This window comes from Corapipo altera, unplaced genomic scaffold (assembly GCF_003945725.1).
Source record: "Corapipo altera isolate COAL_440 unplaced genomic scaffold, ASM394572v1 60354, whole genome shotgun sequence".
NCBI classification, from domain to species: domain Eukaryota; kingdom Metazoa; phylum Chordata; class Aves; order Passeriformes; family Pipridae; genus Corapipo; species Corapipo altera.
The window spans coordinates 71,381-143,469 of record NW_020885075.1 but is presented as its reverse complement, the minus strand read 5'-3'; the positions used below and the strand labels follow the sequence as shown (position 1 = coordinate 143,469).

Below are 72,089 nucleotides of genomic sequence, written 5' to 3'. Positions count from 1 at the left end.
TCCATAGTGTGCCAACAGTATTAGTAATATTAACAGTATTAAACAGCTTACATAAGGATGAGAAAAGACCATGGGAGACTTCATTATAAAACCATTCACATCAATCTTGGGCAGGGAGGGTGTATTCCATATATTCCTCCACCATCCCCAGAAGAGGCTCCCCCAGCATGACAAGGCCGTCAGCGTAAGGGCAAAGCATGGAGCCATTATGTATATTAGTATGTTCCCAAACTCAGCAAAATAAAGAGATAAGCAGTGCAACTGGCAAACTCTGTGTCCTGCACAGGAGTTTTGCTACTCGACAGCTACTATTACTACAGCATGCAATATATATATAACTGCCTTTGTCTCGCCCCATGTTTGGGTGCCAAAAAAAGACTGTAGGGGGTTAGCCTTGGCTGGATGCTAAGTACCCACCAAGCCACTCTATCACTCCCTTTCCCAGCTGGACAGGGGAGAGAGAATAAGATGGAAACCGACTAGTAGGTTGAGATAAGGCAGTTTACTAAAGCAAAAGCGAAAGCTTGTGCACGCACAAGTGAACTGGAAAATAACTCTACTTCCCATTAGCGAGCAATGTCCGGCCACATCCTGGGAAGCAGGGTTTTTAGCATGCGTGACAGTTTCTCAGCAGGCAACCATTGTAAACAACAAATGCCCACCCTTCATGGAATCATAGAATCATAGAATCAGACAGGTTGGAAAGGACCTCTGAGATCATCAAGTCCAACCCTTGATCCACTACCACCGTGGTTACTAGACCATGGCACTAAGTGCCACGTCCAGCCTCATCTTAAAAACCTCCAGGGATGGAGAATCCACCACTTCCCTGGGCAGCCCATTCCAATGCCTGATTACCCTCTCTGTAAAGAATTTCTTTCTAATATCTAACCTAAACCTCCCCTGGCGCAGTTTAAGGCCATGCCCTCTTGTCCTACTGCTGATTGCCTGGGAGAAGAGACCAACTCCCACCTGCCTACAACCTCCTCTCAGGTAGTTGTAGAGAGCGATGAGGTCTCCCCTGAGCCTTCTCTTCTCAAGGCTAAACAACTCCAGCTCCCTCAGCCTCTCCTCATAGGACTTGTGTTCAAGTCCCTTCACCATCCTCGTTGCCCTTCTCTGCACCTGCTCCAGCACCTCAACATCTTTCCTGAACTGAGGGGCCCAGAACTAGACACAGTACTCCAGGTGAGGCCTCACCAGCGCTAAGTACAGGGGAAGAATCACTTCCTTGGTCCTGCTGGCCACACTGTTCCTGATACAGGTCAGGATGCCATTGGTCTTCTTGGCCACCTGGGCACACTGCTGGCTCATGTTCAGCGTCCTGCCAATCAGCACTACCAGGTCCCTTTCTGCCTGGCTGCTCTCCAGCCACTCTGTGCCCAGCCTGTAGCTATGCAGTGGGTTGTTGTGGTCAAAGTGCAGGACCCGACACTTGGCCTTGTTGAACCTCATCCTGTTGGAACCAGCCCAACTCTCCAGCCTATCCAGGTCCCTCTGCAGAGCCCTCCTGCCTTCCAGCAGGTCGACACTCCCCCCCAACTTGGTGTCATCTGCGAATTTACTAATGATGGACTCAATCCCCTCATCTAAATCATCGATAAAGATATTAAACAGAACTGGGCCCAACACTGATCCCTGGGGGACACCACTGGTGACCGGTCGCCAGCTGGATGCAGCCCCGTTCACCACCACTCTCTGGGCCCAGCCCTCCAGCCAGTTCCTAACCCAGCACAGAGTGCCCCTGTCCAAGCCATGGGTTGCCAGTTTTTTCAGGAGTATATTATGGGAGACAGTGTCAAAGGTTTTGCTGAAGTCCAGATAGACTACATCCACAGCCTTCCCCTCATCCACCAGGCGGGTCACCTGATCGTAGAAGGAGATTAGATTGGTCAGACAGGACCTGCCCTTCCTAAACCCGTGCTGGCTGGGTCTGATCCCTTGTCCATCCTGTAGGTGCTGTGTGATTGCACCCAGGATGATCTGCTCTATAACCTTGCCAGGCACTGAGGTCAGACTGACAGGTCTGTAGTTTCCTGGGTCCTCCTTCTGGCCCTTGTTGTGGATTGGTGTGACATTTGCCAACTTCCAATCATCTGGGACCTCCCCAGTGAACCAGGACTGTTGGGAAATGATTGAGAGCGGCTTGGCGAGCTCTTCTGCCAGCTCCCTCATCACCCTTGGGTGGATCCCATCTGGTCCCATAGACTTGTGAGGATCCAAGTGGCTCAGCAGGTCGCTGATTGTTTCCTCCTTGATTACGGGGGGACTATTCTGCTTCATATTCCTATCTACATGCTCCAGAAGCCAGCTGTCCTCAGAGAGACCTGTCCTAACGTTGAAGACTGAGGTAAAGAAGGTGTTAAATACCTCAGCCTTTTCCTCATCTTTAATAACTATGTTCCCCCCCATGTCCACTAAAGAAAGGAGGTTTTCCTTGTCCCTCTTTTTGATACTGATGTATCTATAGAAAGACTTTTTATTTTCCTTAACAGAAGTGGCAAGATTGAGTTCAAATCTTGCCTTCATCTCTCTGATTTTCTTTCTACATGACCTAAGTTCCTGAACTCTTCCTGAGTAGTCAGTCCTTTTTTCCATAATCAGTAGGCTCTCTTTTTTATCCTAATTTCCCTCAAGATCTCCCTGTTCAGCTAGGCTGCTTGTCTTCCCTGCCGGCTTGCCTTTTGGTGGACTGGGACAGCCTGCTCTTGTGCATTTAAGACTTCCTTCTTGAAGTATGTCCATCCCTCCTGGACCCCTTTGTTTTCAAGGGCTCTTTCCATTCCTCGTCTTTTCCTTAGTTTTTATATCTGAGTTGATGGCATATGGTCTGGAATACCCCTTTGGTTAGTTTGGGTCAGCTGGCCTACTTGTGTCCCCTCCCAGGATCTTGCCCTCGATTGGGGAAGGAATGTTACAGTACTGATGCTGTGCTCAGCAGTAGCCAAAATACTGGTGTGTTCTCAACACCTTTCTAGCTACCAATGCAAAGCACAGCACCGTGAGGGCTACTATGGGGAAATGAACTCCATCTCAGCCAGACCCAGTACAATGCCTCATTACCTAAGGTTCTTAACATAGTCTTCAGCAGCCCGTTATACCTCTCAATCTTCCCAGAGGCTTGTGGGTGATAAGGGATGTGATATATCCACTCGACGCCATGTTTCTTTGCCCAAGAGTTGATGAGGTTATTTCGAAAGTTAGCCCCATTGTCTGATTCAATTCTCTCTGGGGTACCATGTTGCCACAGAATGTGCCTCTCAAGGCCTAAGATGGTGTTCCGAGCAGTGACCTGGTTTACAGGGTATGTTTCCAGCCAGCCAGTCATTGCCACCACCATGGTGAGTATGTAGCTCTTGCCTTGGTATGTTCGTGGCAGTGGTCCAATGTAGTCAATTTGCCAGGCCTCACCATATTGGAAACCCATCCATCGCCCTCTATTCCAGGGAGATTTTACTCGCATGGCTCGCTTAATTGCCACACATTCATGAATAATGTGTGTGATGGTCTCCATGGTCAGGTCCACCCCTCGATCACAAGTCCATCTGTATGTTGCATCTCCTCCTAGATGTCCTGATGTTTCATGGACCCATCAAGCTATAAATAGCTCACCCTTCTGCTCCCAGTCTAAGTCTACCGGAGCTATTCCAAGCTTGGTAGCCTTATCCACCTGCTCATTGTTCTGATGTTCTTCAGTGGCGCAACTTTTGGGCATATGAGCATCTACATGATGCACCTTCAGAGCCATGTTTTCTACCCATGCAGCGATGTCCTGCCACAATGCAGCAGCCCAGATGGGTTTACCCCTGAATTGCCAATTGGTTTTCTTCCATTGCTGGAGCCACCCCCATAGGGCGTTAGCTGCCATCCAGGAGTCAGTACAGAGATACAGTGCAGGTCACTTTTCTCATTTGGCAATCTTTAGGGCCACTTGGATGGCTTTCACTTCTGCAAATTGGCTTGACTCACCCTCTTCTTCAGCAGCCTCAACGACTTGTCATGTGGGACTCCACACAGCAGCATTCCACCTCCAGTGGTTTCCTACCACATGGAAGGATCCATCAGTAAATAGAGCATAGCCTCTTTCATTTTCTAGTAACTCATTATACAGTGGTGCTTCTTGGGCACAAGTCGTCTCAGGCAATGCTCCAAAATCTCTGCCTTCTGGCCAGTCCATAATCTCTTCCAGGATTCCTGGGTTTCCCCATTTGGGTTCATTGTGTAATCAATGCTACCCACTTACTCCATGTAGCACCAGTTGCGTGATGTGTTGAGGGAATGTTCCCTTTGAACATCCAATGCAGCACGGGCAATCACGGTGCCAAGAGGAGACATACTTCTGTCCCAACAACTTCTGAGGTGGCTCAAACCCTCTCATAGGTTGCTAATATGTCCTTTTCAATTGGAGTGTGATGGGCTTCTGATCCTCAATAACCCTGGCTCCAAAACCCTAAGTGTCGACCTCGGCTTTCTCCTGATGTTCTTTGCTACTCCCCAGCTGCAGTGTAGAGGATATTTTGCATGGTTGGTCCTGTCCAAACAGGTCCAAGAGCTACTGTATGAGCTATTTCCTGTTTGATCTGCTTAAAGGCCTGTTGTTGCTCAAGGTTCCACTCGCAATGGTTCTTCTTCTGGGTCAGTCGATAGAGGGGGCTCACAAGCTGACTATAACCTGGAATGTGCATCCTCCAGAACCCCACAAGGCCTAGGAAAGCTTGTGTTTCCTTCTTGCTAGCTGGTGGAGACAGTTGCTATTTTGTTAATCACATCTGAAGGCACATGACAGCATCCATCCTGCCATTTTACTCCCAAGAATTGGATCTCCCATGCAGGTCCCTTTACCTTACTTTGGTTTATGGCAAAAAAGATTTATTCTCTACTTCCCATCAGCAAGCGATGTCCAGTCACTTCCTGGGAAGCAGGGTTTCAGCACATGTAGTAGTTGCTCTGGAAGGCAAACGTTGCAAATAACAAATGCCCCCACCTTTGTCCTCTTTTCCTTAGCTTTTATATCTGAGCTGTCATCATATGGTCTGGAATATCCCTTTGGTTAGTTTGAGTCAGCTGGCACCTACTTGTGTCCCCTCCCAGGATCTTGCCCACCACCAGCCTAATGATGGGGGGAATGTTGAGATATGCTATCATTTCATGTTCGCTATGCCAAAGACAGTCTCCAACCATCACATCATCCACAAGTCCTTCTCTAATCGCAAATGACAGGTCCAGCAGGGCACTTTCCCTGGTTGACTCAGTCACCAGTTGTGTCAGGAAGTTCTCTTCCACACACTCCAGGAACCTCCTAGACTGTTTCCTCTCAACCATAGTGTATTTCCAGCAGACATCTGGCAAGTTGAAGTACCCCAGGAGAACAAGGGCTAGTGATGACTGATGATCGTGAGACTTCTCCCAGCTGCTTATAGAATATTTTGTCTGCCTCTTCATCCTGGTTGAGTGATCTATAACTGACTTTCACCAGGATATCTGCCTTGTTGGCCTTTCCCCCGGTTCTTATCTATAGACGTTTGACCCTTTTATCAGCATCGTCAAACTCTGGGCAGTCAAAACACTCCCTAACACTCCCTTCATTGATGACATCCCCCTGAGCCTTCTCTTCCCTAGGCTAAACAGTCCCCACTCTCTCAGCCTTTCCTCATAGCAGAGATGCTTCAGTCCTCTAATCATCTTAGTGACCCTGTTTTGCACTGGGAGGTTCTGGTCTGTCATGATTCCAGTAAGAAAGGCACTTAGACTCTGTAAGGTTTCATTTAAAATGTTATTTAATTAACTCTATAAGGAGAGAATAGCAACCCTTTAGATGCTGGGAACCCTGAGCAGTGTAGCATTGAACAGGACTCCAATCCACATGCGGCACGCCATGCAGACCCCATCCATAGTTGAGATTATCCCCTTTTGGTCTTTCAAGCCATTATAGGATTTTCTTATAAGGAAACAACTCTATAATTTCTACTGTCAAAGAGGAAGGATGTTCACGTAAGAACTTCTTGCTGTGCTTGTAGATAAAGGCAAAGCCACACAAGTGGCATAATCAGCAGTACCAACTGGGAGCTGCCTGCAGGATCCTCTGTTACAATGAGTTGGCTGAGTTTATCCTGCTATCCTGTGGCCAAGGGATTTGTGCAGCACAACACAGGCCTGAAGGCCACGCTGTATGTGCACCATAGTGCAGTATGGTACACAGCATAGCGCAGCTTAAGTATTCCTTGACCTGATCCTCTTCCACTAAGGGTAATTCTTCCTTGCTCCAGACTTTCCTTCTGATTTCTGGGACCTGGAATTCCTGAAGACTGGTCTTGCTTGTAAAGACTGAGGCAAAGAAGGCATTCAGTACCTCAGCCTTTTCCATGTCCTGTGTCACCAAGGCCCCTGTCCCATTCAGCAATGGGCCCACACTTTCCCTAGTCTTCCTTTTGTCACCTATGTATTTATAGAAGCCCTTGTTGTCCTCATCATCCCTTGCCAGATTCAATTCCAGGTAGGCTTTGGCTTTCCTCACTGTATCGCTGCATGCCTGGAAAACATCTCTGTATTACTCCCAGGTTTCCTGTCCCTGCTTCTACCCTCTGTATACTTAATTTTTTATGTGTGAGTTCTGCCAGGAGCTCCTTGTTCATCCATGCAGGCCTCCTGGCATTTTTCAAATATTGAATCATAGAATAGCCCAGGTTGGAAGCGACTTCAAACAATCATCTGGTCCAACAGATCATAGGAAAGGGAGCCTAGATGAAATTATTTAGTATCCTGTCCAATCACCCCATCATGCTGATTTCCCAGAAAGAATCTTTGGGGTTTTCTTTATCATAATGGTGCCTTGCAGGCACTTCCTTGCTTACATGTGACTGTTGGAGGTGGCCCTGTTTAAGCCCTAATTTCTTTATGTTGCATTCCCTTTCAGCCACATTACTCCAGGCATTTTGCTCCTTGGCCCTGTCTATCCCTTACAGGATAATCCCTTACAGGATAATCCCTTACAGGATTGCTGGTTACTCCCTCACCTGTCCTAGTTTATAGCTCTCCTTACCAGGTCAGCCATCCTACTGGAAAAGATATCTTTTCCCCACTTGGTGAAGTGGAACCCCTATCTCCCAAGCACACCTTCATCCTCAAACAGGGTCCCATGGTCATAAAAAACAAAAGCCTGTTGTTTACACAAGCTCCACAGCCAATTGTTGACATACTGTATCAGTGCCCTCCTCCTTACACCCTTTCCTCTCACCAACAGGATTGAGGAGAATACCACCTGGGACTCCATGTCCCTGGCTATCACTCTTAAAGCTCAATTGTCACTTTTGATACTCACCTGGTTGCCCGGTAGTCATTGGTGCCCACATGAAAGAAAAGCAGGGGATAATAGTCAGAGGATTGGACAAGCTCCAGCATTCTCTCCATGACATCCTAGATCCAGGCCCCCAACAAGCAAGAAACTTCTCTAGACAATAGGTCAGGTTGGCAGATCAGTGCCTCCGTCTCCTACAGCAGGGAGTCACTCATTATTATCACTCAGCACTTCTTGGTGGTCTTTCATGGTTAAGGGTCAGTTGGTCATGATATGAAACCAGTTCAAAAACAACAGCAATAGTAACAACAACAGCAAGAGCAATAACTTGCAAGGAAACTAGAAAAATAACAAAGAGAGGGAAAAATAACCCCAAGAAAGGCAAGTGATACAAACGAAAGCAATTGCTCACCACTGGCAGACCGATTCCCAGCCAGTCCCCGAGCAGCAGCCCCCCTGCCAACCTCTCCCCTAGTTTTATTGCTGAGCATGATGTCATATGGTCTGGAATATCCCTTTGGTCAGTTGAGGTCAGCTGTCCCAGCTGTGTCCCCTCCCAACTTCTTGTGCATCCCCAGCCTCCTTGCTGGTGGGACACTGTGAGAAGCAGAAAAGGTCTCGACCCTGTGTAAGCACTCCCTGTGTTATCAACACCGTTTTAGGCACAAATCCAAAGCATAGCCCCACACTAGCTACTATGAAGAAAATTAACTCTACCCCAGGTAAAACCTGCACAATTATTTATTTTAAATGAGCACAAAAATTTACTTTAAAACGTGATAAAAGGTATTGGAAATTATGAAATCCAGTAATGTAAAGTAAGACTTTTTAAAAATTTTATTCTCAAAAGAGACTTGCTGGCAGTTGAAATAATATGGTAATTTTACTTAGTTTAAGTTATTTTGGCACAAAAAGAGCTTCTGCAGTATGTAGTTGTGATATAAGAAAAAAACTGGGTGTATGAGCAAGAATTAATTGAATTCACATTACTGATTTTCACGTGAATAAGGATACTAAAAAAAAAAAAGAGTATGATGCTGCAATTTTAAAGTAACAGCCTTTGGATCCCAGTATTTGGGATAATTCACACTTTATTAGTATTTTTAAGGATGCCGAGATCAACAGAGGAACCATATAAAAGTGGAGGTCACTGTAACATAAAATATTAATTTAGAATATGTACTTGTATTGGGTCTGACTGGGATGGAATTAACTTTCCCCATAGCAGCCCTCACAGTGCTGTGCTTTGTATTTGTTGCTATACAGGTGTTGATAACACACCAATGTTTTGGTTACTGCTGAGCAGTGCTTCCACAGCATGGAGACTGTGTTTCCAGCTAGCACCATCACCCTCCCCCCAAAGGCCAGTAGGCTGGGGGTGGGCAAGAGGTTGGGAGGGGACATAACCAGAACAGCTGAACCAATCTGACCAAAGAGATATTCCATACCATATGACATCTGCTCAGCAACAAAAGCAAAGAGAAAGGAGGAGGGGAGGGAGGCATTCATTATTAAGGCGTTTGTCTTCTGGAGGAAGCATTACAGGTACTGAGGCCCTACTTTCCAGGAAGCGGTTGGACATTGCCTGCTGATGGGAAGTAGAGAATAAGTCATTCTCTCCACAACAACCTGGATCCAGGCCCTCAACAAGCAAGAAAATTCTCTAGACAATAGGTCAGGTCAGCAGATCAGTGCCTCTGTCTCCTGTAGCAGGGAGTTGTCCATTACTATCACTTACCACTTCCTCCTGGTGGTCTTGCATGGTTCAGGGTCCGTTGGTCCAGATGCTTTGCTTGAAAGCACATCCAACTCCTCCTCAGCTCTGAGGACAGTGAACCTATTTTGTAGTTGTAAGCCCTAAGGTGGAGCAGGAGTCTTCTACCAGAAGTCACCAACTTCCATTCTTTGCTTTTCTGTGAGGTTGGGCTGTGAAAGGGCTGTAAGGCATGTCTTGTGAGGAGCGGCTAAGGACACTGGGTTTGCCTAGTTTGGAGAGAAGGGGGATGAGGGGTGACTACAGCTTCCTGAGGAGAGCAAATGAAGAGGGAGTTGCTGATCTCTTCTCCCTGGTATCCAGTGACAGGATGCATGGGAATAGTTCAAAGCTGCATCAGGAGAGGTTTGGATTGACATTAGGAAACATTTCATTACTGAGAGGGTGGTCAAACACTGGAACAGGATTCTTAGAGAAGTTGCTGCCCCAAGTGATTAGATTCTGCCCCTGTGCTCATCTGGGCTTGTGGAGATGGGCCGGTTATGGAATGCTGACTCCTTTTATGGGCCTGAGAGTAGCCATGTCAGGGTATTATTCAGATCCCCCACCTGCCATTGTCTGTCTATGCTCGTTTGTGGGTGTGAAGATTAGAATTTTATTACATAACCTAACACACACTACTTGCCTGTTGTTAAATGTTGCTTTTTAAAAAAACATAAAACAGTAACGAGAGATACAGTGCTGAGCTGAGAGCATTCCATGTTTCGCATTAGACTGCAATATATAACAGTTATTTTATATGAACTTCATTTGAACCTTCATTAGAAGTATTTATATACTTTTCCCAAGGGTTTCTCATACAAATATCTTCAGGTACCTCAAAACCCAGATCAATTTAAAGTGCAACATCAAAGCAGACTTTCAGTGTTTGTTCCTCTTTTGTAGTAGAGAAACACCTGACAACTTCAGTTACTGAAAATACATTTCACTCTGCTTCTGGCAACTGATAAGGACTTTTCAGATATTATATGTAGATTAGTTTTCTTTCAACAATTATGCTATCATCTTGATATAGGACAGAGAAAATGCATTATAGACACTTGTCTGATATTTCTGTGCTTTGCACTTCAGGTAGTCATTCAATTAATTTTTCATTCCTTTAAAATGGATTATAAATTTCAGTCAGTTTATCTACTGAATTACGACCAGTTATTTTAAATTTAGATTATGTCTAATCTGGTCTCAGTCTACAAGAGGGAGAAATCCAGTCATTAGTTTTAGTAATTTCCCTGGATTAATTGCAAAAGAAACAAATGGAAGTCAAATAGAAAGTTACAGACTTTATGAATTAACATACTTAAGATTTCATTTGTACTAAGCATTATGACATTTTAAAGTTTACCTGATAGACTTTCTGATACCAAACACCATTTTGTAGAGGACAGATAGATAGGGGAAGGTAGAAGTAGAGGAGCGTACACTTGAGTTTTTACTCCTTGCTCTACATTTCAAAAACAATCCACCCAACTACTCTTATTACAACAGGTTCAAGCACAGTATAAGAAGAAAACAAGCAAATTGTTTTCTTTTCAAAAGTGTAAATATGCTTGAAAATCAGAGGAAATGGAGAAAAGCGAAGGGCGCATCCCTGTGCTTTGAAACCTTTGGTTTCCTTGTGACACTCAACTAATTCTGTTCACAAATCTTATGACAGTGCATTTCTAAGCATCCAAACTTCTAAAAAGGTCTGGTGTTTTGTTGAATTCAATAAGAGCTTGACATTTAAAATGCAACTTAAAATATCAATGTTACATTTCTGCTCAACAAATCTAGCACCAGTAGGGAGTCTGTCATGCACCTACAGGTAAAATTATTTCACAAGACTAGATCTTGTTAGAATACTCATATCTTCTTTTTTTTTTTGAAATGCAAAAGCATTTAAGAATCCTTTTAGAGTTGCACTGCATGTTATAATATTTGTAAGATCTCTCTAAACCTTTTCTACATCCTTCTACTTTCAGACTCAAAACATCATGTATGACATGATTTCTGACTTAAATGAAAGAAGTGAAGATTTTGAGAAGAGAATTGTTACTCTGGAGACTAAACTGGAAGCTTTAATTGGTAGCATTCAAGCTCTCCCTGGACTGATTAGCCAGACAATCAGTCAACAACAGAAGGATCTCCTTGAGACTCAAATACAAAATTATAAACATGTTGCCTACAGTGCTGAGCAATCATGGTCTTTGTCAAAAAGGAGGAGATCCTCCTCCACAGCACCACCAACTTCATCAGAGAGTAGCTAGAAGAGAATAAGTTAATCACTTTCTGCCATCATATGGTCAATATTTTAGCTTTTATTGTAAAGCCCTATGGTTCTAGTCAGTGTTATCTGGGTTCTGATGTCGGAATCCTGGAAACCTGGACACAATATTTAAGGTCAAAATGAGTGAAAACTGTTTTCCCCCCCTCCTCTCAGATGCACAGTGAATGCACTTATTATTGCTATATTAGATTGTTTCTCCTGTAATTTCACTAACTTTTTATTCATGCACTTCAAACAAACTTTATTCCTACAGTATGCAATAATAACAATATAAAGGGTAATTTCTGCACATATTTGTTTGCTTACTTGGACTTTAACAGTTAAAAAAAGCTCAAAATTAAAAGAATTAATTCTAAAACTTTAAGCAACAAAATTCAAGTCTAATTATCCTCTAAGTATGAAAACTCATTCTCTAAACTTTGCACTGGAGGGGGGAAAATAAAAATCAAAACAAAAATTTAAAAAATTAATGTTCATCTAAAAGTGTTCTTTGTATGTATAGTCATTTTAAAAGTCCACTGACAGCTTCAGTTTCTAAAGTGATTAATTAAAAATATAATTTACCCTAGAAATCAGAAAGACAGTAATGCAGAAAGTCAGAGCAGAATCATGGTAGGCAAGACAGAAGAGTTGTTCTCTCAATCATTCAAAATTCCAGAAATAATAATCTGAAATTCAGCACACACTTTAGGCCTATTTATTATGAAGGTTTTGACTTTTTGGTATAAAGTATATAACTGATGAACACAAGTAATCTGATGAACATAAGTTATATCCATAGGCATTGCTTGCTTATAAAAAGCTTGAGAGTTTCTCCAATACTTTTTTTTGTCCTTGGGAAAGATAATGACTTCATAGCTTTTTTCCCTCCTAGATGAGCAGCATGGCTGCATGCCTTGGGAGTGTTTTATTTATAGATGGTGATATTTTGTGACTGGAAATAATAAGCCCTATGCACATTATTTACAGTTCTGCTTTTGTTTCTGTGAAGTTCACCTCTTTTGAGTTACCAAAGGAAGAGATGGTTATAGCGGTACTGTTGTGCTAGTTCAGACCTCAGCTAGATGAGATTTGTGAAAGGTCATGAGGCCATCTCATTTGCACTATTGGCAGGATTAGATGTATTGATTAATAATATTGGGTTTTAATAGTTAAATATAAAAATTTTCTTCTTGAAGATTTTCATTTTTCCATTCTCCCATTTTTCATGTATAATTTCAAATATTTTTTCCTGTTACTGAATGTGAAATGCCCTTTCTGTATCTTAAATGCATTGCATTTTGTCATACCAGCACAAACTATCTCTTTTGCTTACAAAACCATAATCTTTTTTATATTTGTAAGTTGGGATTTTAAAAAAAATTTCCTCCTCTAGATTGTATAATTTTTTAAAGAACTGTAGTTCCATATTGAAAATTCTTGCCAATCTGTGACAATTAACTCTGAGTTAAGATCTAACTACAAGTACTGAGCTAGTTAATCCTGCTGTGAAAGAGCAACTGTCATCTTTCACCTCTCAGTTCTCTGTTACACAGTAACACAGTAATACGCAGTAGGACTCAGGAGTCTGAACATAATAAATTATTTCTATAGCTTTATGCAAGCAGGAGTGTTAGATATAATGGAATTATTCACAGCAACAGGATTTTATAATAGTCTGCCAAATTCTTTTGTATTCCTTTTAATTTTAAAGCAAACAACAAATGATGACGACATTGAATACTCTGGTTCAGTTTCTTAATTTACTTTAAATTTCACTAAAGATATTTTATCTTTATAATTCTGATAATTCTTTCCTTCTAATACCTGTTTTTGAAAAGTACTTCTACATGTGAATCCAGTCCAAGAAAAGATGGATATAAACTTATAGTGAGGAAAGCCCAAAGTACTATAGGTTTAATTTTCATACTCCTGATACAAAATTCCTTTCCATCTTTCCGTTTTGGAATCTTGCACCACAAAATCCTTTGCTGAATTTTTACATCCAAAACATAAGCTTCTTCACAGTGGTCAGTATATCATGTCACCAAAAGGAGAAAATAGTATTATGGCAGATCTCCAAAACCGCTTTTGTAACTGAATATAGACTTTTCTTTGAATGATTGTTTACAAATAATAAGGAATCTTTCACAAGAAACACATGGCATATTTACTGTACTACAAATTGAAAGGCTTCATGCATACTCCAATTTTGTCTCACTGCATTCCAGATACTGATTCCTTTTATCAGTTACTTTGGAGACTTGTTGCTAATTCCTGCAGTTTTAATGACTCTTAGCAAAGGTATCTTGCCTGTAAAGACTTAAACATATCACAAACAGACACATCCACCATGCTTAAACCTAAGTACATTAATTTAAATAGTATTTTAAAGCTATATTTAAGTCTTTGCAGGATCATAACAATACACTCACAGCATAATATGCTTGCAAAATGCTCTGCAGATTTTTATTCTGCAAATCACTATTTTAAGTCTGAAGATCTTCCCAGATATACCTGGGCAACTCAGCTCTTTTTTACCTCCCACAGCTCCATAAAGTTGGCAATGATGCAGGAGGAGCTTCATTATCTAAAAGGTAAATATCCAGCTTAGGAGCTCTGAACACCTTCTGGAATCCCATACATTTCCTCATGAGCTATTTAAATCTTTTGGCTATGTAGACTGGGTGCTCTGAATCACTGTCATCATTAGAGGTCTAAGATATGGGATAAGCATATTGTTTTATTGCAGTTCAGTTTTTAAGACTCTTTCCATGTTATATCATACATGGACATTCAAAGGGATGCATTAGATATTAAAAAAATATTTAAGCATAAAAGAACAAATGGTTTTAATATGAATGCCTAATATATAGAATAAAACCTATTACCCATATCAGTTTTACAAACACAAATTGCCTGCAAGCTCTTTTCCCCTCATTAAGTTGTGAAAAATTCTCAATAAGTTTTATCTTCACAAATAATATTTTCTAATTAGTAAGTTTGTCCTCTCCATTTATCAAAATTGTTGTTGTTCATAATGTTTTGGTTTGGTTTTTTTTAAGGGTAGAATAAAAAAAAAAAGCAAGAACTTCCTTTGGCCTTTCTACTCCACTCTTCTCAAAATAATTATTTGGCAGGTCAGTGTTGGGGGTGAAATCAATAGCCCAGCTCAAGTGCATCTACTCCAATGCAGCAGTCTGGGTAACAAATAGGAGGAGCTGGAAGCCATTGTGCAGCAGGAAAGCTATGATGCAGTTGCCATCACAGAAATGTGGTGGGATGACTTGCATGATTGGAGTGCTGCAATGGATGGTTATAAGCTCTTCAGAAGGGACAGGCAAGGAAGGAGAGGTGGTGGGGTGGTTCTGTACATTAGGCAGTGTTTTGACTGTATAGGGCTCAAGGATAGTGATGATAAGGTCAAATGCTTATGGGTAAGAATCGGTGGGAATGCCAACAAGGCAGATATCCTGGTGGGAGTCTGTTATAGACCACCCAACCAGGATGAAGAGGCAGATGAAATATTCTATAAGCATCTGGCTGACGTTTCACAATTGCCAGCCCTTGCTCTCATGAGGGACTTCAACTTGCCAGATGTCTGCTGGAAACTGAACACAGCAGAGAGGAGGCAGTCTAGGAGGTTCCTGGAGTGTGTGGAAGAGAACTTCCTGACACAGCTGGTAAGAGAGCCAACCAGAGGTGATGCCCCACTGGACCTACTGTTTATGAACAGAGAAGGGCTGGTGGGAGATGTAGTGTTCGCAGGCCATCTTGGGCACAGTGACCATGAAATAATAGAGTTTTCGATTCTCAGTAAAGTAAGAAGGGGGGGTCAACAAAACTGCTACCTTGGACTTCCGGAGGGTGGACTTTGGCGTATTCAGCACACTGGTTGACAGAGTCCCTTGGGAAACGACCCTTAAAAAGAAAAGGGTCCAGGAAGGCTGGACATTCTTCAAGGAGATCTTAAAGGCGCTGGAGCAAGCTGTTGCCATGTGCCAAAAAACAAGCCAGTGGGGAAGAAGACCATCCTGGCTGAACAGGGAGCTTTCACTTGAACTCAGGGAAAAAAAAAGAGAGTGTAGTGGGTTGATCCTGGCCGGGTGCCAGGTACCCTCTAAAGCCACTCTCTCACTCTCCCTCTGCAACTGGGCAGAGGAGAGAAAAAAAACAGCTAAGGATTCATGAGTTGAGATAACAGCCGTGAGAGGTCAGTTACTGATTACCTTCACAGGCAAAACGGACTCAAAGTGGGGATGGAACTCTCCTGGGAGGTGAATCAGCTGACTAGGGGGCGGAGCCCACTCATCCACGTCGGATTTAAACAGCTGCTGGGAGCACCGGCGACCCGGAGTGGGTAAATAGGGATGTGGCACGGCAGTTAGCAAGGCAGTTCACGCAGGAGGGGCACAGCCACCTCCCAGCTCTCTCGGGTGAGCTTTTTTTTTTTCTTTTTTTTTTTCTTTCCCCTGCAACTCAACTAAAACGAACAATGGTTTCCAAAAAAGTGAAAGCCGTTTCTGCTGTTATCACAAGGGGTGTGTTAACACAGACAGAACCACCAAGAAGGACGCAACTGTTCAGGTCTCTGGCTGCAGAGTGTTTGAGCCTGGCATTAGTACCTGAGTACTGTGTGAGTGGCATCTGTGTACGATGCAAGCAAGTGAATGATTTGCTGTACCTGGTGGCAGAGCTCAAGGAAGAGGTAGAGAGGCTAAGAAGCATTAGGGAAAGTGAAAGGGAAATTGACTGGTGGAGTCGCACCCTTTCGACCCCAAAAGAAGTCCAGCAGGAGACAGTGAAGCCCTGCCCCTCCTGCCATCAGGCAGATGGAGCAAACCAAGTAGATGGGGGGAAATGGAAACAGGTCCCTGATCAGAGGGGTAAAAGAATCCCCTCCCGACCTCCATCACCTCCCCGGGTGCCCTTAAAGAACAGGTATGAGGCCCTGGACCCAGAGAATCAGGTAGAGGACAGGATCTGTCTGGAGGGTCTTCTGATTGCACCCTGTCTACCAGACGAATTACAACCACAGCTATAAAGAAAAAAAGAGAAGGGTAGTTGTAGTTGGTGACCCCCTTCTGAGGGGAACTGAGGGCCCTGTATGTCAACCAGACCCATCCCACAGGGAGGTCTGCTGCCTTCCTGAGGCCTGGGTGATGGATATTAGTAGGAGACTCCCTGAGCTAATCCAGCTCTCTATTATCCACTGTTGGTAGTCCAGGCTGGCAGCGATGACATTAATTGAAGAAGTACCAGGGTGATTAAAAAGGATTTCAAGGCACTGGGTCAATTAGTTAATGGGACAGGAGCACAGGTGGTGTTCGCCTCAGTTCCTGCAGTAGCAGGGATGAATGAAGAGAGGAGTAGGAAAATCCATCTTATCAACAGGTGGCTAAAGGATTGGTGCCACCGGTGGAATTTTGGGTTTTTTTGACCATGAGGCAAATTCTATGGTACCTAGTCTCCTCAAATCAGATGGACTTCATCTATCTAGCAAGGGCAAAAGGACTACAGCCCATAAATTGGCGGGGATGATCAGGAGGGCTTTAAACTAGGTTTGAAGGGATAAGGGATTGAAACCAGGCTCTCCAGAAATGAGCCTAAGGGTGGAAAGCTCGAGTTAAGGGTGAAATCAGCAACCCAGCTGAAGTGCATGTACACCAATGCACGTAGTCTGGGTAACAAACAAGAGGAGCTGGAAGCCATCGTGCAGCAGGAAAGCTATGATGTAGTCACCATCACGGAAACATGGTGGGATGACTCGCATGACTGGAGTGCTGCCATGGGTGGCTACAAACTCTTCAGACGGGACAGGCAAGGTAGGAGAGGTGGAGGTGTGGCTCTATATGTTAGAGAGTCTCTTGACTCTGTAGAACTCGATGTCAGTAACGATAAAGTTGAGTGCCTGTGGATCAAAACCAGGGGGAAGGCTAACAAGGATGATATTCTGGTCGGAGTCTGTTACAGACCACCCAACCAGGATGATGAGGATGATGAATTATTCTACAAGCAGTTGGCGGATGTCTCAAAATTACCAGTCCCTGTTCTTGTGGGTGACTTTAACCTGCCGGATGTCTGCTGGGAACTCCACATGGCAGAGAAGAGGCAGTCTAGGAGATTCCTAGAGTGTATAGAAGACAATTTCCTGCTCCAGCTGGTAAATGAGCCTACCAGGGGTGGGGCCCTGCTAGACTTCTGTTCACAAACAGAGAGGGGCTGGTGGGAGATGTAGTGATCGGAGGCTGTCTGGGGCACAGTGACCATAAAATAATAGAGTTTTTAATACTCAGAGATGCAAGGAGGACCATCAATAAAACCTCTGCACTGGACTTCCGGAGGGCAGATTTCAGGCTATTCAGAAGACTGGTTCAGAGCGTACCCTGGGAAAGAACCCCTGAAAACAAAGGGGTCCAGGAGGGATGGACATGCTTCAAGAAGGAAGTCTTGAATGCACAGGAGCAGGCTGTCCCAGTCTGCTGAAAGGCAAACCGACAGGGAAGATGACTGACCTGGCTGAACAGGGAGATTTTGAAGGAAATTAGGGTAAAAAAGAGAGCCTACCAATTATGGAAAAAAGGACTGACTACTCATGAAGAGTTTAGGAATGTAATTAGATCTTGTAGAAAGAAAATTAGAGAGACGAAGGCACAATTTGAACTCAATCTTGCCACTTCTGTTAACAAAAAGTCTTTCTACAGATACATTGATAGGAAAAGGAGGGACAAGGAAAACCTTCTTTCTTTATTGGACATGGCGGGAACATAGTTATCAATGATGAGGAAAAGGCTGAGGTATTTAACACCTTCTTTGTCTCAGTTTTCAACAGTAAGACAGGTTGTCTTGAGGACAGCTGGCTTCTGAAGCTTGTAGACAGAGATAAGAAGCTGAATAGCCCCCTGTAATCCACGAGGAAACAGCCACCTGCTGAGCCACTTGGATCCTCACAAGTCTATGGGACCACATGGGATCCACCCAAGGGTGATGAGGGAGCTGGCAGAAGAGCTCGCCAAGCCGCTCTCCATCATTTCCCAACAGTCCTGGCTCACTGGGGAGGTCCCAGATGATTGGAAGTTGGTGAATGTCACGCCAATCCACAACAAGGGCCAGAAGGAGGACCCGGGAAACTACAGGCCCATCAGCCTGACCTCAGTGCCTGGCAAGGTTATAGAGCAGATCATCCTGGGTGCAATCACACAGCACCTACAGGATGGACAAGGGATCAGACCCAGCCAGCACGGGTTTAGGAAGGACGGGTCCTGTCTGACCAACCTGATCTCCTTCTACGATCAGGTGACCTGCCTGGTGGATGAGGGGAAGGCTGTGGATGTGGTCTATCTGGACTTCAGCAAAACCTTTGACACCGTCTCCCACAGCATTCTCCTGAAAAAGCTGGCAGGCCACAGCTTGGACAGGGGCACTCTGCTGGGTTAGGAACTGGCTGGATGACCGGGCCCAGAGAGTGGTGGTGAAAGGTGCTGCATCCAGTTGGTGACCGGTCACTAGTGGTGTCCCTCAGGGATCAGTATTGGACCCAGTTCTGTTTAATCTTTATTGATGATTTAGATGAGGGGATTAAGTCCACCATCAACAAATTTGCAGATGACACCAAGCTGGGGGGAAGTGTCGATCAACTGGAAGGCAGGAGGTCTCTGCAGAGGGACCTGGACAGACTGGAGAGTTGGGCTGATTCCAGCGGGATGAGGTTCAACAAGGCCAAGTGCCAGGTCCTGCACTTTGGCCACAAAAACCCCTTGCATCGCTACAGGCTGGGCACAGAGTGACTGGAGAGCAACCAGGCAGAGAGGGACCTGGGAGTTTGGATTGACAGGAAGCTGAACATGAGCCCGCAGTGTGCCCAGGTGGCCAAGAAGGCCAATGGCATCCTGACCTGTATCAGGAACAGTGTGGCCAGCAGGACCAGGGAAGTGATTCTTCCCCTGTACTCAGTGCTGGTGAGGCCACACTTCGAGTACTGTGTCCAGTTCTGGGCACCTCAGTTCAGGAAGGATATTGAGGTGCTGGAGCAGGTCCAGAGAAGAGCAACAAGGCTGGTGAAGGGACTCGAACTCAGGTCCTATGAGGAGAGGCTGAGGGAGCTGGAGTTGTTTAACCTTGAGAAAAGAAGGCTCAGGGGAGACCTCATCACTCTCTACAACTGCCTGAAAGGAGGTTGTAGCCAGGTGGGGGTTGGTCTCTTCTCCCAGGTAACTATCAGTAAAACAAGAGGGCATGATCTTAAGCTCTGCCAGGGGAGGTTTAGGTTGGATATTAGGAAGAAATTCTTTACAGAGAGAGTAATCAGGCATTGGAATGGGCTACCCAGGGAAGTGGTGGATTCTCCGTCCCTGGAGGTTTTTGAGATGAGACTGGATGTGGCACTTAGTGTCATGGTCTAGTAACCACGGTGGTAGTGGATCAAGGGTTGGACTTGATGATCTTAGAGGTCCTTTCCAACCTGACTGATTCTATGATTCTATGATAGTACTTAAATTTATTACTAACAGGATAAGAGCCATGGGCTGCAGAGACCTCAGCTATGGTGCCTGGAGTACTTCCTCCCCCTCCTTCTGCTCTGCCCTTGGTGTCTACCTTGTTGTTCCCATGTTTTCACTCCGTTCTTCCCTGACTGGAATTCTTTCTGCACAACCACCTTCTGTTCTTAAATATGTTATCACAGAGGCATTACTATTACTCCTGATTGGCTTGACCTTGGCCAGCGGCAGGAAGTCCATCCTGGAGCTGACTGGCATTGGCTCCACCGGACAGGGGAAGCTTCTAGCAGCTTTTAACAGAAGCCACTCCTGTAACCCCCCCTCCCCGCCGCTCCCAAAACCCAACCACAGAAACCCACTACAGAGAGTTTATGACCTTTGGAAGAAGGGGCAGGCAACATCAGTACAAGGATGTCGTTAGGTCATGTAGAGAAAGGCAAAAGCTCAGCTAGAACTCAGTCTGACCACTGCTGTGCTATATAATAAAAAGTGTTTTTACAAATACATTAAAAACAAAAGGAGGACCAAGGAAAATCTCCATTCTTTATTGAATGCAGGGGGGAACATTGCCACTGAGGATGAGGCAAAGGCTGAGGTACTTAATGCCATATTTGCCTCAATCTTTAACAGAAAGATCGGTTACGCTCAGGGTATCCAGCCCCCTGAACTGGTAGACAGGGATAGGGAGCAGAATAGACCCCCTGCAATCCAGGAGGAAACAGTGACCTGCTGAACCACTTAGACACTCACTAGTCTATGGGGCCAGATGAGATCCATCTGAGGGTACAGAGAGAGATGGTAGAAGAACTTGCCAAACCACTCTCCATCATTTATCAGCAGTCCTGGTTAACTGGGGAGGTCCCGGATGACTGGAGGTTGACCCATCTACAAGGGTCAGAAGGAGGAAACTACAGGCCTGTCAGCCTGACCTTGGTTCTAGGGAAGGTTATGGAGCGGATCATCTTGAGTGCCATCATGCAGCAACTACAGGACAACCAGGGGATCAGGCCCAGCCAGTATGGGTTTATGAAAGGCAGGTCCTGCTTCACCAACCTGTTCTTTTTTTATGACCAGGTGACCTGCCTAGTGGATGAGGAAAAGGCTGTGGATGTGTCTACCTGGGCTTCAGTAAAACCTTTGATACTATCTCCCACAGTATTCTCATGGAGAAGCTGGCAACCCACGGCTTGGATAGGTGCACCCTTCGCTGGGTTAAAAACTGGCTGGCCCAGAGAGCGGTGGTGAATTGTGCTACATCCAGTTGGCGGCCGGTCACTAGTGGTATTCCCCAGGGCTCAGTACTGGAGCCAGACCTGTTTAATATCTTTATGAATGGTTTGGATGAGGGGATCGAGTGCACCCTCAGTAAGTTCAGGGACAACACTAAGTTGGGTGGGAGTGTTGATCTGATGGAGGGTGGGAAGGCTCTGCAGAGGGATCTGGACAGACTGGGTCAATAGGCCAAGGCCAACGGGATGAGGTTCAATAAGACAAAGTGCCCAGTCCTGCACTTTTGCCACAACAACCCCCTGCAGCGCTACAGGCTTTGGGAAGAGTTGCTGCAAAGAAACCCAGTGGAAAAGGACCTGGTGGTGCTGGTCGGCAGCCAGCTGAACATGAGCCAGCAGTGTGCCCAGGTGGCCAACAAGGCCAATGGGATCCTGGCTTGTATCAAGAATAGTGTGGCTGGCAGGACCAGGGAAGTGATTGTCCCCCTGTACTCAGCACTGGTGAGGCCACGCCTTGAATACTGTGTCCAGTTCTGGGCCACTCACTTCGAGAAAGGCATTGAGGTACTGGAGCAAACTAAAATATTATCAGAATAAAATAGTAAAATATTATAATAAATAGTAAATTATTATAATAATAATAACAACAACAGTAATGAAAAAGGAGATAACAAAAAGAGAGAGAGGAATACAACCAAAGAAAAACAAGTGATGCACAAAGAAATTGCTCACCACCCGCTGACTGATGCCCAACCACTCCCTGAACAGCGATCAACCCCTTCTGTCTAACTCCTCCCAGTTTCTATACTAAACATGACGTTCTATGGTATAGAATATATTTTTGGCCAGTTCAGGTCAGCTATCCTGACTGTATCTCCTCTCAACTTCTTGTGCCCCTCCAGCCTTCTCACTGTCAGGACATGAAAAGCTGAAAAGCCCTTGACTTAGTATAAACACAACTCAGCAACAACTGAAAACATCAGTGAATTATCAACATTATTCTCATATTGAATCGAAAACACAACACTACAACAGGTACTAGGAAGAAAATTAACTCTATCCCAGGACAGTATCCACCCCTTATTCCAAACCATTTGCATTGTGCCAGGTCCCACACTTTCCAATCCAGCATCATCTTTCCTATCTTTTGACATATACACACAGATATCATTCCATTAGTCTATGGACATCCCTATAAAATGCCCATTGATTTAATTTATAGAATCACAGAATCAAATAGGTTGGAAAAGGTCTCTGAGATCACCGAGTCCAACCTTTGACTGATCACCACCTTGTCAACTAGACCATGGCACTAAGTGTCATGTCCAGTCATTTCTTGAACACCTCCAGGGACAGTGACTCCACCACCTCCCTGGGCAGCACATTCCAACATCTAATCACCCTTTCTGTGAAGAAATTCTTCCTGATGTCCAACCTGAACCTCCACTGGTGCAGCTTGAGACCATGTCCTCTTTTCCTGGTGCTAGTTTCCTGGGAGAAGAGACTGATACCCACCTGACTATAACCTCCTTTCAGGCAGTTGTAGAGAGTGATAAGGTCACCTCTGAACCTCTTCTTCTCCAGGCTAAACAACCCCAGGTCCCTCAGATGCTCCTCATAGGACTTACTCTCTAGACCCTTCACCAGCTTCATTGCCTTTCTCTGGACTTGCTCCAGCACCTCAATGTCATTCTTGAACTGAGGAGCCCAGAACTAGACACAGAACTGGAGGTGTGGCCTCACCAGTGCCGAGTACATGGGAAGAATCACTTCCCTAGTCCTGCTGACCACACTATTTCTGATACAAACCAGGATGTCACTGACCTTCTTGGACACCTGGGCACACTGCTGGCTCATGTTCAGCTGGCTGTTGACCAGCACTCCCATGTCCTTTTCTGCTGGACAGCTTTCCAGCCACACTGCTCCCAGCCTGTAGTGCTGCAGGGGGTTTTTGTGACCAAAGTGTAGGACCCCGGATTTGGCCTTGTTGAACCTCATACCATTGACCTCGGCACATCTATCATGGAATAGAATCATACAGTTGGCCTTGGCCCATTGATCTTGCCTGTTCAGATTTAATCAATGACTTCGAACTCCACCTGTCCTAAGAGTCTTTCAGTGCAGAAAAGATGGTGTGTGGTGGTTTGAACAGGACCAGCCGTGCAAAATGTACTCTACACTGCAGCTGGGGAGCATGGTCTCACCTGGACCCTCTGGTAAAGAACATCAGGAGAAACCCGAAGTCAACCATTAGAGTTTTGGAGCTGGGGGTATCGAGTATAAGAGGCCCAGTACACTCCAACTGAAAAAGAGATTCTAGCAGTGGTTTGAACTGCTTCAGAAGTTGTTGGTACAGAAACGTGTCTCCTCTTGGCACCGCTTGGAAACCCAAACGCCCAGGAATCCTGGACCAGTGTCCTGATTTCAGAATCACAGAATATTCTGAGTTGGAAGGGAATGACAAGGATCATTGAGTCCAACTCTTAAGTGAATGCCTGCACAGGGATCAAACCCACAACCTTGGCGTTATTAGCACCATGCTCTAACCAAGTGAGCTAATCAACTGGGATAGAGCTCATTTTTTATTAGTAACTTGTACAGTTTTGAATTCCATATGAGAATAATGTTGATAGCACACTGATATTTTAGTTGTTGCTCAGCAGTGCTTACCCCGAGTCAAGGACTTTTCAGTGTCTCATGCTCTGCCAGTGAGGAGGTGCACAAAAAGTGGGGAGAGAGCATAGCCAGGACAGCTGACCCAAACTGACCAAAGGGATATTCCATACCATAGGACATCATGTTCAGTATATAAACTGGGGGAGTTACCTGAAAGGTGGTTGATTGCTATTCGGGGATGGGCTGGGTATCGGTCAGTGGGTGGTGAGCAATTGTATAATGTATCACTTGTTTTTCTTAGGTTTTATTCCTCTCTTTCCCCTATTATTATTATTATTAGTTTTAATTTGAATTATTACACTGTTCTTAAATCAACCCACAAATTTTACTTATTTTCTGATTCTACTTCCCACCGAAATGGGGGGAGGGGGGAAAGTGAGTGAGAAACTGCATGGTACTTAGTTACCGGCTGGGGTTAAGTCACAACAACTGACCAGAAGGTAGAGGTTTTGGAGCACTGCCTAAGGAGGTGGCTCATACCCAAGAGCCTCCATGATATAATGAGTTATCAGAAGAAGAAAGGCATTATGCTCTGTTTACTGATGGATCCTGCTGTATGGTAGGAAACCATTGGAACTGGGAAGCTGCTGTGTGGAGTCCCACACCACAAGTCACAAAAACCATTGAAGAAGAAGGTGAGTCAAGTCAGTTTGCAGAAGTGAAAGCCATCCAACTGACCCTAAAGATTGCTGAACGAGAAAAATGGCCTGTACTGTATCTCTATGTTGACTCCTGGATGGTAGCTAATGCCCTTTGGGGATGGCTCCAGCAATGGAAGAAAACCAATTGGAAATTCAGTGATAAACCCATCTGGGCTGCTGCATCGTGGCAGGACATCACTGCATGGATAGAAAACATGACTCTGAAGGTGCATCATGTAGATGCTCATATGTCCAAAAGTTGTGCCACTGATGAACAAATGAAAAGGTAGACAAGGCTGTCAAAACTGAAGTGACTTAGTTGGACCTGGACTGGGAGCGCAAAAGTGAGCTATTTTTACCTCTATAGGCCCACGAAACATCAATGCATCTAGGGAGAGATGCAACGTACAAATGGGCTCATGACTGAGGGGTGGACCTGACCATGGAAGCCATCACACAGGTCACTCATGAATGTGAAACATACTGCAATCAAGCAGGGCCATGCGAGTAAAATCTCTCTGGAATAGAGAGCAGTGGCTGGGTTTCTGATATAGCAAGGGCTGGAAAACTGACTGTATTGGACCAGTGGCACAAACATGCCAAAGCAAGCATTGCATACTCACCATGGTGGAAGCAACTACTGGTTGGCTGGAAACATGTCACTGCCTGAAACACTATCTTGGGCCTTGAAAGGCAAATTTTGTTGTGGCATGGTACCTTGTTGCTGGGTATCTGTCGACAGGCCTTGGTCCGAAGGGGGAAGAAGGACACACAACACACATGAGGGAAGTGAGACAAAGAGATGTCTGCCCGCTACGCTGAGCAGGCAGGTTTTTTTTATTTCGTGCCAAGTTCCCCTTTCCCACACACACACACTACAAACATTTTTCTACAAAACACCCCAGGAATGCAACACCTGCAGTTTGTTAAGCAGCTCGACCTTGCACTGTCTAGCACTCAGGGCTGTTTCCATGGGAATGTGCAGTTATCTCTTACTTTTCTCAAGGGAACGGTCTTACTCCCTTTAATGCCTCAAGCTCTTCTACTTCCAGGGGGCCCGGGGGTTCCATGGACCTGCCATCTCCCCCCACAATTCCCCCTGTCTGTAATTGTACTACAAAGACTGCCCATATCGTATCCTGCAGGGCCCTTTGCAGGAGCAATACTAAACACGGCAGCATTAGCAACACAACTACAACCATCAACACTACCAAGCATCCCGTTTTGAAAAGTGAGGCTAACCAGCTAGGTATTCCCCATCTGCCAAACCAGTTCTCCAAGCCAAAAAACCCAGTGCTTTCTTCGATCTTCTGAGTTGCCGCCTGCAACTCATCAATGCTTCTATAAATGGACTTAGAGTGATCTGACAGATTCATACAACACATTCCTTCAAAGTCTTGACACCCGTATCCGTGGACTAGAAGTAAGAAATCCACGACTGCTCTATTTTGTAAGGTTACATGTCGGACAGAATTCACGTCAGTGGCCAGTTGGTACAATATCTGTGAAGTTTTATTGACTTGCTTCGCTACCCAGCAAGCCATATTATTCAAAGTGCTTAGGGCCTTAGCTGCAGCTGCCCAAGGGAGAACTACGGAAGCAACCACTCTCTGTCCATAATTCCAGAACAGTATCTTATCATTACACCGTTCATTAAGGTGTACTGCCCTGCGATCTCGTTGATGGAGCAACAAGTGATTAAGCAACAGTCTGTGAACAGGTGTCAACAACCCCAACCTTCCAAATGTACAAGGCCCCCCTATTGGCTGTGCAGGGATTCCTGGCCATGCTCTATCTCCACACAAAAGAAACATTCCTGTAGGGAGTCGACGAGGTGCACTCACTGCTGGAGCACTCCAAGTCCAATTTCTACCTAAATACCGACACCAAAAGGAACTATTTTTATAGAAAGATGATTCAGGGGACACATCCTGTACTATAGATTCACCACGTGTCTGCTCTATTTTATAACCCTTACAATGATTAAAATACACACAACCTTCTGCAAATAGTGACCCTAAAATATCTAATTCTTGAAATGGAGCACTAACAGGTAACACATCAGTCCAACTATCAATATGTTCTAGACATTTGTGTATATTATTACAGTCCTGTTTCAAGAAGCCACGCTGCTGGACGACATCTTGCACCAGGAGAGATGCTTCCGTGTCATTCAGTGGGATACCAACAAGGCAGGTGTGAAACGGCTGCTCCGGATAAGCCATCGATGTACAAAAGGTCGTCTGGTTCAGTTCCTTCATTAGTGTCACCCAGACGTTTCACTTGTTCCATGGAGTGAACTTTGACAGATCAGGAACCACACTGACGACCTCCAGAGCCAACAGCAGGATGCACACACCACGCAGGTACCCAGCGAGGGCCATCATCTGTTGAGACACAAGCATATCCCCTTCCCCAAGTTATCAACTCATGTGGACCAGACCATTGACCAGAGATAAGATCCCGTATCTGCACAGGAGTTTTGCCAGACAGTGGCTGAGTTGACAAAAGAGAGGAGAAATGCCGAAAAGAAGGTGAATAAGGACAGTCACCAGAGAAGGTCAGAAAGTTTAAGACATACACAGCTTTGTCTAGCCTAGACTGAGGGGGTTGTCCCTTCGTTCCCCCTTTCTATTTTTGAAGCAATTGCTTCAGGGTACCATGCATCCTCTCTACAATAGCCTGTCCTGTAGGAGAATGTGGAATACCTGTCACATGGGTGACCCCCCACAAAGCAAAGAAATTTTTGACAGATTTACAGACATAAGACAGCCCATTATCTGTCTTTATTTGAGCCGGCACTCCAAATGTAGCAAAAGCACGACGGAAATGTTTAATAACGTCATTGCTTTTTTTGTCCAGTATGTGCAGTAGCAACCACCACATGAGAAAACGTGTCAATGGACACATGGACATGCTTTAAATTGCCAAATTCATTGACATGAGTGACATCTGATTGCCAAATCTGCAAGGCCTTAAGGCCTCGAGGGTTAGTACCAAAATAGACAGGAGTATGGGCATTATGACAGTCTGGACAGGAAGCAATAATTGAGCGAGCAACAGAGTGAGTCAAACCAAATTGACGTCTCAAGGCTTCTGCACCTTGATGAAAGGACTGATGAGACAAGACAACTTGCTGGTGAATGTTAGGAACAGGTCCCAAAGCAACAGCAGAAACAAGAGCATCTGCCCGGGCATTACCCTCTGTGAAGAATCCTGGCAAAGAGGTATGACTACGAACATGTAGCACAAAATAAGGAACAAGCCTCTGCAAAAGTGTTCTCCAGAGTTCAAACAAGACCTGAAAAATAAGACCTGGAGATGGACAATACAACACGACCTGATAGAGTCGTTGTAACAAATTAACAATATATGCAGAATCAGTAATAACATTTAAAGGCTGATTAGGAAATAACTGAAAAGCAAGAGTTACAGCTCGAAGTTCCACAACTTGAGGAGAACCCTCTTGATGAAGAATTTGATGTTGCCATCCACATTCTGTTTTCCAAACTACCGCAGTTTTACCTGTTTTCCCCGAACCATCCGTAAAGACTGTAAGACCATCAAGGGGTTCTGCGTTGCGTAGTATTTTTTGTCCAATCGGAATTTCCCTAAAAAACTTAAGAAGGGGATGCGAAGGTAAATGATAAAAAATTTGACCGTGGAACCCAGCTAAAGCAGCTTGCAATTCATATTTGTTTTCCAGACACCACTCAAAGTAATGAGATTGTACAGGTACAACAATGCGAGCCGGGTCTCTGCCAGTACACTCTACACACCTTTTTCTTGCCTTAATGATGATTTGAACTATGAGCTCAAACAATCCAGGAGCAGTTTTCTGAGCCCAACAAGGCAAAAATAACCACTCTAGGATGTGCAGTGGGTCAGACCAGTGGTCAGACCACTGTACCAACGCTCCAAAAGGAACACTGTGATCTGCAAGAATGAAAATTTGGACAATTTGACAATGATCAATTCGTGAAACAAATTTAGAATGTAAAGCCTGCTCTACTTGCTGGATGGTTTGAACTGCTCTTTTAGTCAGTTCCCTTGGTTCTCGAGGATCGTCAGAATGTTTGAGTAGGTCAAATAGAGGTGCCAACTGGGTGTTTGTTAATCCCAAGTATGACCTAATCCAGTTCAAAGACCCTAACAGCTTTTGTATGTCAGTTAGAGTTTTGACATTAATATCCAATTGGACTGGCTGAGGAATGACTGCTTTCCGTGTAATTTTGAACCCTAAATACTTCCAGGGTTCCTTTCGCTGCACCTTCTCAGGAGCAACTATTAGGCCAAAGGATTGTAAACTCTTTCTGGTTTCAGCTTCCAACACACCCAACTGATCCTCAGTGGCTGAAGCCAGTAAGATGTCATCTATATAATGATAACAACAACAGTCAGGAAATCGCATTCGTACAGGAGACAATGCCAAAGCTACAAACCACTGACAAATCGTAGGAGAGTTTTTCATTCCCTGGGGGAGAGTTTTCTATTGAAAACGCTTGTAAGGTTCTGTACGATTAATAGATGGAACTGAAAATGCAAATTTTTCTGTATCTCTGGGGTCCAACTGGATCGTGAAAAAACAATCCTTAAAATCAATAATAACAATGGGCCATCCTGCAGGAAGCATTGAAGGGGTTGGTAAACCAGGCTGTAATGCCCCCATGGTAGCCATAACTGCATTAATTTGTCTGAGATCATGCAACAGTCTCCACTTTCCAGATTTTTTCTTTATGACAAAGACAGGGGTATTCCAAGGACTGTGAGATGGCTCAATGTGATCAACTTCAAGCTGCTCCTTAACAAGCTGTTGCAGGGCCAACAACTTTTCTGTAGGTAGGGACCACTGCTTAACCCACACAGGAGTAGTTGTAAGCCAAGTTAAAGCAATGGTGGGTTGAGTCACACCCTGCAATACAGTGACCCCAGTTAAAAATCCGTAGTGATCTTTACCCCCCAATGAGATAGAACATCTCGTCCCCACAGGGTTAAAGGTGCCACAGTGACATATGGCTTGACAGTAGCAGTTTGACCCTCAGGATTAGTAATGAGCACAGCATGTTTGGAAACAAAACTCTGAGCAGTACCTCCCAACCCCACAACCCCAGCCCCTGTCGTGACCAAAGACCAAGGGACTGGCCAGGATGTCCGTGCAATGATAGTTACATCAGCTCCCGAATCCAGAAGTCCGGTCGTCTGGACAGATGATGGCACACTTTGGGCATTGTAGAGAGTGCATGTAAGTTGTGGACGCTGTGCAGAGATTGGCATGGACCAAAGGACTCGTGGTGCGCCAGTAGAACCAAATCCCCCATCTCCACGATCACGAGGCTCTGTTCAAGGAACACAACTCACAAAAGGTATAAGTTGAGCTATCCGTGTCCCTTTAGGAATTGTCACGGGCGGATAAGGTGTGGAAACCAAAACAGAGATCTGTCCTGTATAATCAGCATCAATGAGTCCGACCTGAATAAAAAGGCCTGCAATTGTGCTACTAGAACGGTCGACTAATAAGGCACTTAACCCATGTCCAGTAGGTCCCCAGACATCTAAAGGAACCTTAGTCACGTCTGTTGATAGAATGGTTACTGTGTCAGCGGTGGAGACATCCATTCCTGCTGACCCTCTGGTTCTTCCTGTGAGTCGTTCGCACAAGGGAATGTCATCGGTGTCTCCGGTGGATCCTGACATGACCTGAACCCCTGGGGTACAGCTGGGGGTACTTGTGTCCTCATGCGCCCCTTCGCGCTCCACCTCCCGTTTCCCAACAAGGGATATCCCTTTAGATGATACTGAGAAGCACACTGCTTTGCAATATGTCCCTGTTTACCACAATGATTGCAGGTCCCCTTCAAAGGTTCAACATTTCCCCTGTGAAGCTTCTTTTTCACCCAAGGACACTGTGCCTTAAAGTGCCCTTCCTGGTCACAGTTGTGACATTTACTAGGTGGACGCAAGATAGCTACTAAAGCAGACATCTTATGCTCAACAGATCCCACCTTAGAACAAGCCTCTATCATGTCAGTTAAAGTAGGCTGGCTGGGCATAGAATCAATAATTTTGCTACAATCGGCATTAGCCTGGTCACGTGCCAACTGCAAACAAAGCTTCTGCCACAAGGATTCATCCTCTACCTGTTTTTCTAGTGACCGAGCCAATTTTTCAACAAATTGTAAAAATGGTTCCCCATTAGCTTGCTTGATAGTCGTATATCTCGGCTTCGGGGATGAAACTTCCATAGTTTGAAACAAGGCTGTCATGCCTAGTTTTTGAGCCTCTTGGAGCACAACAGGGTTCCAAGTAGCCTGAACATCCGGATTAGAAAATGGACCAAGTCCCATCAAAACCTGTGAACCTACACCTCTCAAAGGGTCTCCTTCAGCCTTAAGGAGATTTTCTCGCTCTGACAGATTAGCCAAATGAGTCCACTTCTGCATAAACAACTGCAACTGTACCAGTTCAAATAGGACCTGTGCCAGATGTGTAAGATCGTAGGGAGCAAGTAAATCAGCATTTAAAACTCTTAGCAGTCTCATAACCTGAGGGGAATTTATGCCATATTTACCAACATTAAATTGCAAATCCTGTACAACTTTCCATTGATAAACTACGTGCCGATCAGTTCCCCCTGAGTTAGGTACAGCCTTTACAACAGCAAAGGCCAAGACATTATTCTGGGAACTTTCAATCTTTCTGGTGGAACAAGGATATCCTATTTTATCACAAAAATCCCAGTTTCCATTCAGGGCAACCTGTTGCCTTAAACCTTCCCAAAAAGAACCAGGGTCTCTAGGTAGCACAATCACTTCAGCTGAGGGTAGGACCACACCCTTTGTTGTCTTGTCTGTCCCTTTCCTACTTTTAGACCCCCTCTGCGTGTCCCGTGTCTTTTGAGAACTCGGTCCCCCTCGAAGCAAAAGTGCTGCCTCATTAAGGGAACTGTCACCATCCGAGTCAGAGGAAGAGGGGGAGGGAGGGCGGGAGCGATAGGGTTCATGAGGGGAAAAATCAATAAGGGGGGGCAAATTGTCATTACCCTCCTTATGTCGCGACTGTGCTGAATGATCTGCCGGTGAAGGATAATGTACGGGGGAAGGAGGAATAACCGCAGAGGAATATGTTGCAGGAGGGGGGGGGGTAACAGGGAGAGAAGACAGACTGCCCCCCCCCCCGTACCACCCGGACCCGCGGCTGCTAACCTGGAACCTCCCGGAGCCAACGCTGCTGTAGACGCACTGCAAGGGAGAGGAGGGTTGCCAGGGGAAACATTCGCCATAAAAGTCAAATTACCGAAGAAAGGGCAGGGAAACCCCCCCACCGTCACCGCCGGGGCCGTACCACTCGGGGCCGGTGCCGCCGGCAGCGCGGCCGCGAGCGTACCAAAAGGAGACGCGGCCACCGCTGCCGACGCGGCGCCGCCCGAAGCCGGCACCGCACCCGGCACGATCGCCGGCAACCCGCTGGCCGGGGCCGGGATCGGCGCCGGTGTTGCCGGCACGTATGGTCTCGTTGTGGATGCATGCACGGCCGCACCGCTCGGAGACGCGACCGCGCACGACGCCGACGCCGCCGGCGGCGCACCGCGGGGATCCGCGGGCGCCGCGGCCCCTGGCAGCGCGCCGCCCGGTGCCCCGCCCGGCATAGCAGCCGCGCCGGGCGCCGCGCCTGCACACGGAGCCGCGGTCACCGGCGCACCGCGATGGTCCGCGGACCCCGCGGCAGGCGCCGCAGATGGACCCGCCACGACCGCACCGGCACCCGGCACCGTCCCGCAGGCATCCGAAGCGAGCGGACTCGGCACAACTGTGCCGGCATCCGGCACCACGGCGTAGGGACCCGGCACCGGGGGCGCGACCGCAGGCGCATCGCGCAGCCCCGCAGCACTGCTTGGATAAAAAACAGAAGACTCTTTAAGGTGGAAGTTAGCTAAAGCGTCCGCTAGATCGTCCTCCGCGGCTGTCCCGGGACTGTCCTGGCCCTGTAATTCCACCTGCCAGTCCTTGAGGGTAGAAAGTACTAATTTCCACATAGGAACCAGTCCCTCTACTTCACGATTCCCGTCCGCGATAGCATCTAAGAGCATTTTGCCAGTGTCCTCCCATGCAGAGATGCTGAACGCTGTGGGGAACGCAACCTCTCTCCCAACCCGAAGACACCAAAGTAATAAACGCTGTAACTTAGTTTCGTCATGCTTAACACCACGACACCGTAACAAAGCTTTCCAGGCGGTAAACACACGCCTTTCGTTCGCACTCATGGTCTGCCCCATGGTGACTTAGAAGAAGTTCCCAGGAACTCACCTGCGCCTTACCAAGTGCCAGATGCACCCAGGCTTCCCAGGCAACTCGTACCTTTCAATTGTGGCAGAAACACTTGTCTGCAGGTGTAGAAAACGATCGGACCCGGGCCCTGCAGCGCACCCCGCTGCTATACAACTCCTGATCACCGAGACCCTGCTGCGCCTCGCCCCACAGTTCACCTGCCTCCAGCCGCGATACCACTACAACCCAGGCAATACTCGACAGTCTTTTTTCTTTTCGTCTGGTCCACACGGGGCACCAACTGTCACTGGGTATCTGTCGACAGGCCTCGGTCCGAAGGGGGAAGAAGGACACACAACACACATGAGGGAAGTGAGACAAAGAGATGTCTGCCCGCTACGCTGAGCAGGCAGGTTTTTTTTATTTCGTGCCAAGTTCCCCTTTCCCACACACACACACTACAAACATTTTTCTACAAAACACCCCAGGAATGCAACACCTGCAGTTTGTTAAGCAGCTCGACCTTGCACTGTCTAGCACTCAGGACTGTTTCCATGGGAATGTGCAGTTGTCTCTTACTTTTCTCAAGGGAACGGTCTTACTCCCTTTAATGCCTCAAGCTCTTCTGCTTCCAGGGGGCCCGGGGGTTCCATGGGCCTGCCATCTCCCCCCACAGTACCTCAGAAAGAATAGTGTCAGTCAACGGGACTCCCCCTATCCTTCTGAGTAGGGGGTGTGAGAGACTAACTTGATGGGGACCTGGTGGCCAGCATAGGTCAACCCACCACAGAGGGCTCTTCACAGTCTACAGTTCCTTTAGGAATGGTTGTTTCCAGCCTCTCACCTCCTTCTTCCCCTTCAGACCTGCTACAACAGTCTTTGAAAATATTGTCTTTCCTTTTTGATGTTAAAGACAGCGTAATGTTGTTAGTGTTGCTTTGTCTGCTCTGTACTGTCTACACCACGCTTAGGATCAGAACAGGGCCTTCTAGGGAGGTTGTCTGGAGGCCTGCCCTGGGAGTGGATAATATGGAGTGGCACGGGAAGTGGGAGGACATCGACCAGTATTTGGAGAAGTTCTCCAATGATCTGGAAATTCACCCCTGAACAACTGCAGGATCCTGTTAGCGTGATAAGATTGGTGAAGGAAAAATACTCTGGCAGCTCCAGAGATGGCCAGCTCACAGCAACCTGCTGGGCCCTGGCCACTGCCTACCAGACACTACTTTACATGATACAACACTGTCAGGGGGAGGAGAGAAGGAACAAATCCACAGGCGTCATGTCCACCCAAACCACGGCGGAGTCAGAGGGAAAAAGAAATAAATCAACCAGCACCATGTCCACACAAACCATCGAGGAACCAGAAGGACAATTGAAACCAATAGCAGAAACCCCTGTCCAGAAAAGGAAATCAAAGACTAAATCATTTTGTGTAGTGAATGATGACAAAGAGGCAGGACCTTCACATCCAGCGGGGGAGACAGAGCCAGAAATAATCACTCGGTCCCTATCCCTGGGTGAGCTACGTGAGCTCCAGAGAGAGTTCAAACAACAGTCCATTCTGACCCGGCTGCTCCGAATCTGGGACACTGCGGCTAATGATACGATTCTAGATGGGAGTGAAGCAAGGCAACTGGGATCCCTATCTAGAGATGTAGTCATTGATCAGGGGATTGGAAAGAGGCAGGAAACTCTCAGCCTCTGGTGATGACTGCTGTCCAGCGTGAGGGAGAGATGGCTTTGTAAGGAGGACCTCCACATACAGCAAGGACAGTGGAACACAATGGAACAAGGTATCCGGTGCTTAAGGGAATTAACTGTACTGGAGATAATCTTTTCAGAGGATGAAAGATTCCCTAAAAGTCCAGATGGTGTACAGTGCGCATCCCAGATGTGGTTAAAGTTTGCATGGCTCGGGCCAGAAATGTATTCCCACTACTTAGTGACACTGCAATGGAGGGAGGGAGAGGACAAGGTGGATGCGCTGATTAGTAAACTCAGGATTTATGAAGACACTGTCACCTCCCCATTACGAGCCCATGTCTCATCTGTGGAAACCAAACTGACCGAACATGTCCAAAACCTGGAAGAGAAGATTGAAGAGGACCACCAGAAGCTAAGACAGGAAATTAGGGAAGGGATCTTCCATATCTTACCAGGACAAACAAGAGTCTCTGCTATCAGAAGCAGACATCCCCCAGCTAAGGAGAGAGGGTACACTCCACGTGGCAATCTATGGTTTTACCTCCATGAGCATGGCGAAGATATGAGGAAGTAGGATGGAAAACCCACCTCGTCCTGAGCAGCCCGGGTACGTGAATTGAAAAGAGGAACAAGTATCACAAGGAACTCTTTGAGGATAAATTCTTCTCCTGTCTCTCGTGGGCAAGACTCCAGACAGTGCAGGAATGATGATGTGTCTGATCTTCTTGAAGGGACCTCCAGGTCATACTTACAAGAAGAGTACAGTGAGTACCATGACCAGGACTAGGGGTGCCCTGCCTCTAGCCTGGTGGAGGAGAGGGACAATCAGGTCTATTGGACAGTGTGGATTCGGTGGCCTGGCACATCAGAACCACAAAGATATAAGGCTTTCGTGGACACTGGCACACAATGTACTTTGATGCCATCAAGATACGTAGAGGCAGAATCCATCTCTATTTCTGGGGTGACAGGGGGATCCCAACAGCTGACTGTACTGGAAGCTGAAGTGAGCTTGACTGGGAAGGAATGGCATAGACACCCCATCGTGACTGACCCAGAGACCCTGTGTATCCTTGGCATAGATTACCTGAGGAGTGGGTATTTCAAAGACCCAAAAGGACTTCATTGGGCATTCCACATAGCTACTGTGGAGACAGAGGAAATTAGACAGTTGAACACCTTGCCTGGTCTCTCAGAGGACCCTTCTGCTGTGGGACTGCTGAAGGTTGAAGAACAATTGGTACCGATGACCACAGCACCACCGCAACAACCGAGACTCCATGACTCCTATACATAAGATGATCCGTGAACTGGAGACCCAGGGGGTTGTCAGCAAGACCCACTCACCCTTTAATAGCCCTATATGGCCAGTGCATAAGTCCAGCAGAGAGTGGAGGCTGACAGTGGATTACCGTGGACTCAATGAAGTCACACCACCCCTGAGTGCTGTTGTGCCGGACATGCTGGAGCTCCAGTACGAGCTGGAGTCCAAGGCAACCAAGTGGTATGCCACCACTGACATTGCCAACGCCTTTTTCTCCATTCCTTTGGCAACAGAGTGCAGGTCACAATTTGCTTTCACTTGGAGGGGTGTACAGTACACCTGGAATCGACTGCCCCAGGGGTGGAAACTGTTGCGTAAAGAAAATTCAGGGAGAAATAAAAACTCCCAGGAAAATTAGTTTTGGAGGTGAGATAAGGAAAGGATTTTAATTTGTGCCTAGGTATAAAGATTACATGACGCATACCTCTCCCTCTGTACAGATGTTACAATTTATAATATTGTCTGTCCAATCCCAGATGTTTCCACCCTGTGGCTTTTGCCCCGATCCACCCCCATCCCGCCCCCTGGGAATTGGGGCTGGGGGTTTTTCGAGACCCTCTTTTCATCAATTATCATCTTCTTCAGAGTACAAGGGGCATATATTCACCCAGTTCTTGACTGTACTTTTGCAGTTTAGGCCAAGGTACAAGTGTTCTCTAAACAAAATAGGCCTACCTTGACAAGAGACTAAACATTTCTACTGGAATTCAGGGGTAGAATTGATATGGGGAGCATGGAATGGGGTAATAGGGGTTGGGGAATGTGTGTAGTTACTATGCTAAGGGTAAAGGAATAAATGCTGCTGCTTCTAAATCTACTATATAACTACTTATAAAGCTTATAAAAATTAGAAAAATAAAAAAATAGATGGACCTTAAGGCATCAAAACACAGTCCCACCATTTACCATGGACTGATCCAGACTGCACTGGAAAAGGTTGAGGTTCCAGAACATCTAGAGCACATCAATGACATCATTGTATGGGGGAACACAGCGGGGCAAGTTTTCGAGAAAGGAGAGAAAATAATCCAGATTCTCCTAAGATCTGGTTTTGCCATTAAACAAAGTAAGGTCAAGGGACCTGCCCAGGAAATCCAGTTCCTAGGAGTGAAGTGGCAAGATGGACGTCGCCAGATTCCAATGGAGGTGATTAACAAAATAGCAACCATGTCCCCACCAACCAGCAAGAAGGAAACACAGATTATCCTAGGTGCCATGGGCTTTTGGAGGATGCATATCCCTGAGTACAGTCAGATTGTGAGTCCTCTCTACCTTGTGACAGGGAAGAAAAATGATTTCCAGTGGGTCTCCGAACAACAACAAGCCTTTGAACAGATCAAACAGGAGATTTCTCATGCAGTAGACCTTGGACCAGTAAGGACAGGACAGGACGTGAAGAACGTACTCTACACTGCAACTGGGAAGAATGGTCCTTCCTGGAGCCTCTGGCAGAAAGTGCCTGGGGAGACCTGAGGATGACCGCTGGGATTCTGGAGTCAGGGATACAAAGGATCTTAAACCAGATATACACCAACTGAGAAAGAGATCCTGGTTGCTTATGAAGGAGTTCGAGCTGCCTCAGAAGTGAACCACACCAAAGCACAGCTCCTCCTGGCACCCTGACTACTAGTGCTGGACTGGATGTTCAAGGGAAAAGCTCCTTCTACACATCACACCACCGATGCCACATGGAGTAAGTGGATCACTCTGATCATACAGCGATCCCAGACAGGGAATCCTAATCGCCCTGGGATTCTGGAAATTATCACCAACTGGCCCGAAGGTGAGAGTTTCGGACTATCCTCTGAAGAAGAAGAGGAGCAGGTGACACGGGCTGAGGAGGCCCCAGCATATAACCAGCTACCAGAAGATGAAAAGCGATATGCTCTCTTCACGGATGGCTCCTGTCGCATTGTAGGGACAAACCGAAAATGGAAAGCAGCCGTATGGAGTCCCACATGCCGAGTTGCAGAAGCGACCGAAGGACAAGTTGGGTCAAGTCAGGTTGCAGAGATTAAAACCATTCAGCTGACTTTGGATATAGCTGAATGAGAGAAGTGACCAAGACTCTATCTCTACACTGACTCATGGATGGTGGCCAATGCTCTGTGGGGATGGCTGGAGCCATGGAGAAAGGCCAACTGACAGCGCCAAGGGAAATCCGTCTGGGCGGCAGAGATGTGGCAGGACATCGCTGGCCAGGTAGAGAAACTGAGTGTGAAGGTCGGTCACATAGATGCTCATGTACCCAAGAGTCGGGCTAATGAAGAGCATCGTAACAATGAGCAGGCGGACCGAACTGCCAGGATTAAAGTCTCTCAGGTAGATCTGGATTGGCAGTACAAAGGAGAATTATTTCTGGCTCGATGGGCCCATGATGCCTCCAGCCATCAGGGGAGAGATGTAACATAGAGATGGGCTCGTGATCGAGAGGTGGATCTAACCACGGACAGTGTCTCACAGGTCATCCATGACTGTGAGACGTGCTGCCATCAAGCAGACCAAGAGGGTGAAACCTCTGTGGTATGGTGGACGGCGGTCAAAATACAGGTATGGGGAAACCTGGTAAGTTGACTACATCACACTTCCCCAAAGCCACCAAGGCAAGCACTACGTGCTGACCATGGTAGAAGCAACCATTGGATGGCTGGTGACATATCCTGTGCCTCATGCCACTGCCCAGAATACCATCCTGGGCCTTGAAAAACAAGTCCTGTGGCAACATGGCACCCTGGAGAGAATTGAGTCTGACAACGGGACCCATTTCAAGAACGGTCTCATAGACATCTGAGCCAGAGAGCATGGCATTGAGTGGGTGTATCATATCCCCTACCATGCACCAGCTGCTGGAAAAGTTGAGCGGTGCAATGGACTACTTAAAACCACCTTGAAGGCACTGGACAGGGGGACTTTCAAACATTGGGAGCTGCATTTAGCAAAGGCCACCTGGTTGGTCAACACGTGAGGCTCCATCAATTGAACTGACCCTGCCCAATCAGAACACTTGCATACTGTAGATGAAGTCCCCGTGGTGCATATGAGAGGTATGTTAGGAAAGACTGTTTGGATTAGTCCCACCTCAAGCAAAGGCAAACACATCCAAGGGATTGTTTTTGCTCAAGGACCTGGTTTCACTTGGTGGGTAATGCAAAAAGATGGGAAGACACGTGTACCACAAGGGGACCTAATTTTGAGTGAGAATGGTCTATAGTGTTTCATTGTATATATATATGTATATAGTTTTAGAAGGTATTAATTTAGGCATGACATAGATGGTATAGAATAAGGGATGGATAATGTCCTAGTTAGAGTTGCCGGGAGCAGTTCATCACTGGATGAGTGTAACCCAAACTGTGTATTCTGCGCCCTCCATGTCATTTCCCAGGAACTGTTAACAATAGACCATTTGTAGCAGCTGCCCAGAGCGCACCTGGCCCCTCAGGCTATAGGCTGGGTGTTGGGAAGCCTGTGAGATAGGAGGATGTTCCTATCCTCACACCAATGACTTAGGTGTGATAACTCCCCTCCGGGAGTCATTAGCACCTCCACACCCAACCTGAGGGGTCATGTCTGCTAATGGGCCACCAAGGATTCCAAAAATATCTCATGACTCACAATCACCCATTGTGGAACTCCCTGCCCTGGGGGAGGTACTGGGCATTCCCACTCATACCTGAGTGTATATAATCTTGGGGTCTTTGGACTTCTGACCCTGTTCATTGGATCCAGAGGAGGACCAGAACCTCAACCGGACTGCAACCACCACCCTCGACCAGACTGTGATCACCACCCTCGACCAGACTGTGACCAACACTCTCACCAACAGGTTTTCCCTCTCCTTTACGTTGGACTCACGGGGGGAACTCAACCCGGGGGCCAACGAACACCATTCTGTTCATACCTCAGAGTACTGGGTTATACATCTGGGTTTTGTAGGTTAAAACCAACTGTTTGTCCGTATAATTGTATTTATTGTATAATTTTTAATAAATTGTAACTGACTTATAATCTCTTTTTGAGTTGGGTTCATTTCTCCTGCCGGTTTACCTTTAAACCAGCACAATCACTCACCAAGTGCACCCTGGTGCTTGAGCAAAAACAACCCCACAAATGAGTTTGCCTTTGCTCGAGACAGGACTGATCCAAACTGTTTTCTCTAACATACCTCTCAGGTGCACTACAGGTTCTTCATCTACGGTGTGAAGGGACTCTGATCAGGAAGGGTTGGCTCAATTGACAGAGCCTCTAGTGTTGACTAACCATGTATCCTTTGCTAGATGCAGATCTCAATGTTTGAAAGTTCCCCTGCCCAATGCCTTCTCATGTCTAAAAGAAAATTCAGGGAGAAAAAAACTCCGAGACAATTTAGTTTTGAAGGTGAGATAAGGAAAGGGTGCCTAGGCATTTGTGCCTAGGCATAAGATTACAAGTCGCGCGTGAGTCCCTCTGTATATATGTTACAATTTATAATATTGTCTGTCCAATCCCAGATGTTTCCACCCTCTGGCTTTTGCGCTGGACCACCTTTGGCCTGCCCCTGGGGAACTGAGGCGGGGGTCTTTTCGAGATCCTCTTTTCATCAATCTTCATCTTCTTTGGGGTACAGGGGGCACATAGTTACGCAGAGTTTGACTGTACTCTGCAATTTACGCTAAGATACAAGCATTCTCCAAACAGAACAGGTCTATCTTAGAGTGAGACTAAATATGTTCTAGTGGAATCCAGGGGTAGAATTGATATGGGGAGCATGGAATGGGTTAATAGGGTTGGGGAATGTGTGTAGTTTCTGTGCTAAGGGTAAGGGAATAAAATACTGCTACTTCTAAATCTACCTCTACTATATAACTACTTATAAAACTTATAAAAATTAGAAAAATCAAAAACCAAATGGACCTTAAGGCATCACCAGTCCATTACACCATTCAACGTTCACAGCAACTGGTGCACGACTGGGGATATGATATACCCACTCAATACCATGCTCTTTAGCCCAGGTAGTAACTAAGTTATTCTTGAAATGAGCCCCATTGTCTGATTCAATTCATTCTGGGCTGCCATGTCACCACAGTATTTGCTTTTCAAGGCCCAGGATGGTGTTTCGGGCAGTGGCGTGAGGCATAGGGTGCATCTCCAACCAACCAGTGGTTGCTACTATCACGGTAAGCACATAGCGCTTACCTTGGCAGGTCTGTGGCAGTGTGATGTAATCAATCTGCCAGGCCTTTCCATATCTATACTTGGTCCATATCCCACTATACCACAGGGGCTTCACTCTCTTAACCAGTTTAATTGCAGAGTGTCCATGGTTAAATTCACCCCTCGGTCTCGTGCCTACCTGTAGGTGGCGTCCCTACCCAGATGTGGTGGGTTGACCTTGGCTGGATGCTAGGTGTCCACCCAACCACTCTATCACTCCCCTTCCCAACCATAAAGGGGAGAGAGAATAAGATGGAAAACGACTCAGGGGTTGGGATAAGGCAATTTATTAAGGCAAAAGCAAAGCAAAAACTTGCTCATGCAAGGTTTATTCTCTACTTCCCATCATCAGTGATGTCTGGACACTTTCCTGAGAAGCAGGGCTTCAGCACGCATAATGGTTTCTCAGTAGGCAACCATTGGAAATAACAAATGCCCTCCTTTCCTTAGCTTTTATATCTGAGCTGATGTCATATGGTCTGAAATATTCCTTTGGTTAGTTTGGGTCAACTGACCTACTTTTGTCCCCTCCTGGAATCTTGCCTTCAATTGGGGGAGGAATGTTACAGTACTGATGCTGTGCTCAGCAGCAACCAGAATACTGGTGTGTTCTCAACACCCTTCTAGCTACCAATGCAAAGCACAACACTGTGAGGGCTGCTATGGGGAAATGAACTCCATCTCAACCAGACCCAATACACTGGATGACCTGAGACAACATGGGCCCACTGAAGTACAAACACCTCTCCCTTGTGCTGCCAGTCTAGATCTACCTGCAAAACTTTGACTTGGGCAACTCGGTCTACCTGTTCATTTTTATGACGTTCCTTGCCAGCTTGGTTTTTGGGGACATGGGCATCAACATGGTGGACTCTCATGATCAGCTTCCCAGGCGGTGGTATCTTGCCACATTTCAGCAACCCAGATGGATTTTCCTTTGCATTGCCAATTGGCCTTCTTCCATCTGTCCAGTCATCCCCAAAGAGCATTGGTTACTATCCACGAGTCAGTGTAGAGGTAAAGCCCTGGCCACTTCTCTCGTTAGGCAATGTCAAGGCCAGATGGATGACTCTGAGCTCTGCAACTTGACTCAATCCCCCTTGTCCTTCAGTGACTTCTGCAACTCATCCTGTGTGGGGCTCCATATAGCTGCTTTCCATTTCTGGTTTGTCCTGACAATATGACAGGAACTGTCAGTGAAAAGAGCGTAACGCTTTTCGTCTTCTAATAGTTGATTGCATGGTGGAGCTTCCTCAACACGTCACCTGTTCTCTTCCTCTTCATCTGTCAGACCAAAGTTCTCACCTTCAGACCAATTTGTGATTATTTCCCAGATCCCAGGGTATTCAGGTTTCCTATACAGGCGCACTCTGTGATTAAGGCAATCCACTTACTCCATGTAGCATCAGTGGCATGATGCATAGAGGGAAACTTTCCTTTGAACATCCACCTCAGCACTGGTAGTCGGGGTGCCAGGAGAAGCTGTGCTTCCATGCCAATCACTTCTGAGGTGGTTTGAACCCCTTCATACACTGTTCAAATCTCCTTCTCTGTTGGGGTGTAGTTGGTCTCATACCCTCTGTAGCCTCGGCTCCAGAATCTGAGTGGTCAGTTTCGAGTCTCCCCAGGCACTTTCTGCCAGAGGCTCTAGGAAGGACCATTCTCCCTGGATGAGGAGTAGAGCACATTCTTCACCTCTGGTCCTGTCCTGACTGTCTTGTTGAGATCTGCTGTCTCTCTTGCCACTTTACTCCCAGGAACTGGATTTCTCGGGCAGGTCCCTTGACCTTACTCCTATTGATGGCAAAGTTGGCTTTCAGGAGGATCTGGATGATCTTTTCTCCTTTCTCAGACTTCTTCTGCCATGTTCCCCCATAAGATGATGTCATTGATGTATTAAAAGTGTTCTGGAGCCTCACCCTTCTCTAGTGCAGCCTGGATCAGTCCATGACAGTGATGCTGGAAAATCTGGGAAAAGAACTCTCTAAGACTCTTTTTGAGTATTAGAAAGCAAAGCATTCTTTATTACAGCATGCTGGATGCACAGGAAATGTATTCCAAATTTTATATGTCGAATTACAAAGGCTCCATTGTTTTATTCTGTTACCTAATTACAAATTCAGGCATTACCTCATTTTGTCCCTCCTACTTCCACAACCATTCCACCCACCCTTCCACCCTCGACACACCTCTTGAATTTGAGTTGGAGGTCCCGTTGGTGGTCGTGAAGGACCCCTGGTGGTTGTCGGTGGTCATCTCTATCTCAGTTTAATGAGACTGAAGTGTTTTGCTAAGGAGGATGAGTTATGAGGAAGACCAAACTCCTCCCTCTAAGCAATTGTAAATCCGAAATTAGGAGGAAGTATGGAAAAAGGAAAAAATAACAACCCTTTATTAAAGGATATATGTGTATTGGCAGAACAACAAAAGAACACAAAAACAACCAAACAATAATCCTGTATCCATGTAGTTGTTTACTTTGACTGAATGTCAGGTGTCCACTGAGGCTGCGCAGATCTCCCCCCCCCAAGAAGGTGAGATGAAAGGAAAAAAACCCGTAAAATCCAGAGTTTACCAAGAAAGACAGTTTATATTTACACCGAGAAAAAGGAAAGGAACTAATAACACCACAAACACACAGGTATTGTGGTTTGACCCTAACCAGATTCCAGGGGCCTATTAATACCACTCCACTACCTTCCCTCCTCTCCTCTGCAGCTGGAGAGAAGGAGAGAGGAAGAAAAAAACCAACAAAGGAGTTTCATGAATAGAGATAAGGATTGAGAGAAGGCAGTATTAGCAGGCAAAACAAACTCAGAGTGAAGATAAAACTTAAATTTATTACTAACAGAAAAAGAGCTAAAGAGTGAGAAATAAAACAGTCTTAAAATACCTTCCCCTTCTCCCACCCCTCCTTCTTTTCAGGTCTGCCCTCCTTCCCCCAACAGTGCAGGGAGGATGGGGAAAGGGGGTTTTGTTGTTGTTTGAGTCCATCCCTTGGGCAGCAGCTTTTTACAATCAGCTCTTTGCAATCCGAAGGTTCTCCATAGTTTACAGGTGGACACCTGTGTTACTATGGTCTTCACCATGGGCTACAAGAGGGGGGGGGACTCTACAACTCCAAGTCCTTCCCCTGTTTCCGTGGGGTCCCTCCCACGGGAGACAGTCCTTGACGAATCTCTCCAGCGTGAGTTCATCCACCCCTCGGGCAACAGTTCTTTTCAATCTGTTGCCCCATGGACGACTTCCCCAAGGGGGTGCAGTCCTTCATGGGTTGAACTGTACCAATGTGGGTCTCCCATGGGGGCTATGAGTCCTACCCGGAAAAAACTGCTCTGGCGTGGGCTTCCCTCTCCATGGACCACAGATCTCCAGCAGGACTTTCCTCCATTTTGGGCCTCCCACAGGGGTCACAGCCTCCTTCATGTATTTTCCTGCCCCAACATGGACTCCTCCATAAGCTGCAGGAGGGTTTCTGCACTCCAATGGTTCTTTATGGGCTGCAGAGGCTTCAGCTCGAAGTCTTTGCCCTGCTTCTAGGGGAAGGGGGGGAAGGTCCTCCCCCCCTTTTTCCCCCCCTCCGGCTGCACCGAGCTTGATGACTGCTTGTTCTCCTGGACTGGAATTTCTTCTGTGCAACAACCTTCTCTTCTCTTGTTCTTAAATCTGTTATCACAGAAGTGCATCTCATTAGCTCAACCTTCGCCAGCAACAGGAAATCCCTCCTGGAACTGGCTGTCATTGGCTTTTCATAGGACAGTGAAAGCTTCTAGCAACTTCTAACAGAAGTCACCCTATAGCCCCCCTGCTACTAAAACCCAGCTACAGGTTAAACCCATGACAACAGAGAAAGGAAACCAACAGCAAAACTCTACCTCCCCCAAGAAGTGGCATCTCAGACAGACGCAGTTGTCTACAGGGCCATCCCGGAAGGAGAAGAAGGGTCGAGTTACCTCTTCCTCCCCTTTTATAGCTGGGTTGACATAACATGGCATGGAATATCTTCCTGTTTCTCCCAGGAAAAGGAAATGTTATTTAACTACACAAACCCACTACAATCTCCACCCCTTATTCCATACCATTTTATGTCACACCCATATCCCCATTATTTGCCTATATCCTGCACTTGTACAGGTCTTGTCTTCTACGGTAGTCTCATCGTTGAGCACCAGCATCAGCTTAGTTTGGGTCTTCCTCGTCTGGTGACTTTTCCTGAAACATACAACTCAGAATACAAATTAGTTTTTCCCCAAGGTTAAATCTCCTTGAGGCACACACTGGGTTTCCCCATCTTCTCTCAACTGGTGCATGATATGGGATATGATATACCCATTCAATGCCATGTTCCCTGGCCCAAGTAGTAACTAAACCGTTTTTGAAATGAGTCCCATTGTCTGACTCAATTCACTTTGGGGTGCCACAGTATTTGCTTTTCAAGACCCGGAATGGTATTTCGGGTAGTTGCATGAGGCACCGGATAAGTCTCCAACCATCCAGTGGTTGCTTCCACCCTGGTGAGCACATAGTGCTTACCTTGACGAGTCTGTGGCAGTGTGATATAGTCAACCTGCCAAGACTCCCCATATCTATACTTATCCCAACGTCCACCATACCATAGGGGCTTCACTCTTTTTGCTTGTTTAATGGCAGTGCGTGTCTCACTGATGCCAAAATTTTGCCCCCAAAAAGGCACGAACAGAAAAACTACTTAGAGACAAAGTTTGTAGCCTTCAAGCAGGAGGTATGTGTTTATTTCACGGGCCCGGGGAACGGTCAGGTCGCCCTGAACAAAACCGCTCCCCCCTTCTCAGTGACAGGACAGGATTATATACAATTTCTACGAGTGATTACAACATTCTACATGCATATTCATATAATTGCAACATCTAGTTATAATATTCATAATAGGCGGAGTCTGGACAGAGTTTGGGGTGGAGTCGTCTTTTTGGGGTGATGTTTGGTGGTTGTTCCTGTTTCTTCAGCCTCACGGGGTCACATTTTACTCTTCTTCCTCGACTGAACTTTTCAACTTTCTTGGTTTTTTGCTGACTCTATGGTGAATTTTACAAGACTTTTGGACTCCAACCCCTATTTCGCCCCTTATCTTACTTATGTAGGTGTGTGAGCATTCTTTTAGTGTGCGGTACCATCTAATCCTTAAGCTCTGGTCTTTAGCTAGGCAGTACATTCTAGTTAAGCACTGACAAATTCTTTGTGCTCTTGCTTATACCTATATTCTGAATTTAACTCTCTACTTTTTGTATTGCTATATTACACTTACTTTCTAGGCCTTGCCTGGCTTCATTTCCCCCCTTTTTCTCAAACTTACGAATTCTTTCGTCAAGTTTTAGTTTTGAGGGTGTTGATAAGTTTGTATCATTGCCCAGATTACTTGTGTCCTTGTGATTATGGAATTTAGTTGACACCACAGGCACACGTTCAGAAGGGTCAATAGGAACATAACTACTGATATGATCAAGATTGGGTGTATCAAGTAATTAAAAACTTGGGTTGCTGTTGGGGAATATCCTGCAAAGATATCCCACCAGTGGTGTTTCCCTACTTGTTCAATTTTGGTTAAGATATTCTTTATTCTTGCCGAGTCATGCTCTACTTGCCACATGCATTGTATGGTTTTGTTTACTTCTTGGACTAGCTTCTCTATGTCGGGATGTGTGAGCATTGCTTTGAGAAGGTTAGTATCCATGCCTATCGGTAGTCTTGGTATATCATGATATAAAGTATATTCTGCTTCGATTAGTTGTTGAGTAGTTACAGGAGCGGTGTAGTTAAAGTCACAACCTACAATCCTAGTGAAGTTATATATGCAAAAGTTAGTATTATTGGTTATTTCGTGACAATTATCTATGGTGATGTCACTACAAACAGTTCTTACACATGCACATCCATTACCTACATAAAATACTTGAGATTGAGTTTTACTGTGAGGAAGCATTTCAAAAGTACATACACTGTTTTCAGTATCTAAGCATAAGTCTTCTGCTTCTACTATAGCATTTTCGCAGATATATCCTAATTGTCCTTTAGGGATACATGCTTCTGTGCTAACTGATTGCCATTTATTCTTAGCATTGTCATAACTAGCCCAAACATTGTGATCTATGGGCTTAACAACAACATTTTGATGTATAGCTCCCAAAGTCAAGACAGGGAAGATAACTTTCTCCTCAGCAGCACTAATAGTGAGAACATAAGCTTCAATATGCTCGTGTTGTGGATTGTAAGTAAAATTCACTAATTGACACCAAACTTGGTGATCTTTCTCAAATTGAGTAGTGGAGTTCGTTCTTAGTATCATTTCTCTTATTTCCTGAGGTAGTGTACCTGACATTCCTTCTCTCGAGATTCCTGCTGCCACTGATTGCACCCACTGTTGTGTTTGGGTGCACTGAATAGCAAGTGCCACTTCTTTACTGATATTTCCAGCATAGTCTGCAATTTTAAGGAAATCTTCAGCAGTATGATTAGCTACTAAGGTTAGTAATTTGACTGCCAGTGATTGAGTTTCTGCCAGGGTAAGAATAGATGTACTCAAGGGAACTTTAAGTTTTCCCAGATTAGAAGTGATAGTACTTAATTTATTTATCAGTACTTCTTGATCTATGGTGTTTAATACGCCTAGTCCAGTGCCGGCCCACCCAGTCACATCTCTTTGTATTCGCTTGGGGTGTGATCTAGCTGTTAGCCATGCGTTCCAGTCCTTAAGACTTTGCTGTATAAAGGGTTGACAATCCTTTTGTAGGTGTGTGATGTCTGTTTGGATGTTTATTTGGATCTTCTTTAATGAATACGTAGGGTCTATCAGCAATTTTAATTCATTTGATTGTCTTATCACTTGTGGCCCTACAAAGGTCAAATTATGTATCCCTTTACAGCTTAGTGATGGAGTGGTGGGAGTGTTAGTGGTTCCCTCAGGTGGGTCTGTGATAATTTCAGAGGTAGGTTCAATATCGAATTTCCAGATTCTGGCAGTATTCCCACTCTCTCGATTACAGGAAACTGTTACTAGTTGGTTCAATAAAATCCTGTAGTGGTTTGAACCTTGTTTTCCCCCAGAGGCTGAAAAGTGGTAACCCCCAGGGGTGGAAACCCCTGGAAGTTTTGAAGTTCTGTCCAATGAGCGCTCCTGCAGAAATGTAAGCATATCACAAGCAACCGGAAGAGGAGAGTTGTAGTTTGGTTGGTAGAAGAAAGTAGCCATGTTGTAGGAGACCACGAGGAAGGGGGCTCGGAGCCCCTTGGGGCCTCCGGGGCCCCCCCCAGCCCCAGTTGGGGACTGCAGAGACTTGGAACAGTGTTAGACTGGGCTAAGTGTCTGTAGCTGTGAGTTGGGAGATGTTTTCTCCAAACTGGGTAGCGGTCGGAGAAAAGCAGCAGTCGAGCTGGCACTGACCGAAGAAGTGGTGGCAGAGAGCCAGAAGAGATAAGACCGAGCAACAGAGACATGCAGCACCGCAGAGAAGACTCCTGGAAGGAGAGTTGAGGAGAAGAGAGCCCGCAGCAGAGCTACGGAGTTCTGGGGGTAGGAACTGATACCAGACCCCCCAAACCTGCTTTGAGACCTCCTGGAAAGGAGGAAGATGATGGACTCTTACTTGAAAGAGCCTTGAAGTGCAACATGCACTGCAGTAAAGGAGCTAAGAAACTCAGTCGTCCTGAGAGTTCAGCCGGGACAGTGTGTGGAGGTTGACCTTGAGGCCCTCCCTTGCTGCAAACTACAAAGAAACTTGCAGCCTGAGACAGGGCACAGAGGCCCTGCAAGGAGCTTGACCCCCCTGCGTCTCGTGATATGACCGTGGTGGAGCAACCTTTGTCTGGGGTCAACGCAGCCCACGGAAGACCCCTTCGGTTGATTGACGACGGGACCGAGGAGGCTTGGATACCCCCTCGTGAGTGCTGGCAGAGATCCAACTATCAGTTGCTGCATGCATGAGATGAGGAGACCTGCTGCCTTAGAAGAGACTCCTGCTTTTGAGACTGGAAGGGATCTGTCCTTCTTTCCCTCCTGGACTTTTATTTGGAGGGGAGAAGAGATCTGATCCATTGTAAATACTATATGTCATGGTAGAGATAGTTGTGATCATGTGTATAATGTGTTATAGTATTTATTTGTACAGTCATTGTAATATATTCCCTTTCCCCCATTCTGGGTCTGGTTGTGTTTTGTCTGGAAAAACCCATCTCACATTAGGTTGAGATGTGGGAGGGGGGATGGAGCTAGAGAATTGGATTTTGGGGCTATCTCAAACCATGACAAATCCTAATCTCGCATTGTGGTTCCGGTTCTTTTTCCTTCTTTACTTTATCCCACCAACAAAAAATTGGTCCTTTTCTTATAATCCAAGCAGTATGAGCTTCACCTGCTGCGCGACTGTATGTAATTGAGAAGTTTTGTTTGGATTCAATAGTTAATCTAACTCTATCTACCTTTTCAACTGGGAATGAGATTTCACCTATTTGTTCTATTGGGGTATCTAATCCTCGGCATCCCACTTGAACACTATCTCCTTTTCACCCTAATAGAACATTACTTCTTTTCCATTGCCTTAGTGTGTATGGCTTGCCATTGAACATAAGTGGCCATAGGTGGGTGTTTGTATATGGCAGGTGTATAGGCATTAGACCAGGGCCACTCTGGGATAGGGTTCTGGGGCAGAGTAACATTTATCGCAAGTCCGATCGTACTTATCGAGAGTCCAATGGTCAACACTGCAAGGATTAGAGAGAGAGCTGGATTCATTATGTCGGGTCTTCTCGCTTGTCCTCTGGAACCTTCTTAACCCGAGAATAGTGGATCCATGTGGGTTTCTCCTTTATCCAAACTGCAGTGAAGGTGGTTAGCAGCACTTGGAAAGATCCCTCCCACTTTTCTTGTAGGGGTTTTCCTAAAAGATTCTTAACATACACCCAATCACCGGGGTTTAACGGATGCAGTTTACAGTCAGGTTGTTTGGGCCAGTGCTCTACTACTACAGCAGCATTTTTATCAAAATGTTTTCCTACAACAATTACATAATCATATATATACTGATTACCTATTTGATCTACAGCATCACTATTTACAATTTGCATAACATAAGGTCGACCGTACAGTATTTCAAATGGGTTTAGTTTCTTTTCTGATCGAGGTTTAACTCTCAACCTGATCAGAGCAATAGGCAAAGCTTGGTACCATTGTAAATTAGACTCCTGACATATTTTAACAATTTGTTGTTTGATAAGATGATTCATTTTTTCTACTTGTCCACTGGCCTGTGGCCTGTAGGGCGTGTGCAATTGCCATTTGATCTGCAATGCTTTGCTTATTGCTCCCACAATTTTTGCACAAAAATGTGAACCTCTGTCTGAAGAGATACTTCTTGGTACCCCAAACCATGGTATGATTTCGTTAAACAAAACTTTAGTTACCTCTCTCTCTTTGTTTGTCCTGCAGGGGAATGCTTCAGACCACCCAGAAAATGTGTCAGTTAACACCAATAAATATTTATACCCCCCTTTTCTTGGGAGTTCAGAAAAATCAATTTGTCATACTTCACCTGGGAAATTACCTCGGTTTATTGCTCCTTGATGTATTTTGGTTCCTGTATTTGGGTTGTTCTTCAGGCATCGTTCACATCGGGATGTGACTTGCTTTATGGTGGTGAACAATTTTGGTCCTGCTATTCTGGCCTGTAAATACTGATAAAGTGGATCTAAACTCCAATGGGTTTTTTCATGTTCTGTTTTTACAAATTGCCACAATAATTTCCCTATTATTAGTTGTCCCGTTTCTAACTGTCCCCATCCATTGTCTAACAATTTGCCTTTGTTCTTTTGAATCCATCTATGATCTGATTCCTGATAATCTGGTTGGAAGTTAGTATCAAGTTCCCCTGGTACTAAGGCTGCTATGTTCACTTCCTGAGTTCTCGCAGCAGCTAATTTAGCTTCTGCATCAGCTTTCCTATTCCCTATTTCTGGAACAGTGTTACCTTTCAGGTGCCCTTTGCAATGCATTATGGCCACTTGTGTTGGGAGTTGGACTGCTTCTGACAATTGTAGAATTTCTTCTGCATGTTTGACGGTTTTTCCCTGGGCAGTTAGCAGTCCTCTTTCTTTCCAAATTGCTCCATGAACATGCACGATGGAGAAGGCATATTTTGAATCTGTCCAAATATTAATCCGTATGCCTTCTGCCAGTTCTAGAGCTTGGGTAAGAGCTATCAGTTCTGCCTTCTGGGTTGAAGTCCCTGCAGGTAAAGGATTTGATTCGATTACCTCTTCCGTTGTGGTCACTGCATAGCCTGTCATCCTTACGCCTTGTTTCACGAAGCTGCTGCCGTCAGAGAACCAGTTGTCTGCATCTTCAAACAGCTCTTCTCTGAGGTCTGGGCAGCTGGAGTAGACTGCTTCAATGGTCTCCAGGCAGTTGTGCTCGATTGGTTCTGCTGGCATTCTTCCTTCTAGAAATGAGGTTGGATTCACAATGTTAGTGACTTGGATGGTTACATCATCCCACTCAACTAGTATCACCTGGTACTTTAGGAATCTGGAAGGTGACAACCAATGGCCACCTTTCTGCTCGAGTACAGTGGATACAGTGTGGGATACTAACACTGTCATTTTCTGGCCCAATGTGAGCTTTCTGGTTTCTTCTATATTTATAATTACTGCAGCCACTGCTTTCAGTCAGTTGGGCCATCCTTTGCTTACTTCATCCAACTGTTTGGAGAAATAAACCACGGCTCTTTTGTGTGGTCCTAACTGTTGTGCTAAGACTCCTAAAGCCATTCCTTGCCGTTCATGAGAGAACAGTCAAAATGGTTTTGTTACATCGGGCAGGCCCAGGGCTGGTGCTTTCATGAGTTCTTGTTTCAGTCTCTTAAAAGCTCCCTCTGCTTCGGGAGTCCAGATTAGGACACTCTTAGACTCTTTCAGCAAATCATACAGTGGTTTAGCGAGTATCCCATATTGATAAATCCATAAACGACACCAACCTGTCATTCCCAGAAAGGCTTGTAGATCTCTCACCTTTTCGGGTTTAGACATTTGGTAGATGGCTTCTTTTCTTGCTGTTCCTAGGGATCGTTGTCCTCTGGAAATTTCATATCCCAGGTACACCACTTTTTCTTGCACTTTTTCTGCTGAGAAACTCGATATCTACCTAAACCCAGGAAATTCAACAGAGAAATTGTCCATCTTACATACTCTTCTTCTGTTTCAGTTGCTATTAACAGATCATCTACATATTGTAGAAGAGTACTGTCTCCCTGTGGCCTTTAACCTTGAGGTAAAATCGTCCAGGTTAATTGAGTCTCCCTCCCTTTGCTAACAGGACTAAGGTAAGGCAGAAGAATGCATCTTTTAAATCTATGTGCTGGTTTAAAGGTAAACCAGCAGGGGAAATGAACTCAACTCAAAAGAGAGATTATAAGTCAGAATAACAATTTAATAAAATAATACAATAAGTATGATTATACAGACAAACAAGTGGTTTTAACCCACAAAACCCAAATGTATAACCCAGCACCCTGGGGCATGAACAGAGTGGTGTTCTTTGGACACCGAGTCCAAAGTAAAAGGAGAGGGGAAAACCTGTTGCAGTCTGGTGGAAAAGTGGTGGTTGCAGTCCAGTCGAGAGTGGTGGTCTGCGGTCTGGTTGAGAGCGGTGATCTGCAGTCTTTCTCTGGATCCCACTAGTGGTTAAAAAGGTCCCAAGACTCCAAGAGTATATATCCTCCAGTTCAGGCAGGAATGCTCAGTACCTCCCTCAGGGCGGGGGGGTTCTTAATGGGTGTGAGGACAAGAGCAACTCCTATCTCGCAGGCCTCTTAGCACCTAGTTTATAGCCTGAGGAGTCAGGTTCTGTGTGCAGATAGTGTAAATGGTTCATTGATAACAGTTTCTGGGAAATGGCATGGAAGGCTATAGGATACACAGTTTTGGGATACACCCATCCAGTGATGAACTGGTCTCAACTGTCCTAACTAGGACATTATCCACCCCTTATTCTATGCCATCCATGTCATGCCCAAATTAACCCCCTTTAAAAACTATATCCCTTTAAAACTATATACATATATATATATATATACAATGAAACACTATAGACCATTCTCACTCAAAATTAGGTCCCCTTGTGGTACACAACATGCCTCCCCATCTTTTTGCATTACCCACCAAGTGAAACCAGGTCCTTGAGCAAAAACAATCCCTTGGATGTGTTTGCCTTTGCTTGAGGTGGGACTAATCCAAACAGTCTTTCCTAACATACCTCTCATATGCACCACGGGGACTTTATCTCCATCTAAAGTATGCAAAGGTTCTGATTGGGCAGGACCAGTTCAACTGATGGAACCTCGGGTGTTGACCAACCAGGTGGCCTTTGCTAAATGCAGCTCCCAATGTTTGAAAGTCCCCCTTTCCAGTGCCTTCAGGGTGGTTTTCAGCAGTCCGTTGCACCGCTCAACTTTCCCAACAGCTGGTGCATGGTAGGGGATATGATACACCCACTCAGGTGGCCCAGGTGTCTACGAGGCCATTCTTGAAATGGGTCCCATTATCAGACTCAATTCTCTCCGGGGTGCCGTGTCGCCACAGGACTTGTTTTTCAAGGCCCAGGATGGTATTCCGGGCAGTGGCATGAGGTACGGGGTATGTCTCCAGCCATCCAGTTCTTCCTTCTACCGCTTACCTTGGCGGGTTTTGGGGAGCGTGATGTAGTCAACTTGCCAGGCTTCCCCATACTGGTATTTCGACCATCGTCCACCATAGCATAGAGACTTCACCCGCTTGGCCTGCTTGATGGCAACACATGTCTCACAGTCATGGATGACCTGTGAGGCGATGCCCTTGGTTAAGTCCACCCCTCGGTCACGAACCCATCTGTATGTTGCATCTCTCCCCTGGTGACCGGAGGCATCATGGGCCCATCGAGCCAGAAATAATTCTCCTTTGTACTGCCAATCCAGATCTACCTGAGAGACTTTCATCCTGGCAGTTTGGTCTGCCTGCTCGTTGTTACGATGCTCCTCATTAGCCTGTTTCTTGCGTACATGAGCATCTATGTGACAGACCTTCACACTCAACTTCTCTACCCGACCAGCGATGTCCTGCCACATCTCTGCCGCCCAGATGGGTTTCCCTTGGCACTGCCAGTTGGCCTTTTTCCATCCATCCCCACAGAGCATTGGCCACCATCCATGAGTCAGTGTAGAGATAGAGTCTTGACCACTTCTCTCGTTCAGCTATATCCAAAGTCAACTGAACGGCTTTAAGCTCTGCAACCTGACTTGACCCAACTTGTCCTTCGGTCGCTTCTGCAACTCGGCATGTGGGACTCCATACGGCTGCTTTCCATTTTCGGTTTGTCCCTACAATGCGACAGGAGCCATCCGTGAAGAGTGCATATCACCTTTCATCTGCTGGTATCTTGTCATATGGTGGGACCTCCTCAACCCGTGTCACCTGCTCCTCTTCTTCTTCAGAGGATAGTCCGAAACTCTCACCTTCGGGCCAATTGGTGATAATTTCCAGAATCCCAGGGCGATTAGGATTCCCTATCCGGGTTCGCTGTGTGATCAGAGCGATCCACTTACTCCATGTGGCATCGGTGGTGTGATGTGTAGAAGGAACTCTTCCCTTGAACATCCAGCCCAGCACTGGTAGTCAGGGTGCCAGGAGGAGCTGTGCTTTGGTGTGGTTCACTTCTGAGGCAGCTCGAACTCCTTCATAAGCAACCAGGATCTCTTTCTCAGTTGGTGTATATCTGGCTTAAGATCCTTTGTATCCCTGACTCCAGAATCCCAGCGGTCATCCTCAGGTCTCCCCAGGCACTTTCTACCAGAGGCTCCAGGAAGGGTCATTCTTCCCAGTTGCAGTGTAGAGTACGTTCTTCACGTCCTGTCCTGTCCTTACTGGTCCAAGGGCTACTGCATGGGCAATCTCCTGTTTAATTTGTTCAAAGGCTTGTTGTTGTTCAGGGCCCCACTGGAAATCATTTTTCTTCCGTGTCACAAGGTAGAGAGGGCTTACAATCTGACTATACTCGGGGATATGCATCCTCCAAAAACCCACAGCGCCTATGTACCCTTTGTGCTCTGAAGATGGTGATGGTGGTGAAGACGTGGTCCCAAAAAACCCCCAGACTCAATTCTAAGGGGGTGGATCCGAGGCGGTCCAGAGCAAAGACCACGGGGTGGACACACTTGGGATTGGACAGATAATATTATAAAATGTAACATCTCGGGCACAGTTGCGCGCACGTCTTGTAACACCTATTGCCTTGGTACATTAAACCCTTTCCTTATCTCACCCCTAATTAACTGCTCCGGAGTTATTTTTTTTAACACCAACTTTCCACGGCATCATTGGTCAGAGTATTCACTGTTGGATCCTTGCATTGCCCAGCCAGAGGTCCCTTCATCAGGATCACAGGAATTGATCTCAGTCTTTCTGCTTCTCAAAGGTCGCTGATCTCTTTCCAGAGTCTCTGCATCAACTGCATGGACAGCTTTCTTATTAGGTTTCTTCCCTCTTAATTCTCGTACCCGGGCTTCAAGTTTATAGGTAGGTTCACCATCCCACTTCATGTCTTCCCCTTGATCATGCAGAAAGAACCATAGCTCACCACGTGGTCTGCTCTTGGGAATTCCTTTCCTTCTGAGTGGGGCAGGAGGAGACTGAGACCGATTCCTTAGGCTGTTTCTGTGGTAGTTCTCACATCTGGGGCACTCATAAGGCTTCTCCATCCTCTCCCCGGTGTGGGTGCGCCAGTGGTAGAGATCGGAGCTGTCTCTGAAATCTAACTTGCTGGTCTGTGGGAGTGAGGAGGCTTCCATACCTTCTGCTATACTCCGTATCCAGGCACACATTGTGTCCACGGTTGGTTCATTCATCCTTGGATGATATACTGTTATCAGGCAGTTAACATATGATACAGGGGCACCTTGAGTTACTTTTCTCCACATGGGCAGCGTGCAAGGGACATTCTCTGGATTTAGCAAGTGGTGATTGCCTGTGTCTCAAAAAATGATTTCCAGCACGGTCAATTCCTGCAGGTACTGGATGCCTTCCTCTGCAGTAGTCCACCTTCTTGGAGAACTCATTAGATCTTCTTCAAATGGGTACCTTTCTCTCACACCGAAGAGGATCCGGGTCCAAAGACTGCTAATAAATCTCTCCCTTCCAATTTCCTACTCAATTTCACGATCTCTGGCAATAGATCCTAGTTGTCGTGCTTCATGATCTTCTAATAGGTGACTACTGGCCCTGTTATCTCAGCATTGGAGCAGCCAGGTAAGAATTCGTTCACCAGGCTGGCAACTGTAATCTCTCCACAAGTCCCGAAGATCTGATGGGCTCAGGGATCGAGTAACTTCACTTTCCTGTCTAATTTCTTCTCTTCTTCTCTCACATGGAAGCGCTCCCACTCCCTCTAATAAATCACCGGCTATTTGTCCTGCCTCCCTTTCTTCTCTTGGAGGCACAGGCGGGGTAGATCCTACTCCTTCTTCCTCCCTTACTAATCGCGGAGGTAGACCTGTAGGTCCTGAAGATCTCCTTACCCATGTCTTCCTTTTCACTACAGGGGCAATAGTGACTTCAGATGTTGTAGTTTGGGTCCCTGTCTCAGTCATAGTCTTTTTAGAGTATTGAACAGCAGCTTGGTAGGCACAGGCCAGGCCCCAGTACAGGGTGAGAAGTTGTTGGTTTTGATCAGGGTAGGCAAAGCATCCTTCCATTAAATGACATGTCAGTTTGTTGGGGTTGAATACTTGTTCTGGTGTGAAGTCCCAGGCAACAGGAGGTGTTAGACGCCCTAAGAACCTGCCTAAATTCATCCACATCCCTTGCCACCCAGGAACTGGTCCCTTTAGAGAACATCCCAGTAAATTCTCTCTCCAAGTTGGTTTGGTCCTAACACAAGGCAACGAAAACAGCACTACCTTCCCCACTCCCCATAATGTTTTAAGAGTGTTGGTTATAAGCAGCAGTATAGCCAGACAACTCAGGTAAGGATTAGTAAGGATCGCGGGTGCTTTCATTACCAGACCCTCTATGTCAAAATTAAGAAGGGAAAATAAATTGATTTTATCCCCTTCTAGGTCTTTTAAGGGGTAAGTTCCACATCCTATCAAAACTGTTAGAAAAATTACAGGTATAACCACTAAAACTTGGTGGATTGCCATGTTCTTGTTATATATTCCTGGGTTAGCAAAACAAACAGTTAAGTGAGGCAGTTGTTTATATAAACAATCTTCCCTTGGCAGTCTTACCAGGTTTAGGTACCAAATTTGTAGCTGTTTACTTTGACTGAACACCAGGTGTCCACCGAGGCTGCGCAGATCCCCCTCCCCCCCAAGAAGGGGAGATGAAAGAAAAAAACATAAAACCTGGGGTTTACCAAGAAAGACAGTTTATATTCGCACGAAGAAAAAGGAAAGGAACTAATAGTACCACAAACACACAGGTAAAGGAAACCAACAGAAAAACTCTACCTCCCCCAAGAAGCGGTGTCTCAGACAGGCGCACTTGTCTACAGGGCCATCCCAGAAGGAGAACAAGGGCTGAGCTACCTCTCCCTCCCCTTTTATAGCCGGGTTGACGTAACATGGCATGGAATATCTTCCTGTTTCTCCCAGGAAAAGGAAATGTTATTTAACTACACAAATCCACTACAACCCAAAAATCCCCTTCAAAAGGAAACAGCTCAGTACCTTCTGCTTTTTGGTGTAATTCTAACCACAGTCAGCAGGGGGTGCTGTTGGATCACTGGAGGAGCAGAACCTGCAGTTACTCGGTGGTGGGTGAGGCCCCCGTGTGCAGGGGAAGACGACAGTAGAGATTTCCCTCCCGCTGAGAAGGGGAAGGGGAAAAGGGGAAAGAAGGTGGGGTCTTCCCACAAAAACTCATGCTGTCTGCAGCTGGCTGTGGCCAGGATTTCTCCCCTTTCATTGATGGGCACAAACTGCTGCCAGACACAGGAGCAGAGGAGGGAAAGGGCGACCTCCTCCCCAAAAAGTTCCTCTGCAGATGGGTCAAGCCTCTCCCATGAAATCCGAGCAGATCTGGGCTGGGAGCAGAACAGGGCGCAGGCAAGCCAGGACCAGAAAACAGCCAGATGACTAGGCCGAGAACAAAACACCTCGGAACCTTTCCAACACACACCTTGCCTGAGTTAAGGCAAAAGAGCAGTGCCCCCGTTTCCCAGGAGAGAAGAAAAAAAACTCATCACCCCTCCCCACATGTCTTAGGAGGATCATCAGCTTGGAATGCAGGTCTGCTAGTTAGTTCTTCTTTGTAGGTCAATCACCCAAGGCAAAACACCCTCCCCCATTCAACATCTTTCTTTTACAGTGAGGCAGGGGAAAGAAAAATTCCCTGCTTGGTTTTTTAGAACAAGTAAACCTATGACAGTCTCCATTGTCTTCCTCAGCTTGTCCTTTGCTTGACCCCTTGCTTTTGGCGCAACATCACGTCTTCTGGAATGGTTTCAAGGTCTACAACCAGCTTAAACTTGTTTACTAGTCTCGTGTCCCTTTTTATCAGTCCTGTTTCACAGATAGAGGAACCTTCTACTTGGTTAAAATTCCTGCCTGTTGAAACTCAACAAAAAATGATAAACTATATAGTTTAGGTTACACTGGTAAAGTATACAGTCACTAATAAGTTACATAGTTCCTTATGGCTGCAACAGATGTGCAGGTATACTGCACGCCCCTCCTGGTGAAAGAAAACTGTGACCTACACTCTGCTGCTAGGGAAATGGAGAAAAAGGCATTTGTAATGTCAATTGTGGCATGCCACTTCACTGCCCTGGACTACAGTTCATACTGTTGCCTTGGAGTTTTTTGATTTTTTAATTTTTTGTAGATTTTAGAAGTAGTTGTATTTATTATATCCCTCACCCTTTAGCATAGTAGTTACACATACCCAACCCCATTACCCCATTCCATATCAATTTCCTCTAAATTCCAGTAGTATATTTAGTCTCTTTTTCATGGTAGACCTTCATTCTGTTAAAGAACATCTGCACATTCTGTTGAATTCAGTTGGGATGTGCACCTGGACTGGAATAACAAGAGATATGGTATACAAAACAAGATAGAAGGCTCAAGACCCTTGAAGGGGCTCCAGTGGGGCAGTTCTGAGGGTGGTACCAGGGCAAAAGGGGTCTTAGGATTGGATGTCCCCATTAGATATGATAATTTGTAAAAGATATAAAAGTGTAAGAATTCTGTATGCAGGCTCGCACCTTTGTACTCCGTGGCAGGAAGGCCTTCATTAAAAGAGCTGCTCTCTACCTTATCTGATATTGCCTGGAGAGTCTTTTTCTCCTGATGATCTTTAGGCATCAGTTGAGTGAGGTCTTTTCACAGATTATGCAACACGTCTTAGAGACTCACTGGTTGTGAAGGCTCTGGTTTCCTGTCCTTGCTAACTGGGCATACTGACTTAGTTTTATATTTTTCCTTTTGCATAGAGGCGACTGCTGCTGGCTGTGGCTGCCCTTGTGCTTTGGCTGTAGGCTGGGTGATCATGATGTCTGTTGGTTTTCCTACTGCACTATTTTCCTTCCCCTCTGACTTTAGGTGGTGCTGTACAGTTAAGACCATGGTACGATAAGCGTTGGCCAGGGTCCAGCACATTACAATGAGTTGACCCTCTCTGGAATTGATAGAGTGTTTTCCTTTCAAGTACTCTGTAATCTTACTAGGGATCTGTGTTTGGTCAGGGGGGAGCTTCCAAACTATTGGGGCAGAATATTCCTATCTCTTCCCACACCCCCATCCAATCAGGGTGGTTCATGTCTGGAGCAGGTTGTGGGGCCATGTTCCCAGCCCCTGGGGAAGTTTTTGGGCAACATCCTTGGTGTCTCAGGAAGATGTCTGGGCAGCGTCCCTAGTTTCTGGAGTAGATCTTGGGGTAACTCTTGGGGTAGCTACCCAAGAAAACCTCAGTCTGTCTCTAAATACATAGTGGACCGTAGTCAATAAACATGGAAGAAGCATCAGCAAGAATATGGTCTCTTTAACATCTAGAGGGAATTTAAACTCCTCAAAAACTGTTGTGGTGGGCCTGAAGGAGAAATACGTAAAGGGTTTGGAAAAAACACTCCCCTGCGTTCGTCCCCCAAAATAGGTGCCATTATCAGTAAACTCCCAAGGACTATAGCTTAGGTTATGATATTAACACAGCCCTGAAAGCATATTCCACCGGAAAATTATAGGCATTGAATTTACCACCCCATGAATCCACTTTATGAACTGAATAACAACCACAGTTGCCCTGGTTATAGGATCCATATTGAGGTAACCACCTGTAAACAGAAGACGTGTTCAGGAATACAGACTAAAAAAAGAAGAGCAAATTAGATCACATGATGCCTGAGGGGGATTCTATATCCAATCCACAAATAAATTGCTCAGAACTGTTATTTTGTTTCTACTTTTCCTCTCTTGCCACACGTTGGGCACCAATTATTTTCTTGGTGTAAAGACAATGTATGCCAGAGAGGCGGGGCCTCCAATGGAATAGAGGAACCCTCCCTCTCAGACTTAGTGTAAATTTGAAAAATGAGACTTTTTGAGCAACATGTAGAAACAAAATAAACAGTTTACTAAAAACACAGGGAACAAAACAGAACAAAAACAACACCCACACAATAACAGAGAAAAAATATATCACACAGAAATTACTTTTTCACTTCTGCATTGCCGAGGCAACAATTCAGTCCCGACGCAGTGATATGATCACAGTGGAGCCGGGACAAAACCACTGTTGTGCCATGCAGACAATGTGGAGAGGTTCACAAAGGGTCTCCCCAATGCGGCCACTGGGGTGGTGGGGTGGTGCTTAGGCAGCGTGGATGAAAAATGGCAGAAAGCATCAGCAGCTCCCAGCGGCAGGAGCACAGGGTGGCACAGACTCCATGCAGCAAGGGATAGGTTGTCGTGGTGGAAGCGTGGGGCTATAAATGGTGGTCCAAAGTGAGATCCTTTTGAACTCTTGATTCCCAAAAGATAAGGGGCTAATGTGTATGTCTCAAACACCAATAACCAGATGGCTGTGGAGTCAATCAAGGACTGTTAGTAATCACAGACAAAAATTGTTGGTAATAATCAAGGACTATTGGTATTAATGTGCTGTGAGAAAGAACTAGTTTTGGCTATAGAAGGGGGGCCAGGTAGAGACAGGGCATGACTTTTCTGTGAGAAAGAATCACAACACAGTACAGTGCAAGTGCAGGAATGAGTGGCAGGAAGTGGGCATGGACTATTAGGTGGGATTAAGATCACCAAAGACCCCCAAAGCCCTCTGATCCATTTCCAGAAAAACCTGAAAGAATGGACTGGGCATGATATTTTGGGGCAGAGAAATCTTGTAACAGACAGATAACATACAAATGCCAAAAATTATGTTTCGCCATTGTTTCTGCCTGTCAAAAACTTCCTACCAAAAATTCTGTGTCAGTTTTCCACCAGAAGTTCTCACCAGGATTTTCCCACTGGAGTTTTCCTGCCAAAAGATCCTGGTATTGTTCATGGTTATCATATCTCTGCGAACATCTGAATAGGGCTACGTGCCAAGAAACCACAAACAACCTCCTTTGAATACTATAAAAGATGAACAGGAATTTGGGAAGAGCAGGGAAAGAGGAATGGAAGTGAGAGTTGGCTACAACAGCTAACTCGCCCTCGCCCTCTGCCTCGCCCTCACCTTTTCTTCTGCCACCTGGAAGCTACCTGCCCGAGACTGGACCTCTGCCGTCTTGAAGTGGACTGAGACCCACCGTGCTACCCGCGTGAGTTTTTCCACCCTGACCATATTTCTGAGGGCCGAGAGGTGCAGACCTAGACCTCTGCACGGCCTGGGACCGTCCGGTGTGAGTGGCATGAGCAACGGAGAGGTCCGCATCCTGGTTGCATTCCAGAGAACTAAGACCCCCTGCAGCTAAAGAGATAACATCACATCGAAGGCGGCAGAGACCGAAAAAAAAAAAAAAGGCAAAAAACTGCTTCTCTCTCTCCCCCCTCACCTTCCAGACCAACTTGGATACAAAGGTAGTTTTTGGTGGTAATCTTTTGTCTGCTTCTAAAAGTAATCTTAGCATTTTCTAACCTTTCCTTATTTTTTCCTTTCTCTTTGCATCTCTTAGCAATTAATAAAAACAGTTTTGGTATCAACAGATAACTTGTATGAGTTTTAATTTTGCTCAAGGGAATATTCAAATCTAAAATTCTTTCTGCAATATTTAAGCAGATTGTAACAAATCTGCCCATAAAAAGGTCACCCTCCAAGTCCGGGTGGCGCCCTCAGGACCCTGGGCATCTCATTGGCTGGACTGACACAGTTGGATCAACGCTCATCAGCTGGATCGATGCTAAAAACAGGACTGGTGATCTCTTTCTCTTTTTCTCTCTTTTCTCCTCTCTTTCTTTCTTTAATCCTCTCTTTTTTTGTCCCTTTTTAATTTCTCTTTTCCCTTCACCCTACCCCTTTATCCATAATCCACTGCTATGTGCCCATATAGTAGGTCAGGTACTAACATACCAATTTCCATGCCAAGTATGTAATTTACTAATAAAACTCTCTGATTATTTGCAGACCCTCTGACTTTTGTTGTTCCTTTGATCAATGAGTGTTTACAAATCTTAGGTGCTTCCTCTCCCTTAAAGGGTGAGTCATCACAGTTAGCAACCAACCCCAAGCCAGTAGGTTCGGCTAATTCACAAGAGAAGGGAGGTGCAGGAGCAGGAGGAAGAGTCATCCCTGTGCTACTGATGTGCCTCTGCGAAACAGATATTGGTGCCTAAAAGCCAGAAAATAACTTTTTAAGACTCTTTTTGAGTATTAGAAAGCAAAAAGTAATCATTTATTTACAGCATACTGTTTACTTACAGCATTTCCAAAGTACGCACACGGACTTACAGAGGTGCTATAGTTTTATACTATAATATCTAACATTACATCATCTGTTACTCCCACTTCCTAAAACTGTTCATCCCACAGCACCACCTTCGCCCCACCCATGACACACCTTCCGAATTTGAGTCGGAGGTCTCGATGAACCTTTATCTTCATCTTGTCTTCCTCTTCCTTGTCATCTCTGTCCTTCTTGGAACAATGTCAAGGCCTCTGGGTCTTCTGAAAAATTTTGACTTGTTTATATCAAGCGACATGCCTGTTATGACTTGTTCTAATATTTTTTACAGATAAAATGTTCTCTACCTTGCCAAAAATCTTTTGTTGTTGGAATTCTTGACAAGGAATTGTTATAGGTTATAAATTCCATAGGGGAATTTTTCTTCCCCTGTTCCACTCTAGGAAAAAACGGAGTGAGTGGGGGGAAGGGAGTCAATTAGCTTTACAAAAGATCTGACCGAATTCCTAGCTAATGGCCCATCAGAGAGGTTGAGGGGAGAGGAGAGAGAAGTTTTGGGAGGGGAGAGGCAGACAGCGAAGCTCTCTCTCTTGGACAGAGACGGGGGTCTGCGTGCAGGCATTTGGGGAGAAGGACTGGGGATCTGGCTTTTTGGTTTCTAATTCTAGTCAACTCGGACTACTGGCCTCAACTTGTCTGCGAACTGTCTCTTGTCTCCAACCCGGATCTGCTGTGTTTCATCAGAGAGTTGCGTGCCCACCGGGAGAAAAGGGAGGAGTTTTGAGACACCGTCATCTGAGACAACAGTGAGTCCCGTGGGAGTGAACTGCTTCCCTTCCCTTTTTCTCCCATTGAGGGAAGGGTCCCCCATTTTCTTTTCGGCTTCTCTGGCGATCTGAGACCACCCCCCCCAGCCCCCCTCTCCGCGTGGTGACCGCCAGAGCCCAACAGTGCCCCCTGCAGGCCACGACAGAGTTTTAAATTAGATGTTAGGAAGAAATTCTTTACTCAGAGGGTGGTGAAGCACTGGAACAGGTTGCCCAGAGAGGTTGTGGATGCCCCATCCCTGTAAGTGTTCAAGGTCAGATTGGATGGGGCCATGAGCAACCTGACCTAGTGACTGACATCCCTGCCCATGGCAGGTGGGGTTGGAACTAGATGATCTTTAAGGTCCTTTCCAACCTAAACCATTCCATGATTCTATGATTTTATCTAAGTGATAACGGAGCAAGAAACAAGAAAAGTGCCCTGTACTGTATCTCTGTACTGACTCCTGGATGGTGGCTAATGCCCTTTGGGGGTGGCTGCAGGCATGGAAGAAGACCAATTGGCAATGCAGGGGTAAACCCATCTGGGCTGTTGCATTGTGGCAGGACATCGCTGCATGGGTAGAAAACATGACTCTGAAGGTGTGTCATGTAGATACTCACATGCCCAAAAGGTGTGTCACTGAAGAACATCAGAACAATGAGCAGGTGGATAAGGTTGCCAAGATTGGAATAGCTCAGGTAGACTTAGACTGGGAGTAGAAGGGTGAGCTATTTATAGCCCGATGGGTCCATGAAACATCAGGACATCTAGGAAGAGATGCGACATACAGATGGACTCGTGATCAAGGGGTGGACCTGACCATGGAGGTCATCACACAGGTCATTCATGAATGTGAAACGTGCTGCAATCAAGCAGGTCCACGTGAGTAAAATCCCCCTTCAACAGAGGACAGTGGCTGGGTTTCCAATATGGTGAGGCCTGGCAAATTGACTACATTGAACCACTGCCATGAACACGCCAAGGCAAGAGTTACATACCATGGTGGTGGCAATGACTAGCTGGTTGGAAACATATCCTGTAAACCAGGTCACTGCTCAAAACACCATCTTAGGCCTTGAGAGGCACATTCTGTGGTGACATGACACCCCAGAGAGAACTAAATCAGACAATGGGACTCATTTTCGAAATAACCTCATCAACTCTTGGGCAAAGAAACATGGCATTGAGTGGATATATCACATCCCTTATCATCCACAAGCCTCTGGGAAGATTGAAGACTATGTTAAGAGCATTAGGTAATGGGACATGGAAGCATTGGGAGGCAAATTTAGCTGAGACCACTTGACTGGTCAACACTAGGGGATCTGCCAACCACCCTGGTCCTGCCCAAACAAAATCTCTACATACTGTAGGAGGAGAGAAGGTCCTAATACTACACATGAGTAAGTGACTGGGGAAGTTAGTGTGGGTTTCTCCTCCCATGGGAAAAGGTAAACCCATCCATGGGATTGTCTTTGCTCAGGGACCAGGGTGTACTCAGTGGGTAATGTGGAAGGATGGGGAGACCTAGTGTGTGCCTCAAGGAGATTTAACCTTGGGGAAAAATTATTCTGTGGTTTAAGCTGTATGTTGAAGGAAGTAAAGTAGCAGGCCAATGAAGAATGAATTTTGCAAGGAGAGCGCGAGCCAGGTTGGTGTCAGTGCCCAACGATCAATTGCGCTGCTTCTCCTGTCCTGAGTACCTGTCCTGATGGAATGGAGCCCCAGATCTGGAGGCGTGGAAGAAGCCCATGAAAATGGGAAAATAATATCTGCCTGTGAAAGGATGGGGGATAGTAGTCAATGAAAATATATAAATCTGTACCTTGGGTCTAAAGATGGTTTAAGAATGTAGTTTAAATTGTATGTATTGGTTAGAAGGGATTTCAGTAATGAGAAATAAATACAATGGAATAGTGAGAAGATATATAAATTATGTGGGATCTGAATATGATGCAAATGGTATGGAATAAGGGGTGGAGATTGTATTGGGTCTGGCTGAGATGGAGTTCATTTGCCCACAGCAGCCCTCACAGTGCTGTGATCTGCATTGGTAGCTAGAAATGTGTTGAGAGTACACCAGTATTCTGGCTACTGGTGAGCAATGCTGTCTCTCAACATTCCTCCCCCTGTTCCCTCTTCCCATCGAGGGGCAAGGTGGGGGGTCAGGAAAGATCCTGGGAGGCGACACAAGTAAAGTGGCTGACCCAAACTAGCCAAAGGGATATTGCAGACCATATGATGTCAGCTCAAATATAAAAGCTAAGGAAAGGAGGAGGAAGGGGGGGCATTCATTATTTACAGTGTTTGCCTTCTGAAGCAACCGCTCTGCATGCTGAAGCCCTGCTTCCTGGAAAGTGGTCAGACATCGCTTGCTAATGGGAAGTAGTGAATAAACCTTACTGTTTTCCTCTTTGCTTGTGCGCACGCAAACTTTTGCTTTTGCTTTAGTAAACTGCCTTATCTCAACCTAGTAGTAGTTTACCATCTTATTCTGTCTCCCCTGTGCAGATAGGAAGGGGAGTGATAGAACAACTTGGTGGGCACTTGGTGTGCAGCCAAGGTCAACTCACCATATTAACGTTAAGTTTTCCAACATTAATGATTCTATTATTCTATGACTAGGAAATAATTCTTCAAGGAAAGGGTTGTAAAGCATTGGAACAAATTGCCCAGAGAAGTGGTAGAGTCACCATCCCTGGAAGTATTCAAAAAAACATGTGGATATGGCACTTGAGTACATCCTTGTCTCAGTTTAACGAAACAGAAATGTTTCGTTAGGAGGGCGGGATATAGGAAAAAAACAAACTCCTCCCTCTGAGTAATTATAACTTTGAAATTAGGATGCTCCAGTCGAAAGGTGTGGAAAGGAAAATAATAGTTCTTTACTAAAATATATATATATATAGGTAACATAACAAAAAAAGGTAAAAAAAAAAGCAACAATCCCATAACCCAATTTCCACCGAAAACAATTAAGTCCTTTTTGCCTTTCAACGCAGTTATAACCACACCCAGCAGGGGGCACTGTTGGGCCTCCGGAGGAGCCGAGGCTGCAGTTGCTCTCCGATGGTTGGCAGATGTCGCTGTAAGAGCACATAAGTCTAGAAGTTAAGAAGTACATAATTATAGAAGTTTAGAATTTAAGAAAGTGTATTGTGTAAACTTTAGATTATTCACTATATATTAGTAAAAGAAAGTTTATCTATTTGGTCAAGAAGCTTTAACATTATAAGGTACTAAAGAATTATAATTTTTTAGCTCATAAAACACAGTGATATGGAATTCAAAAGTATGCTTGTATGAATGTTGACAGTGGCCACTGTGAGAGCTTGTGTGTGTGAATGTATGATGATTGATGTGTTTTGGTCCATCAAATACACAAACATTTTTAAATAAACACAGAAGACACATAACTCAAAAATGAATAGAGTTCCATCCACAAGTGTTTTAGACTGAATAAAGATTTTCAAGAATAAATCCTATATTTAGAAAAGTACTTTTAAGAAAATTTTAAGAGCACAAACCTTGAAGTTAATAAGTTGTTAAGTTTGTTAATGCACTATTATTGTAATATGTAATCATGTTTATTGATATGTTATTAGTACAATAAAGAGTGATACAGAAATGCAATATAAATTGTTCAAAAATCAAAAGGGGGATTTGTCGTAAGGCAAAAATTGTGTGAACAATTTCTATTGCATTTCTGAGATTTTTGCCTTAGCATAGCTGAGTGCTGATAGTAAAAATTACTGCGCCACTAAGATGGCTACAGGGCCTGAAGTTAGAACAAAGGTGGATTCATGCCAGATGCCAAGGAGGAGTTTTGGCAAAGTGAATAAGGTGTTCTCATCTCCTATGACCACCTGTTGTAGTCCAATTAACAGTGGACAGCAGAGTATGTTTTCCTTATGTAACCAATGTAGTGTGAACAAGAAACTAAGCGTCATAAGCACTATATAATCTGTCTTTCTTCTAATAAAGACGACATTTTGCCTGATCATATTGATGTAAGAGCATCTGTCCGTGCCCTTCCACCCGATAAGACAGTCCTTGATGGACCTCTCCAGTGTGAGTCCATCCCTCGGGCAGCAGTTCTTCCCAAACTGCTGTCCTGTGGGTCACTCCTCCATGAGATGCAGTCCTGTGGGTCACTCCTCCATGACATGCAGTCCTTCACGAATGAGCTGTACTGGCGTGGGTCCCCCACAGGGGCCACAAGTCCTACCCAGGAAAAACCTGTTCCAGCGTGGGCTTCCCTCTCCACGGGCTGCAGGTCTCTGGCAGGACCCTGCTCCATCCTGGGCCTCCCATGGGATCACAGCCTCCATGCATCCACCTGCTTCTCCATGGGCTGCAGGTGGGTCTCTGCACTCCGATGGTCCTCCATGGGCTGCAGGGGGACAGCCTGCTCCACCATGGTCTTCACTACGGGCTGCAGGGGCCACAGCTCCGGCGCCTGGGGCACTCCTCCCCCTCCTTCTGCACTGTCCTTGGTGTCTACCTTGTTATTCCCGTGTTCTTACTCCTCTCTTCCCTGTCTGGAATTTCTTCTGCGCAACAATCTTTTGTTCTTAAATATGTTATCACAGAGGCATTACTATTACTTCTAATTGGCTCGGCCTTGACCAGCAGCAGGAAGTCCATCCTGGAGCCGGCTGACATTGGCTCCATGGGACAGGGGAAGCTTCTAGCAACTTCTAACAGAAGCCACCCCTGTAGCCCCCCCCCCCGCTACCAAAACCCAGCCACAGAAACCCACTACACTGGCCCAGAGGCTCTGTGCATTCCTGGCATAGACTGTCTCAGGAGAGGACATTTCAAGGACCCAACAGGGTGCTGGTGGGTGTTAGATATAGGGTGTTGGTATAGTAATGAGGCCTACAGCCATGAGATATGCCATGAAATGTGTGGCTAAGGTATTTCTGTGGACATGATGGTGTGCTGAGGGGGTGATATGTTATTAGGTGGAGGTTGGGTAACCCTTACCACTGCAAGTGGCCAGGTGGAAGAGGAAGTGATACTAATGTGTCATGGTTCTGTTCTGCTCTTGCGCGAGACTCATAGTCTTTGTAATCTCTCTTTGTAACTCTTGATATCCCTCATTTATGTATAAATTGGCTGCCCCTCCACAATTTATGATGCCAACAACAGGATATTTGACTACAGTCTCATCTCCACTTCTCCCAAAAGTATAAACTGGCATCTGAAATCCTCCATGGCAGAGGATGAGAATACGACCACATTGCAGACAAGTTGATGAGTTTACTCCTCTCTCCTGCCTAAAGCAGGGATGCATATTTGGTAAGATTTGCTCCTCCAACTGCATTGGAGTATTCCCAGAAACACTTGTACATACTCTTATATTTTGCAGGTCTAGTGAATTTATCACCATCAGTTTAACAGAATCTATAATCTGTTGTTCCAATAAATGGCACTATTTGTTCGTGCTGTATCTGTGTTCGTGAAAGTTCCTATTGAACTTAATCAGACTTATAGTGTTGAATTGGTTAAACCACACTATTTGTGAATCTGTGATCATGAATGATGAGACCAGACTGAGTGTGCAATCCACACTTTTTCTGCATCTGGAATCTTATTGAATTCGACCAGACTTATAGTGCCAAATTCGTTCTAATCAGAAATTAAGCCCAACCACACCCTCTCCTTTTACTTTGGACTCAGGGGGCCAAAGAACACCACTCTGTTCATGCCCCAGGGTGCTGGGTTATATATTTGGGTTTTGTGGGTTAAAACCAACTGTTTGTCTGTATAATCGTACTTATTGTATTATTTTATTAAATTGTTATTCTGACTTATAATCTCTCTTTTGGGTTGAGTTCATTTCCCCTGCTGGTTCACCTTTAAACCAGTACAGTAAGGAAAAAGAGAGAATAAGAGTTAAAGAGAGAAAGAAAGAAAGAGATAAAGAATAAAAGGTTCATAGTCACCACTCAAAGGTCTCCAGTAAACTTGGTTGTTGCCACTGCTGTCTTGGTCTGTCAGGGAGTGGTGGGGGAGAGAAACCCACGAAACATAAAATTGGGTGGGTTTATATACCCTCAGAAACCCTTCTGGTGCCTCCCCCGTGTGTGTGTGTGTGTGTGTGGAGGGGTTACACAGTTATGCTGGTTTTGCAGAGAGCTGGAGGTACTGGTTTTTGCAAAGTTATTTTAGGTTTGGGGGGGGGGAGGTGTGCTTCAGAGGCACCCCTGCTAAGAGCTGAGGCCTTCTCCAGGGTAGTCGTGGGTGTGTGCACACAGGGACCTCCTTTGACACAACCTGACCCGTAGGAGATAAACATCACACAGCCAGAGAGTGCCACTGGTCTCCTTTAGATAGGCATCACACACCTAGAGAAGTGTCACACACTCAAAGAGTTACCCCTCCGGGCCTTCACAAAGTTAACAGTTTGTAGGCTATGGCCTCCTCCCCTCAACCTTTATCTTCACTCTCCTGACTTCTTTGCACAGCTCACTATAGTAGCAATGTTTTAAGGCAATGAAAAAGTCCAGTTCCTCACAGTGATGAGTGACAAGACCCAAGGGAATGGTCTGAAGTTGTGTCAGGGGAGGTTTAGGTTGGATATTAGAAAGAGGTTCTTTACCCAGAAGAAGGTTGGGCACTGGAACAGGCTCCCCAGGGAAGTGGTCACAGCACTAAGCCTGACAGAGTTCAAGAAGCATTTGGATGATATCCTCAGGCACATGGTGTGACTCTTGGGGATGGTCCTGTGCAGGGCTAAGAGTTGGACTCAATGGTCCTTTCCAACTCAGCATATTCTGTGATTCTGTGATTCTGTAATACAGCAGAAGTTGTTTATGAGAAAGGGAAGAAAATAGTCCAAATCCTCCTGAAAGACAGTTTTACCATGAAACAAAGTAAGGTCAAGAGACCTGCACAGAAGATCCAGTTTTTAGAAATAAAATGGCAAGATGGAGATCATCAGATCCCAGTGGATGTGATTAACAAGATTACAGCAATGTCTCCACCAACTAACAAGATAGAAACACAAGCTTTTTTAGATGTTGTGGGGTTTTGGAGAATGCATATTCCAAATTATAGTCTGTCAGCCCTCTCTATCAAGTAACCCAGAAGAAGGATTTGAAATTGGACCCTGAACAATGACAAACCTTTGAACAAATCAAACAGGAGATAGTTCATGCTGTAGCCCTTGGGCCAGTCTGAACAGGACAAGATGTAAAAAATGTGCTTTGCAATGCATCTGGGGAGAATGGCCCTACCTGGAGCCTCTGGCAGAAAGCACCAGGGGAGACTCAAGGTCGACCTCTAGGTTTTTGGAGTTGGGGATATAGAGGATCTGAAGCCCATTATACTCCAACTGAAAAGGAGATACTGGCAGTTTATGAAGGGGTTTGAGCTGCTTCGGAGGTGATTGGTACTGAAGCACAGCTCCTCCTGGCACCCCGGTTACCCATGTTGAGGTTGGATGTCCAAAGGGAGGACCTCCTCTACACATCATGCAACTGATGCTACATGGAGTAAGTGGGTCCCATCGACCATAAAATGAGATCAGATAGGAAACCCCAGTAGTCCAGGAATCTTGGAAGTGATCGTGGACTGGCCAGAAGGCAAAGATTTTGGAATGTCACCAGGGGAGGAGGTAACACATCCTGAAGAGGTTCCACTATATAATAAATTACCAACAAGTGAGAAGCAATATGCCTTGTTTACTGATGCATCCTGCTGTCTTGTGGGAAAGCATCAGAGGTGGAAAGTGGTTGTATGGAGTCCTCTACGACAAGTAGCAGAAACTGATGAAGGAGAAGGTGAATCAAGTCAGTTTGCAGAGGTGAAACCCATACAGTTGACCTTAGACATTGTTGAATGAGAGAAATGGCCAATACTTTATACTGGCTCATGGATGGTGGCAAATGCCCTGTGGGGGTGGTTGCAGCAATGGAAGCAGAATAACTGGTAGCATAGGGGTAAATCCATCTGGGCTGTTGCATCATAGCAAGATATTGCTGCCCAGGCGGAGAACCTGGTTGTGAAGGTACATCATGTAGATGCTCATGTACCCAAGACTCGAGCCACTGAAGAACAGCAGAATAACCAGCAGGTAGATCAGGATGCCAAGATTGAAGTGACTCCTGTGGATTTGGATTGGCAATATAAGGGTGAATTATTTCTAGCTTAGTGGGGCCCATGATGCCTCAGACCATCAAGGAGGGGATGCAACATATAGGTGGGCGCATGATCAAGGAGTGGACTTGCCCATGGACACTATTACACAGGTTATCCATGAATGCGAAACATGCCCTGCAATTAAGCAGGTCAAACAGGTAAAACCTCTCTTGGGTTAAAGACAATGTTGCCAGGGAAATGGGACCTTAGATGGAATAGAGATTCTTACCTCCCGGACTTATTACAAATTTTAAAAAATTAAAATGAAACTCATGAGGAAGGACTAGAAACAAAGTAACAATTTTTACTAAAAACCAGGGAAAAAACCAAAATAAAACAACAAACACACAATAACAGAGAAAGAATATCACCCCAAAATCACTGTCCACTTCTGTGT

At 45.7% G+C, this 72,089-nt stretch overlaps 1 protein-coding gene and 1 long non-coding RNA gene across 2 annotated transcripts in view; one reads left to right on the top strand and one right to left on the bottom strand.

Moving 5' to 3' along the window:
• The window catches only part of LOC113960000 (small conductance calcium-activated potassium channel protein 2-like), a 187,077-nt gene extending 175,763 nt beyond the window's left edge, over positions 1–11,314 (top strand). Inside the window, exon 9 of the mRNA XM_027669316.1 lies at positions 11,030–11,314. Coding sequence (XP_027525117.1) covers positions 11,030–11,314 — 285 coding nt within the window. The remainder of the gene's footprint in view (positions 1–11,029) is intronic.
• Positions 11,315–48,990: 37,676 nt separating this feature from the next.
• Positions 48,991–67,319, bottom strand: LOC113960001. Its single transcript, XR_003531960.1, has 3 exons — positions 67,045–67,319; positions 58,012–58,017; positions 48,991–49,003 (listed from the first exon to the last, which is right to left on the bottom strand). It is a non-coding gene; the product is annotated as an uncharacterized LOC113960001 (long non-coding RNA).
• Between the last annotated feature and the right edge of the window lie 4,770 nt (positions 67,320–72,089).